The sequence below is a fragment of the Chaetodon auriga genome, chromosome 8 (genome assembly GCF_051107435.1).
Source record: "Chaetodon auriga isolate fChaAug3 chromosome 8, fChaAug3.hap1, whole genome shotgun sequence".
NCBI classification, from domain to species: Eukaryota; Metazoa; Chordata; class Actinopteri; order Chaetodontiformes; family Chaetodontidae; genus Chaetodon; species Chaetodon auriga.
The window spans coordinates 168,499-229,446 of NC_135081.1; the positions used below are offsets into that span (position 1 = coordinate 168,499).

General features: G+C 42.4%; 1 protein-coding gene across 1 annotated transcript; it reads left to right on the forward strand.

Annotated features, from left to right (window-relative positions):
* The first annotated feature begins 32,534 nt into the window (after positions 1-32,534).
* On the forward strand, positions 32,535-60,059 carry slc6a20 (solute carrier family 6 member 20). The gene is made up of 11 exons (XM_076738215.1): positions 32,535-32,731; positions 35,191-35,331; positions 40,422-40,513; positions 42,423-42,650; positions 43,468-43,578; positions 45,375-45,616; positions 47,622-47,784; positions 50,823-51,024; positions 51,979-52,138; positions 52,289-52,454; positions 58,298-60,059. The coding sequence occupies exons 1-11, from the start codon at positions 32,608-32,610 to the stop codon at positions 58,466-58,468; spliced, it is 1,800 nt and encodes a 599-aa protein (XP_076594330.1). The 5' UTR covers positions 32,535-32,607; the 3' UTR covers positions 58,469-60,059.
* The last annotated feature ends 889 nt before the right edge of the window (positions 60,060-60,948 follow it).

A 60,948-nucleotide genomic window follows, 5' to 3' on the forward strand; every position in this document is an offset into this window, starting at 1 on the left:
AATAATCTTTTCCTATACCTAAAAAAGTTGTCTCGAATGGCTGAACCTGACCAAGTAGTTTTGGTGCCAGAATCTAACCAGACTGTGATCATTTCAGAAAGCACGTGTCATAAACCTTTCTGGTAGGAAGGCTCTGTGCATCGCTGGGATGAGAACGTGTTGGATGGACAGAGCAGTTGCTCTAGGCATCTAAAATTGCCGTAGATTGGTATAAACAGAGTTAGCTGAAGGCCCGGTGCATCTTACACAGATGCTCAAGAGTGCCTTGTACACCTGTATGAGACACAGATGGGCATGACAAAGCATCTGTATTTCATGCTCTGTGAATGAGAATAACAATTGAGAAGAGATTGGCAGTTACAGTATAAGTATAGTATATGATTTATTACTTCTGCTCCATAGTACCAATCTACTGTCTAAAATAATAGCAGGCATAATAGTTACATTAATAAAGGGAGTAAGTCACTGAAAGGTTATTTTCACACCTTATGGAAATAATTTGAAATCACTGGCTGCTTTGGAGGTTAAAAAATGACATTCAAAATTAGTGCCTTGTGAATAAAATGGGCACAAATATGTTCCTTCGGTGCTCTATACAATGTAGTATTTGTGAAACTATTGTTATTTCCCACATAGCCAGCTGTAACATTATTTGAAATATATATTAAAGAGATTTATGTTGACACAGACACAATTTCCACTCGGTTATTTCATTTTACTAAACATATCACAGCCAATCCAGTTTCAAACACAGACACTTTGCAGAGACTGTGGTCTAATCTGTAGTGGAAACACTATGATCTGTGACACTGTGCTTGTGACTTTATGTTTGTGTCTATTTGTGTTTGGAGTTTTGTTTGGTTTTCCTGTCCCTCTGTTTTCTGCAGTGGAGGTGTGGCCTGGCTGAGCAGAGGGCGGACAGTGCACCTTACGCTCATCCATTGATTTCTTCCTACATTTAAGCAGCGTGGCAGCTCTGCCTCGCTGACAGATTGTTTTGAGCTCACGCTAAAACTTTCCAGCCATACCTTGTTTCATTACTTCCTAGTCTTGTTGTCCCACAGCCGCTGCAGAGCGAGTCTTAGTTTTGTTTGGTATCGTTTTTTTGGGTTATTCCTCTTGTTTTAGTTCTGAGTTTTTAGTGAGTGTTTTGTTCCTACCTGCTCTGCACAGTTTAGTAGAATTAGTTTTTTTTGGGCTGATTTTCTGTTTTGTCTCTGGTATTGTTCTTGTTGAGATTGTTATTGTTTTGTCGGAAAATAAACCATTGTGTTTTGTAATGGCTCTTTTCGTTTCTGTGCCTTTTTGTCTGCCCCTTGGGTCCTACAGAAACATACTCAGATCTATCAGATTTTAACACGATCAGCTAGGGCTACTGATCAATCCTCTGTTCTACTATTGCTCGACTATTGGCTGCCTTTGACATGGTTAACCACCAAATCCTCCTCTCCACACTCGCTGAGCTTGGCTTCTTAGGATCTGCTCTCTGCTGGTTTGAGTCTTATCTCTCAGGAAGATCCTTTGCAGTATCTTGGAAGGGGGAAGTGTCTAAATGCCACTGCTTCTCCACAGGGGTACCTTAAGATTCAGTGCTTTGATCCCTTGTCTTGTCACTATACACCACCACACTTGGTCCAGTCACCCACTCATATGGCTTCTCATACCATTCATATGCTGACCATACCCAGCTCCTCCTTTTGTTCACGCCAGACAACCCCACTGTCTCAGCATGGATATCAGCATGCCTCACCAATATCTTGGCATGGATGAAGGGGCAACACCTTCAGCTTTACCTGTCAGAGACTGAGTTCCTTGTCATCCCGGCCAATCCCTCTATACAACAACAGATCAGTATCCAGCTTGACTCAGCTCTGCTCACTCTCGCAAAATCTGCCAGAAACTTGGGTGTCATGATTGATGACCAACTAACTTTTAAAGAGCATGTGGCCTCTGTTGCTTGTTGTGCCGATTTGCCCTGTACAACATCAGGAAGCTCAGACCCTACCTGTCTGACCATGCAACACAACTCCTAGTATAAGTGCTGGTACTATCACGCCTCGACTATTGTAATTCCTTACTGGCAGGGCTCCCATCGTGCACGTAAAAACCCTTGCAGATGATCCAGAATGTGGGGCTGGCCTGGTCTTCCACCAGCCCAAATGAGCGCATGTCACTCCACGGCTCATATCCCTCCATTGGCTCCCAGTTGCTGCCTGGATCAAGGATAAGTCCTTGATGCTTCCCTACAAAAAATTACTACCAAAACCACTCCGATCTACCTGAACTCCCTCATTCAGGTTTAGGTTTATTTATTATTCTTTACTGAACACCTTCTTTCTTAAAGAAACAAAAGCAAAAAAAACAAAAAACTTTGTAGCATTGTCTCGTAGCACCGATGTCCAAGTGGACCAGAAAGTTGCGTTAGGGCACTGACTCTTGTTGTTCTCTGCTGTCTAGAACCTTGCTTGTGATGTATGAAAATCTCATATGTACGTCAATTTGGATAAAAGTGTCTGCCAAATGACAAATTGTAATTGTAAAATGACAGAAATTGAAACGTTTCATCTGAGCCCCCTTTGTTTTTTTCCACTCACTTTTTGAGTGTGCTTTTCTTTGTTTGTTTCCACTCCTTTTGAGCGTGCTTTGTGTTTCTTTTTGTCCACTCTTCATGAGTGAGTTTTTGGTTGCATATTTCTTGTTAAAAAATATATAACCTTTGTTTTATAAATTCCCTCTCTGGTCTGCATCTTTCGGTTGTAAAAAATGATTTCGGCGTACGGCCTAACAGAACAATCCGGCCAGTATGGACCCAGCAGATCCAGTTAAGAAAGCTGTTATGTTTCAGGGAGTCTTATCAGGACAGCACAAACAATTATTTCAGGCCCTGTGCGAATCCAACCAGTACATGGCGTCTCAGGTTGCCGAGCTCTCACTCCACATGGCTCAACTCACTGGACTACCCAGCATCATTCTGTGTGGGGGAGGAAATGCAGTTTGTGTTAGCTCTCACAGACTCTGGTGTGGAGGAAAATCTTATGAACAAATGCTCAGCCATGGACGTGAGCTTTCAGCTGGAGGAGCTAGAGAAGACCATGAAGGCGTATGCACTAAACGGTGAAGTCATAAAAAATGAAAATGATCATTTCTGGTAACCATCACAAGGACATAACTTTTCTCATTGTTTATTTTCCACACTCTCCGGTGGTCTCGGGCCATTTCTAGCTACAGCTCCACAATCCCCAGATCAACTGGGGTTAAGGGAAAATTGTGGGGTGGAGTTCTCAGTGCCATTCTCTCGGTCTCCGCTCAGCCCTTCCCCTGCAGGTGGAAGCACCACCACTATGGCCCCTCCTCCAGATCCACTGGATCTCTCCTCCGTTCCCTCTGTTTACCACAATCTAAAGGCAGTGTTCAGCAAGGAGCATGCACTGTCCCCTCCTCCGCACCGTCCATACAACTGCTCCATCGACCTCCTCCCAGGCACCCCTCTACCCACCAGCCTAGCATGCCCAGAGAGAGAGGCGATGGAGAGATACATTAAAGACTCTCTTATGGCAGGCATAATTCGACCCTCTCCTCTCCTTTAGGTGCAGGATTTTTCTTTGTCTCCAAAAAAGACAAAACTCTCAGACCATGCATTGATTTCAGGGGCCTGAGCAATATAACCGTGAAAAATGAATACACCTTACCACTCATAAACTCTGCTTTTGATTCCCTACAGGAGGCTACCATCTTCACTAAGCTGGCCTTGCATGCATGCAGTGCATGCAATGCATACCAGCTGATTCAATACACCCCTTGGTCACTCTGAGTACTTGGTTATGTCGTTCGGTCTCCCTAACGCTCCAGCTGTTTTTCAGGCACTGATAAATGACGTCCTGAGAGATTTCATCAACCACTTCATCTTCATCTACCTGGAGGACATCTTGATTTTCCCCCGTTCCCTAGAGGAACATCAAGGTCATGTGCAACAGGTGTTCTCTCGCCTGTTGGAAAACCACCTGTTTGTCAAAGCTGAAGAATGTGAGATCCATACCAACACTGTTTAATTCCTAGGCTTTGTCACCCAGGAGGGCAGTCTGAAGGCCAACCCCGAATAAATAAGAGCTGTTGAGGAGTGGCCAGTCCCGACGACCCAAAAGGAGCTTCAGCGTTTTCTGTGGTTCTCTAATGTGTATCGCAGGGTTGTCCAGGACTACAGTAAGATAGCTGCTCCGCTGACTAAGCTAACTTCTTCCAAAGTGAAGTTTAGCTGGTCAGACGAGACTGACAATGCTTTGAAGACACTCAAGGGGTTGTTCACTTCCACACCCATATTGGTGCAACCCAAGCCCTCAAAACCATTTATCATTGAGGTTCATGCCTCAGACACTGGGGTGGGGGCAGTGCTATCCCAATACGCTGACCCAGATAACCGTTTGCACCCCTGTGCTTTTTTCTCCTGTCGTCTTTCTCAAGCGGAACGCAACTACGAAGTTGGAAACTGCAGGCTGCTGGCCATCAAACTGGCCCTGGAGGAGTGGAGACATTGGCTGGAGGGAGCTGAACAGCCATTTGTGGTTTGGACTGACCACAAAAATCTCGCATACATCAAGACAGCCAAGAGACTCAACTCCAGCCAGGACTGGTGGGCCTTTTTTTAGTAGGTTTGACTTCTCTCTCACCTACAGACATGGTTCCAGGAACACCAAGCCGGACAAGTTGTGCCACCAATTTTCTGCGGCTGGTGCTGAGGCTGAACCCGAGATCTTCCTGCCAGAGGATCGAGCCATTGCAGCCCTCACATGGGAGATTGAGGGGTGCTTTGTCAAGTCAAGTCAAGTCACGATTTATTTATAAAGCACATTTAAAAATGACCTCAGTCGACCAAAGTGCTGTACAGTAGTAAAATCACAATATATCATAAACATTATAATAAATAAAACAATACAAGGTATAATAACAAGTCAATCTAAAACAAATTTAGAATAAAAGAAAGTAAAAAAGAGAGTAAAAGGAGAGAGATAGAGAAAGCGAGGCTCCCTAGCTGGGAGTGAACGCCAAGGAGAAAAGATATGTTTTTAGGAGTGTTTTAAAGTGCTCAATGGACTGTGCAGCTCTAACATGGGGAGGTAGGCTATTCCCAGCTTAGGGGTTGCCACTGAGAAGGCTCTTTCTCCACGAGTGGAGAGCCTGGACCTAGGTACTGCCAGGAGCAGCTGGTTTGACGACCTAAGCGCCCTAGCAGTGGTGTGCAGCTGTATAAGCTCTGATAAATAAGGTGGTGCCAAACCATTTACACATTTATAAACAATTAGTAAAACTTTAAACTGGATCCTAAAATTAATGGGCAGCCAGTGCAAAGATGCAAGGACAGGACTAATGTGCTCACGCCTTTTCTTTCCAGTCAGCAGGCAGGCAGCAGCATTTTGAACGACCTGCAAGCAGCGCAGTACTAAACGAAGTAATAAAGGTATGAATCACCCTTTCAAAAACATTTCTTGGAAGATATGCCTTAGTTTTTGCCAACATCCTTAATTGAAAAAAGCTTGTTTTGACTATGGAGGATATCTGCTTATCAAACCTAAAGTTACTGTCTAAAATAAAACCAAGGTTCCTTGCATAAGGATGACAGTAAGACTTAAGGGTGCCAATGGCGCTGTTATATCCATCCAGCAGATTTTGCTGACCAAATAAAATTATCTCAGTTTTATTTTTGTTCAGAGACAGAAAGTTCACTGTCATCCAAGTTTGGATTTCTTTGAGGCAGTCTAGTAAGACCTGAACAAAGGCTCGCTCATTCATTTTTAGTGGCAAATAGATTTGCACATCATCAGCAAAGCAATGAAAAGAGATAATGTACTTTCTAAATATGGATCCCAAAGGCAACATATATATCGAGAAAAGGAGGGGGCCCAAAATGAACCTTGTGGCACTCCACAGCTCAGGGGGGAAGTGGCTGAAGAGTACTGGCCCAGCTGGACAGAAAAGAGGTAGGACTGAAACCACTTCAAAACAGTGCCCCTAATGCCCACACAGGTATTTAAACATGACAGAAGAATATTATGATTCACTGTGTCAAAGGCAGCCGACAGATCTAAAAGGACCAGGACAGCAGAGTTACCAGAGTCAACTGTCAAAAGAAGATCATTTAAAATTCTTAAAAGCGCAGTTTCTGTACTAGGGCGTGCCTTGAACCCAGACTGGAACTTCTCTGAGATGCCATTAAGGTCAATAAAAGACTGCAGTTGTTCATACACCACCTTCTCCAAGACCTTAGAAAGAAAAGGAAGCTTGGAGATGGGCCTAAAGTTCGATAAAACTGTTTGGTCAAGGTTATGTTTTTTGATGGGGGCTGGACCACAGCATGTTTTAAGGCAGCTGGAACACAGCCGGTCATCAAAGATGAATTTATCAGGTCCAAAACACAGGGGCCAATGGTATGGAAAACCTCCTTAAAAAGGCGGGGTGGGATGCTGTCAAGAGGACAATAGGAAGGTCTGAGGTGCCGGATAATATCAGTTAGAAATGAGAGGGACACTTGTTCAAAACTCTCAAAAACAGCAGGGCAGATAGGAGAAACAGCAGGATCAGATGCAGACAGCATAATAGAGGACCTAATATCAGAGATCTTGTCAATAAAAAAATTCAGTGTAATATTGTACAAAAAGTTGTGCATTTGTTTGTCTGTGTCCCTCCGTCTGTTTATTTTATAGCGCGCATGGCGATTGTGGCAGGTGTGTGTGGCACGCCCCTTACCGGCATCTGTAGTGCCGGCGCGGCATTGGCTGCTAATGCGGGCCGGTTTATAAACCCCCCGCTGTGTGGATAGTTGCTCTCTCTCCTCCGAAGCGGGTGGTGACCGTGGTGCAGCTCCGTTGAGCCAGGGCATTCCGGTGTGCTTGCCCAGCGTTAGGCTGCTGTTGCCCTGCCTTGCCTCCTCTTCTTGTTTTTTTTGTGTGCCTCTCGCCTCGTGGTAGCTGCTCTGCTGTTCCTGTGGTGGTATAGACGTCTCTTTTTATGCCGTGGTGTGGTTTTATAAGTACTCAGCCTATTAAGGTGTTGAACTCAGGATTCAGGTTCTTGTCACACCTGTTGTAGGTAGGGGCCTGCTGACCTCCTGCATGTGCATGTCTTTTGTGTTTTTTTTCTCTTCTTTTGGTTTGATTTGAGTTACTAGTTAATTTGTATATAGATATCTTGTTTGGTGTCTTTAATTTTTTTGTGATTGTTTGAGGGTGCAGGGATCTCTGCCACAACTAGCTGTGGCCTGCCTTTTCCTCCTAGCTAAATCTGTGGGTTATTGCACTAGCTGAACATCGTCCACTGTAGGAATAAAGAGAGCTACACCAACGTTTTTTTACAAAAGAAACGTAATTATTTAAAGGAAATATTTTAATGTGAATAATAAATAAAGACTGTACAAAATGTGCTACATCGTGCCTGTTTTCATTTGTGCACTTACCTGTGCATGGGCTGTGTTGGGAAACCCTCTCAGAAAAATTACTCATACTCTTTAGGTGCAAGTCCTAAGGTGGCGTTGTCAGTGTTCATAAAGGATCCGGAGATCTGCCACTCGCAGTTCAGCTGTTGTTGTCTCAGCTACCCCGCCACATCAGGAAATCTTCACACAGTTTAGGTGAAGGAACAATAGCATTGTGATCACAGGGGTTTAAAAGATTGTTCAAAGAATTAAAGAGAAACTGAGGTTTATGGCTGTTAGCTGTCACAAGATTGGATAGAAACTGACTTTTAGCAACTTTGACAGCTTTTTGATATTCCAAAAGACTCTCTTTTAGGATGTCTAAAGAAACTTGGAGATGATCTTTTTTCCACTTCCTCTCCGCACGTCTGCATGTACGTCGTAAGGTGCGAGTGGTGTCATTAACCCATGGCGCTCCTACTTGTTTAGAGCATTTGCACCTGAAGGGAGCCACTGACTCTAATATGTCAGTACAAGTGCCATTAAAAATGTCTAAAAACTCATCAGGAGTAAGACTACAGTCATGATTCTGCAGTACAGAGTCACAAAACGCTGCAGAGAATTCAGAGGCAGTCGAAGGGTTAATTGTGCACACACGGCGGTCCGGTTCAAATATTTGATTTCATGTGAGTTAAAAATAAGTTTAGTTAAAATTGTAATAGGAATAAATTATACAAGTATAAAATAAAAATGGGTTAATTTACATGGTTTTAAAATGCAGAACTAGGTTTCTATTAAAGATGTACTTGTTTTGAAAATGATTAATTTTATTTACGTGTTTATTTTTGTATGTTTGTAGGTTTTTCACCTGCTTTTTGCTCCTAAATAAAACAAAGAACGAGTGAAATCCAGAAATTTGGTGAAGTCCTTCCTTTGTCAAGTGTAGGAAGCCATGCTGTTGTAAAGACACTTGACAGGTACTTCCCTGCACAGATGGCCAACTGCCCCACTATGTAGCAGGCATACCAGAGGCAAGGCAGGCCAGCCCCAGTGGGTGTGCACATCTATTCTACACAGTGTGGCTACCTAATGGGTCTTGTAGCAGGCCTGAGATTTACTCTCAGGCCAGAGTCCATGCACCTGCACACACATATCCTTCTCTTGACAGCCTGAGTGATCATTACACCTGCTTTATTCCATTCTCTAGCGTCTGGTGGGGCGGGCTAAGCCTTGGTAGCATCTTGCACCATGTCTACAAGTGTGCAAATTTGTAAATAGCTCATTTTATTTGCACACATGGGTGAGTACTCTGGTGGCGTTTACGTCTCTTTCTAAATGAGTGTCAATGTATGTCTTTCAGAGTCCCTCCACAAAAATATATATATATATATATATATAACCACATGTGACTAATCAGTGCATGGCCAGCATAGGTGATGTTTCTGAAAGCAGAGAGAACACAGGCAGCTGAAAGCTGCAGTGAGCAATAATTGAACATACACAATGCAAAACCTTCCGCCTCTCTCTCTGCTGCCTCATATTACTCCACTAAGCCCTTCCCACCGATACCACAAATTCAAACTGTAGCAGGAGCTGGTTGCCTGCTGTTGGTTGCCTCATACAGCCCACTCTCCACGGTATGAGCTTTATTGAGACCCCTGTCCATTTTGCCTTCTCAAAGATGCCTTTCCAGCATCCCAGGTTTCAGAAGCACCTGCCACACTGTCTAATAGTTACCACCCAAACACATACCACTGTTCCCCCTCAAAAGTTATTCCCCACTGTTTGTCATTATGCCTCTTTGCCACTCATCGATACAAGTGCCATGTCATCACATTCTGTTGAGCCAGGAAGTTTTCACTTTCACTTTCAATGGAAAGAGATAATTTCTTGGATTGTGCCATTGATGGTAGAGACTGAGAGCACATGCAATGGGAACAGTGGTCACCTGAAACAGACCTTATTTAAAACAAACATTTCTCTTTAAACCAGTAAGAGTAAACTAGAATTTGAAAGCATCCAACCAAAAAAATCCAATCACCTCCTTCAAGCCTCCCTCCAAAGTCACTCCCTGAAGACACATGAATGTGGACTGCCTGACTACCGTTAGAGCATTGTTTCCTAAAGACTGGGTCGTGACCCTCATGTGGGTCGCGGAAGATTTTTTTTGGGTCGCCTCGCATGTTTCTCTGGTTGACGGTCATCCCCGCATGTCTGCATCTATAACGCCAAAATAACTGCCAGATTAAAAGCCGCCATCTGTTTCTGCAAAGTTAAAAAAAAAATAGGTAGGCTTATAGTGTATTAATTACAGCCTGTGTATATTAAATGTAATATTCATGCCTCGTCATTGTCCACGCTAGAGAAACGCGCTACAAAGCTGCCATGACCGAAACTGCGTACGAAATCCACGCGTTCCTCATACAGAAATAGTCACATCTGGCCGAATTATTCACTGATGAGTGGCTGCTGAACCTGTCTTACCTGGCTGACATCTTCTCGTCACTCAACGAGCTAAATCTTAAATTGCAAGGTCGCCAAGACAACGTTTTTATCAATCTGAAAAATGTGCAGGCCTTTCAAAAATCACTGAAGCTGTGGGTTGCACGGCTCAGAAGGCCAGACCCCAGCCTCTACATGTTCCCCACTCTGCAGCAGCACATCGAGGAACAGGACGTCGTGGCCACGCAAGTCAACCGCCTCTCTGCGCTTATTCAAAGCCACCTTGCCGTGCTTGTGGATAGGTTTGATGGCTACTTTCCACAAGAGAAATATTCCGCCCTGCACAACAAAAGGTGGATACAAAATCCGTTTGAATTTGAGGCTGCAGAGTCTTTGCTCGAGTTGACGCTCAGCCCTGCAGAGGAGGCGGAATTGTTGCAGCTCAGCTGTGATGGCACTCTGAAAAAGCGGCATGAATGTGCGGCGACTTTGTCGTCATTTTGGATTGGGGTTTCGGCGGAATACCCTGTCCTCAGTGGGGCCAGCATTTCAGTGCTCATCCCATTCACCACAACATACATGTGTGAACTGGGATTTTCGGTGCTCACGAAAACAAAGACGAAGCACAGAAATCGACTGAACGCTGCTGCTGACATGCGTGTTGCGCTCTCCTCCTGCACCCCGGACTGGAACGCGCTACAGAAGCGTAGACAGGCCCACCCGTCTCATTAGCTGAGTCATCAGCCCATCCAATCTCGTTAGGCCTAGTTATCTTGATGTAATTATTATACTGACTATTTTGTTACTTTATTGTTGGTTCAATTGAAAAGAAAAAGAAAATGAATAGTTACTTAATTTATCCCAAGAGAAAGTAAGGAAGTCTGCTTTTGGATTATTGCTGGTTCAATTACTGTTACTTGTAAAATATCATCCTTAATGTTCAACAAGACTGTCCCTGATTTACTGTTCTCCTGCACCCCTGTATGGAACTCACTATGAATAATTTTACTGAACAGAATTATTAAATACTTTTATATTTACTTTTTTTTAACTTTATTGCTGGTTCATTTGAATGTTTAAAAGGAAAAATAGTTACATTTCATGTTACAAAGGGACATTTCCTTGTGAGTGCTTGTGGATTAGGCCTATGGCTGGTTCCGTTATTTGTGGTTTAAAGACAATAGGCCCCATACTAAAAAGAAAATATAACCTATAATATAAATACTTGAAAAGAAATATTAAGAAATCATTTTGTTCAGTTGATAGATTATTCAACAATAAAATATCCACCTTACTGTTCAATACTGGTCAATTACGTCTTTATTTTTTGATTAACGTATAATTCCTACTGATGTGGGTCACAAGAGTTTGTGACTTTTAAAATGTGGGTCACCAGAAAAAAAGTTTGGGAAACACTGCGTTAGAGGACGAGGCCACAAGACAGCGTTAGGGAGAGGAGCATCAAGAGTGCATCGTTGCCATCACTAACCATATGTAAGAAAGCACCTCACATTATTATTATAATGAACATACATATCTCCCACTTTTTGGCCTAGAATAGACACCTCTACATGCACACACAAACATTCATCTGCTACAGAAATAGCCTGTAGCACAGACCTGAAGCCTTCAAATAAAATACTTCTCCAAAAAGTGTCTCAATTTCACATTTGGTAAAATTTGTATGGAAATCAATGTAATTTCACAAAGATCTTTGAAAGAGAACCATGTCTATGCACATGCAATTTCCTGCTGTTTTATGCATGGTTCGTGAAGGAAAGCTGCTCAGCATTATGTGGTGACATTCTTCTCATCTACTTTGTTGCTTTTGCATCCCATTGTGTATTATCACTTACAAAATAATCAGAGGAGGCCAAAGGGACTTAACATTTCATTTTCTTGTTGATTATCAGATAAAACATTTGCACTGAGCTAATGATTGTGTGAACTTGACACATACTGTAAACTATAGCTGTTCATTCATGTGAAAGTAGAGAGGAAGTGGCCACAGCCTATTCGGCATAGATAAAGGGAATCACACTGAGAGGATATCTGATGAAACTATTTGCCACAACATTGCATTTGGCGACAGGATGTCAGTGTTATACTGTGCGTTGTTATTCTTTTGTTATGTTTTTCTGTGAATGTGTTGCGTGTGAGTTTTCTTCCAGTTCTGCAGTGGAGGTGTGACCTGGTTGTTCGGAGGGCAGACGGTGCACCTGATGCTCATCCACTGATTCTCTCCCTATTTAACTGGCGTGGCAGAGATGTCTCGCTGCTAGATTGTTCGAGCTTCATGCTAGACTTTCCAGCCATTCCTTGTCTCTCATTCATAGTATTCCAGTCTTGTTCCTAGCCGCCTGCGAGCATATCTTGTTTCTGTTTAGTTTTGTCCTCGTTTTGTTTTCTTGTTATAGATGTGCAATTGTTTCCTACCCACTTGCCACGGTGTAGTTGATATTTTGTTTAAGGGCTGTTTTTGTGTTTTGGATATTGTGTTTTGTTGGTTCTCATTTGTACTATGTTATAGGGTATTTTTCGTTTTTGTTAATAAACCATTTTGGGGTTTAAATGGCTCCCTTTGTTTCTGTGCTTTGTGTCTGTCCCTTGGGTCCTACTTAAATTTATATTGATTAACTAATCATAACAGTCAGAGCAGGTGGAAAGCAGAGTCTGGTACTGCAGTCACTGGAAAAGTGGGGATATTCCACATTATTTTGGCATCTGACTGACTCCAGCTACCTCTCTCTTGGGGTTGAGTGTCTGAAAGGCTACTATACTGCAAATAAACTGCTCTTGTTTATGGAAAGAGGACATAGTATTGGCCTCCTTGAGAGTAGCGCCTCTTAAAATTCCATGTCTGTTGACAAAACATGTCCTGTCAGCCCCCCACTGCCAGTCAGCATCCCTCTCCAGAAATGTTCTCTTCACTTTAGGCATTTTCTAGGCCATTTAACCACCCAAACAGAGCTGTGAGCTATGAAATCCTAAATAAACATAACATCTGAGACAGAGGAATATATCCAGGACACAAAGTCGTCTTATCTGTGGGGAACAAGGCAAAGCAAATTCTTCTCTGCTGTGCAGCTGCAGCTCACATACCTCACATCACATGGCCTCCTGCAGTACAGAGCAGAAGGCTAAAACAGGAGACTCCCATCAGGTTCCAGCCACACACACCACAACCTACAGTGCTTTCAAAGTCTCATTTAAGGTAAGAAGAGTCCTATCTGCCATTGGCGTCTAATTATTTCAAAAGCAGCCACAACAACCAGTCAAAATCCAGTGAAGAGAGATCAGTACATCCTTTCCAATCCTCTAGAGCACTTGTATACTTTACATTTAACTGTGCATTCATGTGCTGCCCCATGTATCCTGAATTCCTTAAGAGTGTTGGGTATGTACAGTCTAAGACATGAATGCTATATGTCTACAAGATGCTATTAAGCACGTGAATCAATGATGGAAAAATAAGATTAGCAACAGATTTGGCAGAATGTTATGAACAGAAAGTAACAGAGCTTGTCACTGCTGCTATTTTTGACTTGATCTTGACATCAAAAATATAGTAAACCTCTGTGTTACCATGAGTAATCATCTTTATACTACTATACAAAATAAGAAGTCTTTCAGCATCTTTAGCCCTGATCTGTGACCTTGTAAAAACTGTATACTTAATTCCCAAGGTATGTATCAGTTAAATGCCAGTATATCATTACCCTTAGACTGAGATATGATATTAGTTGCTCCTGCATGAGACCACTTACAAGCATTCACCAACTTTTTCTGTCTGTCTATTGTTGGTTTCTGGAACATCTAGATCTCTGCTGGAACACGCTAATATATTCATTGTCTTTGAAATTAATCCCATCGCCTTCTCTTTCAAACGATGCTGCATAATGTAAGTGTCGCTAGTATTACTGAGCTAACTAAGAGCATCATCCAGCTCTTCAGCCCTACACAGCTTTGCAGCCCTGTTGGGGTCTTGCTGCTATATCTCTGCTTAAGGTTTTTAGAGCACTTCCTCCACCCAGTAACAATTTGACAACCCTTGAGTGTCAAGATATGTTTGCCCTAACTGGAATCAAACAGCAGCAGCACAGTCTTCATTCTGCATGAAGAGTTTGTCAAAAGAGATTACTGAAACCCAGACTAATTGAATTCTTTGAGGGCTAGCTCCTTATGTGCCCATTCAATGAAGGAGAAAGTAGGTAAAATAATAGCAGTATTTTTCACAGTGTATAGCAATAACTCATATTCTGCTGGTCCGTTGAGTTCGTTCCATCATATCATGAAACAAGAAATAGATATCCTACCCTTTGTACATCTATGTCAATAATAAGCTTGTTGGTCCTGCACAGGCCATGACAGATGTGGACTCAAAAAATTAAGCAAGAAACCACATGTGGGCCATTACACAACCAGCTTCATCTAAGAGTCATGGTGACCTGTATGGCAATGAATCACATTTTTCTTGGGACTTTCTGTCTTGGAACTTCAATTCAATACAATATTCCTTTATTTGTCCCGTGAGGGGAAATTCCAGATTACAGCAGCATTGGTAGAGCAGATTAATATAAGAAGTGCATGCAAATTAGAAACAACATCAGAATATATACAAAAGATTGAGAATTTTTAAATAAAAAGAAAGAAATTGTTAAAAAAATTGTAAGAAATTGTAGATAGTATTTACAGACTGTTATGTACATGTTTTATTGCACAGCTTATTGCACATACTATTGCTGTCTGACAGCTGCAGGGAGGAATGACCTGCAATACCGCTCTGTCACACACTTCGGATGTAGCATCCTGTCACTGATGGAGCTCCTCAGTGCAGTGAGTGTGTGTTGGAGGGGGTGAGAGTCATTGTCTGTCATGGAGAACAGCTTGGCTGTCATCCCCCCAACCCCCCCCCCACCTCTTCCACCAGTTCCAGAGGGCATCCCAGGATGGAGGTGGCCTTCCTAATGAGTTTGTCTAGCCTCTTCCTGTCAGCTGTAGTGATGCTGCTCCCCCAGCTAACTAAAGCATAGAAAATGGCAGAGGCCACAACAGAGTCATAGAAGGTCTTAAGGAGTGCCCCATGCACCCCAAAAGACCTCAGCCTCCTGAGCAGATAGAGTCTGCTCTGTCCTTTTTTGTAAAGTGCAGTGGTGTTACGAGTCCAGTCCAATTTGTTGTTCAGATGAACACCCAGGTACTTATAAGATGTCACCATCTCAATGTCCCTTCCCTGGATGTTCACTGGTGATGGTGAAGAGTACGGGCGCTGACGAAAGTCCACAACCAGCTCCTTGGTTTTATCCGCATTAATCAGGAGGTGGTTCTGCTGGCACCAGTCCACAAAATCCTGAATGAGTCCTCTGTATGACCTGTTGTCCCCATCTGTGATGAGGCCGACAATGACAGAGTCGTCAGAGAACTTCTGCAGGTGGCAGGTGGGTGACAGGTGGGAGAAGTCAGCTGTGTAGAGGGTGGCCCCTACACTGCAGAGGACAGTCCCTGACACAGAGCCCCGTGTCCTCACATACTGTGGGCAGTTGGAAAGGTAGTCCACTATCCAGCATGTGAGGTGTTAGTCCACTCCCGAAAGTTCCAGCTTGTTTCTCAGGATGGCTGGCCTGATGGTATTAAAAGCACTGCTAAGGTCCAGGAAAAGGACCCGAACAGAGCCCCCAGGTGATTCCAGGTGAGATAGAGCTCAATGGAGGAGGAAGATGAGGGCATCGTCCACTCCGATGCCAGGCTGATACGCAAGCTGCAGCGGGTCCATGGACGAGCTCATCAGGGGGCACAGGTGGGCAAGAACCAGCCACTCCAGGGCCTTCATGAGGTGGGATGTTAGGGCCACCAGCTTGTAGCAGCTAGGGCCCTTGGGATGTGGGGTCTTGGCACAGGTACCACACAGGACGTCTTCCAGAGGCGTGGCACCCTTCCCAGTCTCAGGCTCAGGTTCAACAGATGTCCAATGATCCCGCTCAGCTGATCAGAGCAGGATCTGAGGAGCCTGGGACTGAGACCATTCGGTCCTGCAGCCTTCCTGATCTTTAACCTCCTTAGCTGATTCCTCACCTGGAGAGGTGTAAGGGACAAGTTGGAGCAGGGGGGCTGAGTGTCTTGTGAAGTGGATGGGAGGCTGGGAGGAGCAGTGGGGGGTGGCGTTGATTGCGGTGAGTTGAATACTGTGGGGGGGGTCAGTGGGGTACTCGGGCAGGGTGCTGGCAGATCAAAAGAGGGCTGCTGCAGTGCTGGTGCAGCTGGGGGAGGGGCAGATGTTTCTTCAAACCTACAGAAGTAGGTGTTCAGCTCATCTGCCCACTTTGGATCCCCAGCCGCCTGGGAGTTTGGCTCCTGGTGACCTGAGATGGATTTCAGGCCTCTCCAGACCCCCCTGGTGTTGTTCTCCTGCAGCTGTTCCTCCATTCTCTTTCTGTATCTGTCCTTCCCTTCCCTGATATTCCTTCTTAGCTCCCTCTGAACAGTTTACAGCTCCTCTTTGTTTCCTGACTTGAAGGCCCTATTCTTCTCCTTTAAGAGAGCCTTAATGTCAGGAATAATCCAGGTGTTAGCACTTGGTTCTTTGTTGGAAGCCCAAGAACAGTCCGAAGCAATCTTCAGTTCACAGTCAAAGTATTTATTGAGGTCACATATAAAGTAATGCAGCGCTGGTCTCAGAAAGTCAGAGTTCCCTGAGGATCTCAGCCAGAATGAGCCCAGTCGTCAGACCAAAGTTCACATTTATCATGTTGGGTTTGACCAAACCCAGTACAATAATCAGATATACGTAACAGAATATAATTGGTCAAGGCGTGAATGCCAGATCTAAATGCAATAGACATCACAAACAGAGAAGAGGAGACAAGACTGTCAACAACCAGAGTGCCACCTGCCTTTTTGTTATGAGAAGTGGCTCTCACCAGCCATATTATCCTTACGGCTCTAGGCTATGAAGGACATTCATGTAGGTTAAAGATCAGAGCATGAGAACACATGAAATGACCATAAAGGGCCTGATTATTACACAGGGTTTGTTGTGACACCGTACAGTCCTGGTGGGTACAGTGTTCTCCACACAGAAGTTTATGTAGTCCGTGATGCTGTCTGTCAGACTGTCAATGTCCTCCTCGTGAGAGTCACTGAATATATCCCACACTGTTGTATCGAAGCAGTCCTTCAGAGCCTCTTCAGCCTCATCAGACCATCTCTTCACTGTGCGGGACACAGCTGGTTGCCTGTTAACAAGGGACTTGTATACAGGCAGGAGATGAACCAGATTGTGATCAGCTCTTCCTAGAGGGGGGAGGGGTGATGATTCGTATGCCTCCTTGGTGTTTGCATAGAATAAGTCCAGTGTTTTATTGTCTCTGATGGCACATGTGACATACTGGATGAATTTGTGCAGAGTGGAGGACAGAGAGGCATGATTAAAATCCCCAGAGATCAGTAAGAGGGCCTGTAGTTTCTGAGTCTGCAGCCTGCTGATTATGGAGTTGATGACGTCACAGGCTGCGTCAGCGTTTGCAGAGGGAGGAATATACACAGCCACCACTATGACATGCGAGAACTCCCGCAGCAGATAGTATGGCCTCAAACTAACAGCCAACAGCTCAATGTCTGGGCAGCAGTGCTGCTCTTTGATAGTGATGTGCCTGGATTTACACCATCTATCATTCACAAACACTGCCAGCCCCCCTCCTTTCCTCTTACCGCTCTTCTCTGTCCGGTCTGCCCGTATGAGTGAGAATCCCTCCAGCGCTACAGTCGCGTCTGTGTGCTGTGTTCCCAGCCATGTCTCAGTAAACAATAGCATACTGCACTGCCGGAATTCCTGATAATGCCGGGTCAACACCGCTAGCTCGTCCATCTTGTTGACTTCAAGTAGAGAGATGTTCCAATGACCACAGTTCCAAATGAGGTCTGTGGAATATCCAGAGCAAAATGGATATTGTTTCCAGAAAAAGATCAAGATCAAGATCAATATTCCTTTATTTGTCCCACGAGGGGAAATTCCAGAATACAGCAGCATCAGTAAAGATTAATATAAGAAGTGCATGCAAATTAGAAACAAAAACAGTATATACAAAAGAGTGAGGATTTTAAATAAAAATAAAAAGAAAGAAATTGTAAAAAAAAAAAATGTAAGAAATTGTAGATAGTATTTACAGACTGTTATGTACATGTTTTTATTGCACAGCTTATTGTCCAGACTATTGCACTGATTACTTGGAGTAGCTTTTATTGTACAGTCTGACAGCTGCAGGGAGGAATGACCTGCGATACCACTCTTTCACACACTTCGGATGTAGCAAAACAGATTGCTTGAGAGATTTTCAGATAGACTTATAGCACAGATCACATCAATTATATTGTGGTGGATGTAGAAATAGATGGATAGATACCACTAGAGGGAAGTGAGAATTTTTTTGTTTCAATTTGGAAGAAGTTTGAAAAGGTAAATGAAAATCACAGAAAATCTCATGGTATATAGCCATGCAAATAAAATCACGACTGGTCAGGACCACTACTGATAAGTGCTTATCCTTGCCATGTCTTGTGGAGAGTTCTGGGTCTTGAATAAAGCATAATGGGTCTGAATGAGTCAGTGCCACAAATGTAGAAGATGGATCATCAACAGGCTGATTGGTGCTGCATTACCAGTAGTGTGTATGGTGTAGCAGCAGTGAGTGGGAGCTCATCAGTTTATCTATATTCCAACTGTCACTGATGGCTATGACCTTTAATGCCCAGGACAACCACTGTTCCTAGAGAGACTCACGTGAGTGACCCTGAACCTTTTTCTGGAGATTTGGATTTGTGTCGTGGATTCTTGCTGCAGTGTCAATTAATTTTTGTTCAACAGTCAAATTCATTTTCGTCTGAATTATCCAAGATCCACTATGTTTTGGGGCTTTTAAGAGGCAAAGCATTGGCATGGGCGGAGGCTATTAGCTCAGTAAATAAGTTTGAGTCCATGACATTCAAGGATTTTGAGTTCAGATTTCGGGAGGTTTTTGATCTTCAACTTGGCTGTGAGTGGCAACCTTTGCAGAAGGCTATCCCTCTGAACGGCAAGCGTTTTGCTCAGGTAACTCACCAATCATCCCCAGTACACCTTCTCATTTCCAGGAATCACCATGAGTACATACAATTCAAAATCATTACAGATTTACACTCACCAGTAGTTCTTGGTTTCCCCTGGTTACGCCAACACAATCCACTAATTGACTGGAAGGGTGGCAGAATCGACTCGACTAGTTATGCCTTTTGGACTCTCCACGCCCCAGCTGTATTCCAAGCGCTCATTAACAATGTGTTGAGGGACTATTTGAACCTTTTTGTATTTGTGTATTTGGATGATATACTCATCTTTTCCCAGTCGGAGAAATGTGACTCATGTGAGGAAGGTCTTGTCACGCCTGTTGGAAAACAAACTCTATGTCAAAGCAGAGAAGTGTGAATTTCATGTCAAGAAAGTGTCTTTTCTCGGTTATGTCATGCAGAGTGGACAGTTGCAAGCAGACCCACCCAAGATCAGCGCAGTGGTGGAGTGGCCCATCCCGCAGTCCTGGAAGGAGCTTCAGTGTTTCCTGGGGTTTGCAAACTTTTACCGACGTTTCATTAGGGACTACAGTAAGGTAGTCTCTCCCCTCACCAGACGCACCTCTGTAAATGTGAGATTCTGCTGGTCTCCTGAGGCTGACATGGTGTTCAGCAAGCTAAAACGCCTTTTCACCAGTGCACCTGTTTTGGTGCAGCCCGACCCCTCCAAGCAATTTATTGTAGAGGTAGATGCTTCTGATACAGGGGTGGGGGCAGTGCTGTCAAAATATGTGGGTCCTGAGAAATATCTGCATACCTGTGCCTTTTTTTCTCATCGTCTGTCTCCTGCAGAGAGAAACTACGATGTCGGTAATCGTGAGTTCCTCACTGTGAAGCTGGCCCTGGAGCAGTGGAGGCACTGGCTGGAGGGGACCAGAAATCAGAAATCAGAAATCAGAAATCAGAAATCAGAAAAAGCTTTATTGCCAAGTACGCTTTTACACATACGAGGAATTTTTTCTGGTGAAATTGGTGCATGACACATCTACTAAAATAAGAGCATAAATTATAACAAGTAAGTTAAGTCTGTTTTTGTTGTTGCTATTTAACGGAAACACAGTTCTGTTTTTCAGAAAGAAGTCCAAGTTGAGCGTTAATGTAACGCATAGAGTTATATTTATATCAGTCAATGTGACAGAATGAGTCCGAGGTGGAATGTGAAGAGTGTCGGGGGGGTTCCAGGCCTTGTTGGTAAGGCTGACAGCAGACGGGAAAAAACTGTTCTTGTGGCGTGAGGTTTTGGTCCTGATGGACCGCAGCCTCCTGCCAGAGGGGAGTGGCTCAAAGAGTTTGTGTCCGGAGTGAGAGGGATCAGCCACAATCTTTTCTGCACGCCTCAGGGTCCTGGAGGCGTACAGGTCCTGAAGAGATGGGAGATTGCAGCCAATCACCTTCTCTGCAGACTGAATGACACACTGCAGTCTGCCCTTGTCCTTGGCGGTGGCAGCAGCGTACCAGATGGTGATGGAGGAGGTGAGGATGGACTCAATGATGGCTGTGTAGAAGTGCACCATCATTGTCTTTGGCAAGCTGAATTTCTTCAGCTGCCGTTGGAAGTACATCCTCTGCTGTGCTTTCCTGATGAGGGAGCTGATGTTCGGCTCCCACTTGAGGTCCTGGGAGATGATAGTTCCCAGGAAGCGGAAAGACTCCACAGTGTCAACGGTGGAGTCACAGAGGGTGATGGGGGCGGGTGAGGCTGAGTTCTTCCTGTAGTCCACAACCATCTCCACTGTCTTTAGAGCATTGAGCTCCAGGTTGTTCTGATTGCACCAGGTCACCAGATGGTCAACCTCCCACCTGTAGGCGGACTCGTCGCCATCAGAGATGAGTCCGATGAGGGTGGTGTCGTCCGCAAACTTCAGGAGCTTGACAGACTGGTGACTGGAGGTGCAGCTGTTCGTGTACAGGGAGAAGAGCAGAGGAGAAAGAACACAGCCCTGGGGGGATCCGGTGCTGATGGTCTTAGCGTCGGAGAAGTGTTTCCCCAGCTTCACGCACTGTTTTCTGTCAGACAGGAAGTCTGTGATCCACCTGCAGGTGGAGTCAGGCACACTCAGCTGGGAGAGCTTCTCCTGAAGCAGAGTTGGGACGATGGTGTTGAAGGCAGAGCTGAAATCCACAAACAGGATCCTAGCGTAGGTTCCTGCGGAGTCCAGGTGCTGGAGGATGAAGTGGAGGGCCAAGTTGACTGCATTGTCTACAGACCTGTTGGCTCTGTAGGCAAACTGCAGGGGGTCCAGGAGAGGGTCAGTGATGTCTCTGATGTGTGAGAGCACAAGGCGCTCAAAGGACTTCATGACCACAGAGGTCAGGGCGACGGGTCTGAAGTCATTAAGTCCTGTGGTCCTTGGCTTCTTGGGAACAGGGATGATGGTTGAAGACTTGAAGCAGGCTGGCACGTGACATGTCTCCAATGAGGTGTTAAAAATGTTTGTGAATACTGGAGACAGCTGATCAGCGCAGTGATTCAAGGCAGATGGGGAGACAGAATCCGGTCCAGCTGCTTTCCGGGGGTTCTGTCTCCTGAAGAGTCTGTTGACGTCCCTTTCATGGATGGAAAGAGTCGTCACTGAGGTGGGGGGGGGGGGGGCCTTTAAGGTGGGCATTGGTGGAGGTGACTGGAGCTGGAGCTGTTCAGAGGTGTCGTGGGGGATGGTTGCTGGACTGTCCCTTTGTCATTCAAAGCGGCAGTAGAACTGGTTCAGGTCGTTGGCTAGGCGTCGATCGTTGATGGAGTGGGGGGCTTTAGGCTTGAAGTTAGTGATCTGCCTGAGCCCTTTCCAGACAGACGCAGAGTCGTTAGCTGAGAATTGGTGTTGGAGCTTCTCAGAGTACAGCCGTTTAGCCTCTTTCACCGCCTTGCTAAACTTGTACTTCGACTCTTTGTATCTGTCTTTGTCCCCACTCCTGAAGGCCTCTTCCTTTGCCAACCTTAGCTGCCTGAGTTGGGCTGTGAACCAGGGTTTGTCATTGTTGTAACTCACCCTGGTGCGTGATGGAACACAGCAGTCCTCACAGAAGCTGATGTAGGACGTCACAGTCTCCGTGTACTCATCCAGACTGTTGGTAGCAGTCCTGAAAACATCCCAGTCAGTAGAGTCCAAACACGCCTGGAGATCCTCCACAGCCTCACTGGTCCACTTCCTTGATGTCCTCACTACAGGTTTGCAGAGCTTTAGTTTCTGCCTGTACGCAGGAATCAGGTGCACCATGACGTGGTCAGAGTGGCCCAGTGCAGCACGGGGGATGGCGTGATAAGCATCCCTGACGGTGGTGTAACAGTGATCCAGAATGTTCTCCTCTCTGGTCGGGCATTTGATAAACTGTCTGTATTTAGGGAGTTTGTGGGTGAGGTTACCTTTGTTAAAGTCGCCAAGGACAATAACTAAGGAGTCCAGGTTGGTCCGCTCCACACGCAGTATCTGGTCCATGAGCATACGCTGTGCGTCCAGCACGTTGGCTTGCGGCGGGATGTAAACGCCGACCAGAATGAATGAAGCGAACTCACAGGGTGAATAAAAAGGCTTACAGTTAATGGTGAAATATTCCAGGTCAGGAGAACAGTGCTGCTGGATCACTGTCACGTCGTTGCACCAACCACTGTTGATGTAGAAACAGATTCCTCCACCTTTAGTTTTGCCGGAAAGTTCCGTGTCTCTGTCCGCGGGGTGGAGTTGGAAGCCAGCCAGCTGCAGCACAGAGTCTGGTATTAGTCCACAGAGCCACGTCTCGATGAAGCACAAAACCGCAGATGAAGAAAAGTCCCTGTTTTTACCCAACAGCAGTTGCAATTCCTCCAGTTTGTTGGGCAGTGAACGCACGTTAGAGAGAAATATTCCCGGTAACGCGCCGGCCCGTTTTCCTCTCCTCCGGCGTTTCACTGCGTGAGCAAGGGTGAGCGCACCTTTGACCAGTATGTCCAAAATTTCCACTGTTGGGAGCAGAAATTTAGGAAATAAATCCTCTGGTGTTGCTCCCCTGATGTTCATGAGCTCTTCTCTGGTGAAAGAGCTCCGGGTACCGTCAGAAAAAACAGGGTTAAAACACAAAACAAAACAACGCGCACCAACACACCGAGGCAGCCATCCGCGGCGCCATCTTGATCGTTATTCTGGGTGCCATTTGTGGTTTGGACGGACCATAAGAACCTCGCCTACGTTCAGTCAGCCAAGAGACTTAAATCCTGTCAAGCCAGGTGGGCGTTGTTCTTCGGCAGGTTTAACTTCTGTCTGACTTTCCGCCCAGGGTCAAGGAACGCCAAGTCAGATGCGCTATCCTGCCAGTTCTCTGTGGAAGAGACCCAGCTGCCTCCAGACACCATCCTACCATCCACCCGGGTGATTGGACAGCTCACATGGGAAGTGGAAAAGGCAGTGAGGGATGCACAGGAGGCAGAACCAGATCCAGGTAACAGCCCCCCTGGAATGCTTTATGTGCCGTGGTCTGTCCGCTCCCAGGTCTTGCAGTGGGGGCATTCTTCAAGACTAGCCTGTCATCCCAGAGTCCATCGTACTGTCACCTTCATCCGTCAACGTTTCTGGTGGCCCAACACGGAGAAAGATGCACGGGAGTTTGTAGAGGCCTGTCCCACATGTGCTAGAAGTAAGTCTTCTCGTCAAGCCCCCTCTGGTCTGCTTCAACCGTCACCTGTTCCAAGTCACCCCTGGTCCCATATCTCCATGGACTTCATCACTGGGTTGCCACCATCTAAGGGTAAAACCACATACTATCCATTGTTGACAGGTTTTCTACGGCAGCTCACTTCGTGCCTGTAGATCTTCTTGTTCAGCATGTGGTTCATCTCCATGGCATCCCCACTGACATAGTCACTGATAGAGGTCCACAATTCATTTCCAGAGTTTGGCAGACGTTCTGAAAAGCAGTTGGGGCTACATCCAGTCTCTCCTCTGGTTTCCACCCCCAAACTAATGGGCAGTCTGAGAGAACAAACCAAAGTCTAGAGAACACTCTACGCTGTCTCACTGAAACACACCCCGAGTCTTGGAGTGAGCAGCTGCCCTGGGCTGAATACTCTCACAACTCACTTGTTAACACTTCAACTGGACTCTCCCCCTTTCAAGCTTCTTTGGGTTACCAGCCACCGCTGTTTCCATCCCAAGAAGCTGAAATCGCTGTTCCTTCAGTTCAAGATCACATTCACCGCTGCCAAGCCATCTGGAAAGAGACCCGAGAAGCCCTGCTTACGCACCCAACGATCCACCCAACTCTCTGCCAACCAACGCCGCCGTCTCTCCCCTCAGTATGCCCCAGGTCAGTCAGTTTGGTTGTCCACTAAGAATGTCCCTCTACAAGTCGAATCCCGTAAATTGGTGTAAATTGCTGTGTTAGGTGTCTGTTTTCCTGTTTGTTTGCTTTTGCTCCCGTCCTCAGTTTCCCCTCCCATCTGGTTTCCCCTGGTTGGCCGTGGCTCCTGTCACTCTCCCAATCCCCACACTACTGCTCTGCCTCAACAATCTGCGCACCTGACTGTCATTACTCCATTCACTGCAGTACAAGAGCTTGGTTCCTCTCTCCATTCTTCGCCAGTTCGGTGTTGATTCTCCAGTGGTAATGTCCAGGCTTTTTCAATCGCTTACGGGTTTTTGGAGCACAGGTTGAACTGCTGTCTTGCCCTAACCCTCTTGTTTTTGTCTTCTCGCAGCGACCTGCCATTTCGCTCGCCACACTCAGCCTCATGTCTCAGCCCCAGCCTTTTGTTCCCTTTCACCTCCAGACAGCCTCGCCACAACCCCACTGCTGACAATGTTGTCTGTGTTGTCAACTATCTTCTCATCTAGCCTGCAGAATATGAATAAATTCAGAAAATGCATGCATAAATGTCTTTCAGAAATTGACAAAATGCAAGTCTGTCAACCTGGGATCTAGCCTGGCATGCTTTGCACCAATCAGTGTTCTTTTGCTGCCAACTCATGAGAAAATCATGAACAGTAATGATTTTTTTATAGATAATTTCTTTATGGGGAATGCCGGTCAATACACACAGTAAAACAATTTTTAAACAATTTCTCATTCACAGTAAGAAGCAGGCTACGCCTGTCCCAATTCACCTCATCAAGGTAATGTAAAAAGGCTACTAATAACAAAAATTCTTACAAATTTTCTTTTGGCTAAACTGTCCAGGTAAATTTATAGAGTGACGTTAATGAAGGGAAACAACAGAACAGTGATCAATGTCATTACAAAACAAACCAGAATGGTACAAGTGTGGTAAGTTAGGCCCGAATAAGAATCAGAATCAGAGTTGGATTTATTGGATTTATTCCTTGTATGTGCACATACAAGGAATTTGACTCCAGTTAAAACATTTTTCTCAATTTATTTGCACAAAAAGACATGCAGCTCAATGAGGATAAAAAAGACCAATAAAAAGACTGACCAATAAATTAAATAGCATAAAAATATAAAATAAACAACAAACAATATATACAAAGAATGATAACGCAATAAACAATATATTGAAATTGAAACTGAATGAAATTTACAATGTGCAGGGATTTATATTGACAGTGACAGTGAGGGATGAACGTACATGTTAACAATGTGCATTTTTGGATTATAAATGGCCATTCAGTGACTGTTTCGGTGTCACAGGGTTAGTGACACTATGACTAGCCAACTGTTCATCGGGGTGACAGCTTGTGGGAAGAATCTGTTTTTGTGTCTGGTTGTGTTGGTGCTCAGTGATCTCTGAGGGGTCTGCAGGGATGCTTCCTGCCCATTTCCTCAGTCTTCAGGTAAGTCCTGAATGGAGGACAGGTTGGCAGTGATTTTCTCAGCAGTCCTTATAGTCCATTAGAGTCTTTTCTTGCCCTGTTTGGTGGCAGACCCAAACCGAGATGATAAATAGAACAGACTGAATTATTCCAGTGCAGAACAGGATCAGGTTGAACTTCTGGACCTGATGCAGGAAGCACATCCTCTGTTGGCTATGTTTGAAGTCCATCTTAGGCCATGGGAGATAACGGACCCCAGAGCCTTAATGTTGGAACCATTGGAAATAGTTTTTGTGGATAGTTATAGGGGTCAGTGTTTGATTGGCTTCTCCTGAATCCCACTGTCATGTCCACAGTGTGAGTATTGTCAGCTCTAGGTTGTTCTGACTGCACCAAAGGACCAGCTGGTGGACCTCAGCTTTGTGCAGACTCGTCACCATCTTCAATGAGGCTGATGACCATTGTGTTGTCCTAAAACTTCAGGATTTTAACAGACAGGTCTGCTTAGGTGCAGTCATTAGTATAGAGGAAGAAGAGCAGGTGGGAGGGCACACAGTCCAATCTCGTCTCCTCCTTTCCATTTTTCCTCATTCAATGACATCTCGCCATTTCTTTCCATTGTCTGCTGATGGCAATCGCATCTCCTCATTTCCATCTTTCCAGACAGCCAATCACCATGGGCCTGTCTCTGGTTTTAAAATAAGCCCGGCAACAGGCTAATGTAGACCTTTTAAGTTGTTGTTGGAGCAGCCGCTGAAAGTGCAGCCAGTGAAACTGCATCCGCCAAGATAATGAGCTGAAAACTTCTGCTGCTCTCAAATTTCATCCACCGAGAAAACGAGTTGGCGTGCTGCTGGCTTATGGCAGTTATTTTATTTTGTCAATGAGCTGGCTAGCTAGCTTCTTTACAAATGAGAGAGATGACTATTACTATTCTTAAGTTCTTCTTAAAATATCCTACGTAGACTTGGAGTTTTACACTGTTATTACTATCATTGCATAATGTTACTGTCGCAGTGCATGTTGGTGCAGATACTGTTGCTATTCATTAGTCACAGTCTATGTCAGATAAAATCACAGTTGTTTATTTAGTCACCAGTAGTCAAGTAGGCTACATACTTGATTGTACTCAAATGTAATCCTCTTTTTTTCTACTTCGTTATAATGTTCAAGCATATTCTCTTGCAGTTCTTCTTCTTCGTATTATTATTATTGTTATTATTATCCTGGAAATAGTGACACAATGAATGTCTGTCAAATGACTGAACACAACAAATGAACCTACAGTCATTACTCACAATGGTACCTCTTATATTATTCTTTTTATCTTAAGGAATGAGGGCCATCACCCTGAATTTCCAGCTGTACCTCCTGAAAGGCCTCAACATATGGAACCAGGACTGTGAATCTGCATCCTTGGCAGTCAAGCCCCCTCACTGCTAAGTTGCTCTCAAGCCTCCCTCACCGCTAAGCTACTCTCAAGCCTCCCTCACTGCTAAGCTTCTCTTTTATTCATCAAAAATCTAAGATCAGCAAATATTTGCTATCAGTCTCTCATGAGGACATGTTGCATAAAATCACATAAGATCATTTTCACCATCGACAAAAACAGAAAAAAAAAAACAGACATTCATCTTTCCAGCACCTAAATCTAAATGCAGAAATACCCATCGAATCCAAAATTCAAACTCTATTTTAAACCCTCCCTTGTCATCAACAGAAATCAATTTACACCCTTTCACAAACATTTTTCAAACATATGTTTTCTCAAATATTTACACAGAGTACACATCCCTCCTCACCATTGACTCAAGCAACACCCTAACATCCACCTTCTTAAATGGCTAAGCTACTCAGGGTACCTTGTTCACTGTGTCAACAAATGTACACATACATAGTTGTTTTTTCTATTCTGTATCTCGTATACTTTTATATTTTTATAGTTAGTTTGACCTCTTTCTGCCACTGTGCTTGCTCTTTGTAATACAACTAAATTGCCCTGGTGATAAAATCCTATTTTAAGAGGATTTGGAAGATGAGGGCTTTGAAGATGCTGGTTTTCCTCTGGTTACCTCTCATACCCCCAACAGCATCTGAGCAACAACTGCTGAGTCTTTTTGGACATGTTTCAGGGAGTTGTTGTTTTACTTAATCCTAATACTATTATTTTGATGATTTAAAATGTCTCTGTGGACACTGCCATGCCCTCTGGCCTTCCTTACTCCACCACCCTCCCAGCCAAATTGTCCTCTGCTGGTCCATCTGGGCCATCTGTCATTACCCCAGCAACACCTGAGCAACAGCCTGTAAATATTTTTGTGTTACACTCTGACAGATGTGTTATTTTCCTGTCTGTAATATTGTGTGTTTTTCATTTTGATGTACTCTTATATTTACCAGGTTGTGGATGAGTGCAGTGTCTCTGCCTTCAACACCATCATCCCAACTCTGCTTCAGGAGAAGCTCTCCCAGCTGAGCGTGCCTGACTCCACTTGCAGGTGGATTACAGACTTCCTGTCTGACAGAAAACAGTGCGTGAAGCTGGGGAAACACGTCTCCGATGCAAAGACCATCAGCACCGGATCCCCCCAGGGCTGCGTTCTTTCTCCTCTGCTCTTCTCCCTGTACACAAACAGCTGCACCTCCAGTCACCAGTCTGTCAAGCTCCTGAAGTTTGCGGACGACACCACCCTCATCGGACTCACCTTTGATGGCGACGAGTCCGCCTACAGGTGGGAGGTTGACCATCTGGTGACCTGGTGCAACCAGAACAACCTGGAGCTCAACACTCTAAAGACAGTGGAAATGGTTGTGGACAACAGGAAGAACTCAGCCCCACCTGCCCCCACCACCCTCTTTTCTCCACTATTGACACTGTGGAGTCTTTCTGCTTCCTGGGAACTATCATCTGCCAGGACCTCAAGTGGGAGCCGAACATCAGCTCCCTCATCAAGAAAGCACAGCAGAGGATGTACTTCCTACGGCAGCTGAAGAAATTCAGCCTGCCAAAGACAATGATGGTGCACTTCTACACAGCCATCATTGAGTCCATCCTCACCTCCTCCATCACCATCTGGTACGCTGCTGCCACCGCCAAGGACAAGGGCAGACTGCAGCGTGTCCGGAAAAAACAAACAAACAAAAAGCAGACTTGTATATATATATTTATATTGTTATATTTTGTACTCTTATTTTTAGTAGATGTGTCATACACCAACTTCACCACAACAAATTTGTCATATGTGTAAAATCGTACTTGGCAATAAAGCTTCTTCTGATTCTGATTCTGATTCTGAACACACAGTCATAAAGCCCAACATACTGTGGTCTGTTGGTGAGGTAGTCAATGGTCCAAGCAGCCAGGTGACAGTCTATGCCGGCTCCTTCAAGTCGAAAAACGAGAACCTCACCATGCTTCCAGTATGCTCCAGATGAGAAAGAGATCAATGGAGCAGGTAGATGACTGCCTCCTCCACGCTGATGCCTGGGCAAGTGGTGTGAAGAGGGTGCTGCTGGTGTCAGGGGTGCTGTGCTACTGTTGTTGCTACCATGACCTGAGATGGTTTTCAGGCCCCTCCAAACCTTTGTTGTTATTGTTATAACCTCTAATTTGACGAAAGCGCATGTGTATTACATTGCTATAAAAGTTCCTTTCTTCACATGTTCTTGTATGTTAGGGGAATAGGGATCTCAACCTCTTTTGGCAATATGCTGCATTGTACCAGGTGCGGCTGACAACAGGATACTTCAGGTGTTCCAAAAGAAACCCGAATTAACACCAGGTGTGAAGAGCATGACATGTTGGCAGGCAGCTGGTCCTGGGTAATGGTACAGTCATGCAAATCACCACTTTTCCATTGTTTGATACGAATCCAACAACACTCATTTAGTGGCACAGCATGCAACTGAAAATTATTACATTGCTGTAATTATTTATTTATCATCCCATATAACAGGTCTGGCATTTCAGAAAAATCAGCATTACTGAAATAACATGCTATATGTACTGACAAATATTGGGTGTGCCTGGCAAAGTGTGTTGATATTGTTTTTTGTATATATAGTTTTGAGTGGGGGATTTCTGTGATGATGGAGTTGAATGCAGAGCTGAGGTCCACAAACAGGATCCTTGCATATGCCCCTGAGTGGTTGAGGTGTTGCAGGATGTAGTGCGGTCCCATATTTACTGTGTCCTCCACTGACCTGTTTGTGCGGTAGGAAAATTGCAGAGGGTATAGGAAGGGGTCTCTGATGACTTTCAGGTGAGTCAACACCAGTCTTTAAAAACATTTCATGACTACAGATGCCAGGGTGACAGGCCTGTAGTTCTTTAGTTGTTATGTTTTGCAGGCTGTTTTTAGTATTCAAAAGCAGACTCAGAAGTGGAGTTACAGGTTAACAGTTTATTGTGAACAACAGGAGTTTCCAGATGCACAGATGAATGGTTATGTGAGATTTTTATGTGAGCAGCTGGAGAGGCATGGGGTCCAGGGGTGGTGAGTGGATCCGTAGTGCACAGTTGCAATTGGTGTTCTGGTGAATGAATACTTGCAGGGTGGCATGACACAGGGTGGTGGAGGCACTGGTAAAGCACAGTGGTGGTAGTTGTGGACTTCAGGCTGATTAGATTAGATTCAACTTTATTGTCACCATCAGAGTGCAGCACAGAGACAACGAAATGCAGTTTAGCATCTAACCAGAAGTGCAAATAGTCATAATATCCAAAAATATAAATACATGGAAGTTGTGCAATTGGCATGAGGTATAAACAGTATTAGGTATGTGCAGGTAGTGCAAGTAATTTCTATGAAACCATAAAACATGTGCAACATAGTATGTAAACAAGTGACATGTGCAACACGGTATGTAAACAGGTGACATGAGCATCAGGTAGTAAGTGGAACACAATACCCAAAATCCTGGTAACCAATAAAGTGTCAAAGTCCATGTCCTGTAGACACACACTGTCTTTCAAAGCTGGGCAGACATATAAGTTTACAGTGGACATTATTGGACTTTATTAATGTTACACTGACCATAAAAAGGCTAGGAGGCATGCAGGAAAAATCCACAATGAATAAATAAACAACAGAATGAACAGCAGCAAAAGTATTATCAGATACACAGTTAACAGAGTCCAGTGTGAAGCATAATTGCATTATACCTCTCAGCTCCTGAACATGTGTTTTTTTTACTGTCATCTGATAGTAACTGTAACACTGTATGCCTGATTCTACTGATTTGGTCATGTAAATTGTGCCATGTACATTGTAATTTCTGCACAAGCGACCTTGTCCTAAATCATGATGAGGGCAGTGTCTGGATACTTGGTCTGCTACCGGTAAAGAATAGCATACAGCTTCAATAATGTATGTGTCAGTATCTGCTTGTGATAATGACCAAAGTGAGCATGAATGGCATGAGATCAGATTTTAGGCACACAGGAGTGGGAGAGAATGTTAGTGTTTCTAGAATTACACGAGTTGTTTTTTGTTATGAGACTCCACTACCCTTTTATTTAAGGAAAAGGAGGGGAGAGATGTTACAATTATTTGCGTTGTTTTGGATTTTGATACAATCCCTGACATAACCCATCTTGTTCAATGTTTGCAAGTAGGATACAGTGCTGTGGAGGATGGTAGACTTGGGCTCTCAGTTTCTAACACCAGCTTGTCTTCCCTGGCATTTCTTTCTTTCACCTTTGCTGGAGTGTGCTCCCACTGTAATTGTTGTTGCTATGGTGAGAGTCTTGCAGGATCTAAATTGTCCATGTAATCTGGCTATCATCTCCGATTGGCCACATCCAGCACATCATCATCTGATGTGTTTATGTCTGCCAGCATGCAACAGCTGGCCAGTCAGAGGACCTGCTTCTGGTCCTATGCATTGGACCCCAAGTTGGTATCAAGTGCCATATTGAAACTTTAAATTAAAGAGCTGTCTTTGAGGTGATTTCAAACTGAAAACTGCAACTGTCAAAGCAAGACAGAAATGATAAATGGAATGGAATATGATACACTCATAGACAGAATAAGCAATTCAAAAAAGCATTTTGCAATTATTAATTTCTCTTTTAAATACATAATTATTAAACTGCAAATGCAATTATCTTTATATCATTATTATTTGACATTACGTTTTATAAGACATCATTTACATGCATTTTTGGTCAGTATACTGTATCTATAATTGTTGATGAACCAATTTATTACTAAAGTATAATTTAACATTCTAATATAATTCTTCCAGTCATAGCCCTGGCCCCACAGTATGGTAGTTACATAACCACTTAATTATCTTAAAGCACAATAAAAACAAACCATTAATATAGTTAGTCAGCATCTAAAATCCAAACGTCAGCATAAAATCTGTAGAGAAGTAGCTAGTTAATGAAAACAGTCAGGTCAAGTTCAGGTTCAGACTCGGACTTTCCACAGAAGACAGAGTACTGTTGGGATAAAGAGCCTGTATAATTAAACATTCACCTGGGTTATCCTTCATGTCCCTCCCACCTCATGGTCAGTCTGACTGATAGCAACTTCCATCTCATAATGTTTTTTCCATAGAAATAAATGTGAAATATGAGAAAATCTCCATATCCAAACTAAAAACGTTTCTTCTACCATGTTTGTCTGTGATATTTTAAATCCTCTTAATTTTCACAGATATATCGAGACAATATATACACACAATTGCTTTAATCATTTAAGGACTACATTTCCCAAGAGTATTTTCGTGTAAAAAGACCCTCCTCTTGAGATTGAACACATTACAATCACAGTGAGTTTATGAAACATTGACAGGACGCACGATGACAGACATCTTTCTACACCCCACGCACTGATCAACTCCGTTATTGTTCCTCTGATTTGCTGAGTGAGGATCGGCTGCTGCGCATAAACCTGGAGACGTTCACAGGACGCAGACATGGAAAAAGATGCAAGACCCAATTGGGACAACCCCATGCAGTTTGTGCTGGCATGCGTGTCTTATGCAGTCGGACTGGGAAACGTGTGGCGGTTTCCCTACCTCTGTCAAATGCATGGTGGAGGTAAGTCGCTGATCAGACTGGAGACCATGTACACAGTGCTATTAAATGATGACTATTAATGTTCATTTCTAACCAAAACTGTGCCTTCAAGTAGCGTGGTTATGAAGCCTGAACTGATAACTATTTGCATACACAAAATCTAATTTTTTTTAGCAATGGACATTTTAAATATAGCCAGACCACATTCCCTTTCAACAACCTGATTCTTAGAGCAGGGTACTAAGTAAGACTGGAGTATTTTCTTCTTTTTTCTTTCTTTCTTTTTTTTTTTTTTTTGCTAACTTTTTTACTACACGCATTCAGTGTTGCCTTATCGTGTGTAAATAATAATTAATAAACTTTTCACACAAATGGGGCTATCAAAAGTAGTTATGCCTTTACATTTTCCTTGAAATCAAAAAACACAAATAAATGGACAAGTATAAAAAAAATATATCTAAGAATAGTTATTGTGACACAAGGGAACATATTATCCATCTGTTTATTGACTTGTTGAGTCATGCAGGTGGGTTGTTTCTGGCGGTAAATTTCCAAATGATTCCTTATCTGTCTGAGTGAGTTGACTCAAAGTTGAAACTAGCAATAAACTAATGGCCGGTCATAAACAAGGGTTGCATGAGGAAGTAACACTGCAAATGAATTAGTAGAGATTTAAATAATATGTAGCCTATCTACAGACTTTACACTTCACTATAACTGCTATAGCACCATAACCAAGCGATAAGAGATGGTGTAGTTGTTTATTAGGTGTAGTTGATAAAGGGCAGATGCAATCCACTTGTTGGCCACAAAACCTTTTGTTATCATGTGTAAAGATTTCTCTGTAAATAAGACTGAAGAGTTGCTTTTATACTGTGTCTCCTTATTCCCCTTGTGTGAGTGGATAAAACGTCGATATTAGAGTACAGGGAGGAATAAACAGGGACATTACCAGATTTTCTCATGAAACAGGTTCTGGAGTGTCCAGAGTAGATGTAATGCAGTTAGGTGAGAGAATTGTTATGCCTTTATTGGTCCTCTGTACAGGTCACTGAACAATGACCACACATCTACTGTAATTACTGTCCTGGACATGTAACTGCAAAACAGGAAACCAGTGGAGACATTTGAGTAGAGTAGAGAGAGTAGAGTAAACTGTATTGTCCCTGAGGGGGAACTTTTCTTGGGCACAGTTGCTTGACATAAAAAGAAATCACACATTTGACATGGTACTTGACATTTGCTTCATATAAAAACATTTAGGGAGTTTTGACTAGTGGGTGCATAATGGATACCTTAATGACTGATCAGGCACTGTGCAGTGTGGATTAGAGACACATGATTTCAAAGATATTTAAGAAGTTTAAATAATTATAGTCCAGGCTGTTCTGCTGACAGACCCTCGTGTATATGTCATTTCTCTCCTCCTTCTTCTGCTGTTCCTCCTTTCTGTCAAGTTCTTTTTCTTTGTGACTATTGGAGTCTCTGATCACTTGAACCATGCAGACCATCATTATGTCTTATGCCACTCTTATGATCTCTCATTTTAGAGTGGTTGTATGTTTGCCAACATAAACCTAATCACATGGGCTTTTTACTTAATAGACATTTCTTTTTTGTTTTTTCATCTTCCTCCTCATCCTCCCCCTTCCTCTTCCTCTTCAAAATGCCCAGCCCAGCACCGTAGCTACGTATGATTTTGATGTTGGTACTGACACCCAGAAATAATATCGGCAGTAGTATGGAAACAATTCAAACAATAGCCAGCCCTACTATAAGGTGCTACAAGTGCTAGTCATAACACTTGTCAGCACAATTACCAACTATGCTGTCTGATCAGCATAAACACAACTTCAGTGGCACCACTTCATTCACACTTCACAGCTGCATGCACAAAAAAGTGGCTACTAACAAACCAGCATTGTGACTGCTCTTGCAATACTGCCCATATTGCTCCAGCTCAGACAGACATAGGCCATTATGTATTCTGTTTATTACTATCAGATAATATGTTTTATCAGTTTCAGTTTACAATTTCTTTAGTTTTCAGCCTTCCACACCTCCTACTGCAACTTGTATTATGTTTCATTATAATGTAAGATGTTATGGCACTCACTGTAATCATATGTTTTGCTTTAGTTTTTACAGAGGTTTTTTGTGTGAATGTATAATACAAAATTTAAGTCATACTGTGCTCAACTTTTTGCAAATCAGTTCACGTGAACAAGATATATTAACAGGTGTTTTTGATCATCTCCCATATTAATGTAAATGGGTGTGGGCAAAATATTAGACACTAAAAATTGGATGTCACATTTTTTTTGTGAAGATACACATCATAAAGGTTTATTGCAGGGATGTAGGCTTACCGCTTGACAGAACCTGAGGGCACATTCTTTGCAGCCTAGCTCCTGTTTAAAAATGAATGCTTTTCTGTGTTTTTCTGTGTTGTCTAAGTATAACTATATCTTCACCTTTAGGTGGGTTCCTGATTCCCTACCTCATCATGCTGGTTCTGGAGGGTGTTCCCTTATTTTACCTGGAGCTTGCCATTGGTCAGAAGATGAGTCTAGGCAGCATTGGGGCATGGACTGCCATCAGCCCTTATTTGGGAGGAGTGGGTAAGTGCTGACTGAGTCAACTGACTGTATACATGGCACTGTGCATTGATGCATCTTTGGGATTCTGCCTTTCATTTCATGTTATGACTTGGCTCAGGGGAAACCCTGGTGCAACATGAAAAATGACATTCCCCTCTCCCCAACTCTCAAGAACCACTGACAACAAAGAATTGGAGTCACTGATGCTTGAGATAGATAGTTGATGTTTTGTCTCATTCCCATGTTGAATCAGGGACTCCACCTTTCAACCTTTTAAATAAAGGTATATTTAAAATGCAGTTCACACAGAAACATTTTGGCTGGCTGTCAGGCTGGAAGTGGAGAGATAGGAGCCCACAGGAGCTGGGTGAAGCCCTTTTAAACTGCAAGCTTGGATGCTTTACCCAATCAGCTTTCTTGAACCGTCTACATACTCCCACTTTCATTCACTTAGTCAGCCAAGTTCACCTGCAGCCCATCACACACTCATACACACAGGCACCACAGCAGAGAGAGAGGTCCACAACACATGCACAGAGGTAATTAAAGCACATACACAAATACGTAGAAAATGTTCATCTGACCTTGGAGTGGGAACACCTCCCCGCCTTAAAGATCAATTTCTCCCACAAAGAAATATTTGATTTCATGAGTCACAGGAACACAAAAGGACAACAGCCATAGCATTATCTTCCCTACTATTATTCTGTGGTGGCTGTGGCTCAGGAGATAGAGTGGTCGTCCACCTATTGGGAGGTCGGTGGTTTGATCCCTGGCCTCGGCAGTCCATACGCCGAAGTATCCTTGGGCAAGGTACTGAACCCCAAAACTGCCCCCAATGCTGTGCCATCGGTGTGTGAATTCATATGTACGTCTCTTTGGATAAAAGCATCTGCCAAATGACTAATTGCAATTGTAATTGTAATGCTGAACTACACAAAGCAAACAGAAGCACAAAATCTAAACCAAATCCAAAGAGAATATATATATATATATGTGTGTGTGTGTGTGTGTGTGTGTGTGTGTGTGTGTATGTATGTATGTATGTATGTATGTATGTATGTATGTATATATAAATATATAAATAATTGATGTAATCTACACATTAGAGATCGACCAATATGGATTTTTCAGGGCCGATAATGATACCAATTATTAACAATCAAGCGAAACCGATAGCCAATATTTAGAACCGATATTCGTTTGCAGCAAAAATGAAAATTTTGGTTTCAAAATTTAGAGAAACACACCTGGGATTAGAATGAAGATACAGTATACTGTTTGTTTGTTTTGTGTACACTGAAAAAAAGACCTTAACTTTTTGTGAAATAACACAAACACAAAATCTTAATTAAAATGCCTTTAAGTTTAATTATTTTAAAACAAAAAGTGCAGGGGCCTTCCAGCAGCTATTCTTCAAACTCACTCAAATGAATAAATAAATACATAAAATAACTCCCTGAATTTTTGAAACACCAACAAAATTCACTGAACTGTTCTGTTCTGAAATTTGAGTCTGAGTTAGTACTCCCAGTTCAGTAGCACCAGATTGTGGTGCAGACGGCAGAGCTGCTGAGCATGCTCTCCTGTTAGGCGGCTTCTCTTCTTCTCATAAAGTGCAGAGACTTCGCTGAAGACAGACAAAAGAACAGTAGGCTAGACGTAAACTCTTGTGCTTAGAACTGTATGTCATATTACAGAAATAAGAATAGGGCACTTAGTAACTGTAAATGCAAACAATAAAGGCTTCATTACACACGTGAGTTGTAGAGGTGATGGTAAATTTATTGATTGAAACTAAAACACCCTGAGAAAAATCTCCTCGACGTGTGCTCTCTGCCTGACTCATATCCCTGGACTTTACGAGTGACAAGCAAAAAGACGATCATTTAACGCCAGTAGTTAAGTTGCTGCAGGGTAGCGTAGTGGGAACATGAGCGCTGAGGGAGAGGCGACTGTAAACAAACAAGGACACGTTAGCGTGTGATACTGTTAAACTTATAGGCGGGCGCCTCACGGGCTGAGACACGTTAGGAGATTTATTATTCCCACAAAATAATGGTAACGGAAAGGGCCTATATCATTATTATTGTGCGTCTGGCCCCAGCTATAAAGCGGTTGCAGCAATTATAATATAGCGGTGGATCATCATGAAATACGCCTTATTGAAGTTGTGAACAGTTTCATCTCCAGAGCCAAACAGTGGAATTCAGCAGGTTTTCCTCCCTTATACTTGCTATAGTCTACCTACCGGTATGTCGTTATGTCTTCTTTTTTTTTTATTGAGTAAGTAGCTTCAGGTCATGTTCACTGAGTTACATCTTTTTGTGTGTGTGTGTGTGTGTGTGTGTGTGTGTGTGTGTGTGTGTGTGCGTGTGCGTGACACTATTCATCTTGCAAAGTCGTATGCTTGATGTGATTAGACAAGTAGGTCGGTGAAATGTCAACTCTGGGCTTGCATGTTACCACTGAAATTGATCATAAAGTTGTGGTATTTTTGAAACTTCATCATAGAGGGTTTTTATTACAACTTCGACTGACTCTGTTGCCTTTGCCTCTGCTGGATCACCGGAGCAGTCGTCTGCTTTTCCTTGTCTGTGGCACTGCATGTAGAGGCTTCAGTGTTGATTGGCTGTCACTGACTACTTGTGTCATGTAGCCAATCAATGAGCGCTGTGGGCGGGCCATTGTTACACAGCCAAGAGTGATGACTTCAGGCGGAGAGATGGCTGCATCAGAGCCAAAGGAGCACGTTTTAAAATACATTAATTAAGTTTATGGGTAATCGGTGGAAAAAAGCGGCCGATGCCGATAATACTACACATAACTTGCACAAAATGCCAAATCAGTGGGTGTCACTCCCATTAAGTATAAAATGTTGAAAAGAAAACACTACGAAACCAAATTAACTAAGTTATTGTTTACCAACTCACACAGTATCATGACATCAATCATGGACAACCCCTGTCACCCACTGCATGAGATGCATAATCACAAACCTTCTTGCACTACTACATTATTTATGTTAACATTTGTTAATATCAATTACGTATGTGCAACTTATCTTGTGCAATATTAAGTTTTTCTTTTACTGTGCTTATAAATTTTTGCTGTACTATATATTCTTTACTGTGTTATGTATTTTGCACTTTGTAATAGTACAAAGACATTGTATTTTAGTATTCATATCTTATTAATGTGTTACTCAAATCCACTGTGAAATTGAGCCATCTTTTGTATTGTCTATTTATTCTTTTTATACCTCACATTTTATTTTTTGCTTTCATAAACAGTAATAATAACACATTTTACGTGATGTTGAATCAATAATCTTATTTTAACACAGGGACCAACACAAAAATTGAGTGCAGCAGCCACGAACCACAACGGTCACAACAATTCGAGAAACTACAAGTTGCTGCCATAGACCCACAGCAACAGACTAAGACCCAACAAAAATAAACTACTACTAACACGACACAAAATGGACACACTGTGGTCTTGAACCACATACACAGTTACACAAACTGGTCTGAACAATTCTGATGCAACCACCACTCTTAACATCTGATGATCTGTGGAGTGACTGCATCAAAAACACAAAAAAAGCACCAACTCACAAGTGACCCAACAAATGCAGGGTGAAGTTACCACAGCACAAAGGTCACAAACCACATGTCACTGCGTACAAGCAACTACCCCAATTACACAAGACAGTGACCAAACAAAGTAATTTCACACAAAAAGATCACTACCAAGTTACTTTGTTGAGAGGCACCTAAATCCCTACTTGCCAACTAAAATGGTAGGCTAACTAACTTAGCTGGTCTACAGTGGCTTGCCGAACTCTAAGCCACGTTAAATGGTGAACACAGTGCATCACCAAAGACCAGACATGTGGTCAACTGCAATATACTGATGTGTGCCCTCACTAAGGATTACCACCAAAAATAAGAAAGGCAAAACAACAAAGTGGCATGCTCATAGAACCAGCCCGATGTCTGCATAGGACAGGGTCCTCAGAACCAAAACTCCAGTCTACTGAAGCACATACCAAGTCAAAATCACATGTACAAATAAACAAGCAGCAGCAGCAACCACAAATTATCTAACAAAATAGATGACCACTATATTCAAATAAAGGCCACTAGATACAAAAACGTACACACCTCAACCTCACATCATGGACGTTCAACCCTGGACAAGCCCCCAAAAAAGAAGACAGCATGTTGATTTTTTTTTTTTGCAATATGTGTGGCTGCGATGGGACTGTAGCCAACACATGATCATAAAGTTTGACACTTTCATGTGCTATAACTTTACGCTGTACTGTAAGTGAAATGCTGTGCTTCTAATACTTCTTATCTAGTTGTGTTTCTTGCCTTGACCACATATTTGTCTCAGTAGAAAACTAAGTTAGTTTGATTTTATTTTAATAATTGTAGCTAGTTACTGAGAAAGATGTTCCTGTATTTGTGACTATCAACTTTTAATTAGTCACTGAGAGGGAGAAGACAGGGATCTGTCTGACACGCTGAGTCCAAGAAAACATGAAGCCATTGCTGCTGTTCAAGGGTGTTTATTAACCCTTTAAGTAAAATCAAACTTTCGACCTTACACGATATGCAGATGTTATTGCATTACTGGACCTTTAGATAGTAAATGGCCTTTGCGGTCAACAGAAATATAGGCACCATACCTCACCCTCATTCTGTAGCAAACAAACTGATCCCCAGGTAGGTGCAGGTGATATCAATCAAGCAATCACTCTGCCCCAGTGACACTCACACCCAGCCACACCTCCACATAGACACACCCACACACAGTGACAAGGTGAGAAAACACATCCCAGCTCCAACAGTTCCAGTTTGTGAACCATTACTTGTCAGTGCTGTTGGACAAAGCAAAACTCACAATTCTTGATTGTTTTGGGCCTAGCTCAAAAACGTGGGATTTCGTTTCTACATCACAGTGCTTTGACTCCATTGTTAACTCACATGGATAAACTGACTCAGAAAAATTGTGGGAGTATTGGTGGATGTGTAATATGTAAAATAGGAGACAAATTTTCCTTTATAGTGATTTTTCATTTTTCATTTCTCTTGTTTTAGGTCTTGCTAGTGTTGTGACATCCCTCTATCTGTGTCTGTATTACAACGTCATCAATGCATGGAGTTTCTGGTACCTCTTTCATTCATTTCAAGTGAGCTGCTGATTAACAAACTACAATATTTTTTTCTATATAGCAGATATGTGTGTGTATATATATATATATATATACACACACACACACACACACACACACACACATATACATATATATAGATGTATGTATGTATGTCTATAGATGTATGTATGTATGTCTATACACATATATACATGGACAGTAGTGTCCAAAAGTTGTAGGCAGGTGCAAAAAAAAATGCTAAGAATGCTTTGAAAAATTTAAGTGTTAATAGTTTATTTTCATCAATTAAAATGTAGTGAATTAACAGAAGAAAAGTCTAAATCGAATCAATATTTGCTGTGATCACCCCTCAAAACAGCATCAGTTCTTCTAGGTACACTTGCAAAAAAGTTTGTGAAGGAACTTGGCTGGTAGGTTGTTCCAAACATCTTGGAGAACTAACCACAGATCTTCTGTGGATGTAGGCTTCCTCAAACCCTTCTGTCTCTTCATGTAATCCTAGACAGACTTGATGATGTTGAGATCAGGGCTCTGTGGGGGCCATACCATCACTTCGAGGACTTTTTGTTCTTCTTTACGTTGAAGGTACTTCTTAATGACATTGGCTGTATGTTTGGGGTCATTGTCCTGCTGCAGAATAAATTTGCGGCCAACCATACACTTCCCTGATGGTATTGCATGACGGATAAGCCTGTATTTCTCAGCATTGAGGACACCATTAATCCTGACCAAATGTCCAACTCCATTTGCAGAAATGCAGCCCCAAACTTGCAAGGAACCTCCACCATGCTTCACTGTTGCCTGCAGACACTCATTATTGTACCGCTCTCCAGCCCTTCGGCAAACAAACTGCCTTCTGCTACAGTCAAATATTTCAAATTTTGACTCATCAGTCCATAGCACCTGCTGCCATTTTTCTGCACCCCAGTTCGTATGTTTTCGTGCATAGTTGAGTCTCTTGGCCTTGTTTCCATGTCGGAGGTATGGCTTTTTCACTGCAACTCTTCAATGAAGACCACTTCTCGCCAGACTTCTCCAGACTGTAGATGGGTGTACCTGGGTCCCCCTGGTTTCTGCCAGTTCTGAGCTAATGGCACTTCTGGACATCTTCCAGTTTCTAAGGGGATTAAGCTTGATTTGTTTTTCACTGAAGGTACAGCTGGAAATTCAGGCTGGTGCCCCTCATTCCTTAAGATAGTACCATTGTGAGCAATAATTGCAGTTTATTTTGTTATCTCCTTTGACAGGCATTCATTGTGTCACTATAACAACAACAACAATAATAATAATAGGAAGAAGAAGAAGTGCAAGAGAACAGGTTTTAACATTGTAACGTTATTGTAAGTAGAATGAGGGTGACAAAACATTATGATTAGGCATTGTTCATTGAGGAAAACCAAGGACAAGCCATGTCAGAGGTTTGGCTTTTTGGTTGCGACTCTTCCATGAAGACCACTTCTGGCCAGACTTCTCTAGACAGTGGATTGGTGTACCTGGGTCCCACTGGTTTCTGACAGTTCTGAGCTGATGGCACTGCTGGACATTTTCCAGTTTCGAAGGGAAATAACCTTGATGTGTTTTTCTTCCACAGCCTCACCTTGGTAGCAGAGTTTGGCTGTTCCTAATCCTACAAATCCCTGACTGTGTGCAAGTGTACCTATAAGAATTAATGCTGGTTTGAAGGCAAAGGGTAGTACACCAAATATTAATTTGATTTAGACTTTTCTTTTGTTTGCTCACTTTGCATTTTGTTAATTGATAAAAATAAACAATTATTTATATTTTTGAAAGAATTCTTAGTTTGCAGCATTTTTTTCACACCTGCCTAATTTTTTTTGCACAGTACTATATATACAAAATGTTGGATCTCATTTGGACAGTAAGGTAACACACTCTTACATTTCTGTGTTTACTCCCATTCCAGTCAGTCCTGCCCTGGGCAGATTGCCCCATCAATTCCAACTGGACAGGACCTATAGAGGAGTGTGAGAGAGCTACACCCACCCAGTACTTCTTCTACAGGGAAACACTCAACATCTCTTCTTCTATTGAAGAGAATGGAGGCATTCATAGAGGTCAGGCATTGTGCCTCCTTCTTGCCTGGGTGATTACTTACCTGTTCATTGTCCGAGGAGTAAAGTCAACTGGAAAGGTGAGAAAACTCCAGGTCCTTCAAACTGCAGATATTGGTAACTTGACATTAATCCTCTCTTTAATTTAGTAAATGAAAGATAAGGCATGTTCATGTTACCAGTATTGCTCATAGAACATGGTCCACTTTCGAAAAATATTGTGCATTAACCTTAGCTAACCAAAGTCAACAGTTTATCTAGTATAAAGCACCCATGAAGACTTAGATATAAAAGGCCAAATGATGAAATGTCAGATTTCTCAAAATTAATACATTTACTGCAGTAACAACAACAACATAATTGTATGTGTAACTTGAAAGTGGGAGACTAGAATTCATACTTAAATTTGAATATGATCGTATGCATATTTATAAATATTTGTTAGTTATATGGAAGAACAAGAATTAACAATTTACAAATTTTGTAGACCTCTAAACCCACCCAGCTAACTGAAAATCCATTTTTAGAAAAATGTGCACTATGCAAACCAAATGACCAGACTAGAGAAATGATGAAGTTGTCCCGTGTATCACCTGCTCACCACATATACTTTCAATTCAATTCAGTTCAATTTTATTTATATAGTGCCAAATCACTGAAGTTGTCTCAGGACGCTTTCCATATACAGCTAGTACAGATCATACTCTTTATCTACAGAGAGTGAACAATTTCCTCATGAGCAAGCACTTGGTGACAGTGGTGAGGAAAAACTTCCTTTTAACAGGCAGAAACCTCAGGTGGAACCAGGCTCTGGGTGGGCAGCCATCTGCCTTGACTAGTTGGTCGAAACACTTTACCCTAACTTGACCCTAACTTACTGTTTGGCTCCCTCTGTAGGTGGTGTACTTCACAGCCACATTTCCATATGTGGTACTCTTTATCTACCTTATCCGGGGCATCACTCTTCATGGTGCCATCAATGGTGTCACATACATGTTCACACCCAAGGTAAGTTTGTGTTGGAGATTTGGCAATAGGCATATAGGCATATATGGGTGCTTAGCATAACAACCTAGAGGTCACCTAACAAACTGCTGGCACACTGTACTGTCTAGCAATAGTAAAAGTCCAAGATACAGTGGCTTGCAAAAGTATTCACCCCTCTTGGTATTTTTCATGTTTTGTTGCCTCACAACCTGGAATTAAAATGAAGAGTTTGAGGGTTTGTGTCATTTAATTTACATAACATACCTACAACTTTGAAGATGTGATTTTTTTTTTTTTTGTTGTGAAGCAAACCACAGGACAAAATAATAGAAAACTTCACTGTGCATAACTGTTCACCCCCCTAAAGTCAATACTTTGTAGAGCTACCTTTTGCGGTTTGAGCTTGCCACATCTTGCCACTGGGATTTTTGCCCATTCCTCAAGGCAAAACTGCTTCAGCTCCCTCATGTTGGATGGTTTTTGCTTGTGAACAGCAATCTTCAAGTCTGACCACAGATTCTCAATTGGATTGAGGTCTTGATTTTGACTAGGCCAATCCAACACATTTAAATGTTTCCCTTAAACCACTCAAGTGTTGCTTTAGCAGTATGCTTCGGGTATTTGTCCTGCTGGAAGGTGAACCTCCAGCCCAGTCTCAAATGACAGGCAGACCGAAACAGGTGTTGCTCAAGAATATCCCTGTATTTAGCACCATCCATCTGTCCCTCAACTCGGGCCAGTTTCCCAGTCCCTGTGGCTGAAAAACATCCCCACAGCATGATGGTGCCACCACCATGTTTCACTGTGGGGATGGTGTTCTTGGGGTGATGGGATGTGTTGGGTTTGCGCCAGACAGCGTTTTCCTTAGTGGCCATAAAGTTCAAGTCTCATCTGTCCACAGCACCATCCCCCATACATTTGGGGAGTTGCCCACGTGCCTTTTGGCAAACTCAAAAAATGCCTCCTTATTTTTAACACTAAGTAATGGCTTTTTTCTTGCCACTTTTCCATAAAGCCCAGCTCTATGGAGTGGCTTATTGTGGGCCTATGGACAGATACTCCACTCTCTGCTGTGGAACTCTGCAACTCCTTCAGGGTTACCTTTGTTGTGGTACCATGTTCTTTCCATTTGAAGATGATGGATTTGATGGTGCTCCAGGGTATCATCAAAGGATATTTGATATTTTTTTATAACCCAACCCTGACTTGTACTTCTCAACAACTTTTTCCCTGACTTGTTTGGAGAGCTCCTTGGTCTATATGGTGTGATGCCTCTTGCTTAGTGGTGTTGCAGGCTCTTGGACCTTTCAGAAAAGGTGTGTTTGTACTGACAGTGAAATGAAGTCCACCTGTGTCCAATCTAAGTGTCACATGATCTAATTATGTGACTTCTGAAGGTAATTGATTGCACCAGAACTTTTTACAGGCATCAAAGCAAAGGGGGTGAACTTCACCAACTTAGACTATTTTGTGCAGATCCATGACATACAATTCAGATTAAAAAAACATTTAAATTACAGGTAGTAATGTAACAAAATAGGTAAAACGCCAAGGGGAGTGAAGACTTTTGCAAGGCACTGTATTTGGAATTTACATAAGCCACTATTTTTAAGCTGCTTGGGGTGACTGCATGGGGGAATTTGTTGACATTTGCCAATAGAGTTTCTATTCAAAGAGCATATTGCACCAAAATAATAATTTGAAAAATGTATTACATTTTCTTAACATGTAATGTTTGTGCTTATATGTACTCTGTGTGTGTGTGTGTGTGTGTGTGTGTGTGTGTTTCTGCACCCGCACCAACATGTGCATTTTAGATGGAACAGCTTGCCAACCCTACCACATGGATCAATGCGGCCACTCAGATATTTTTCTCTCTGGGTTTGGGTTTTGGGTCACTCATAGCTTTTGCCAGCTACAACCAGTACAACAACAACTTTGAGCGCCAGGCCATCATTGTTTCCCTGATCAACAGTGGAACCTCTATCTTTGCCAGCATTGTCACCTTTGCAATCTATGGGTTCAAGGCCACCGTCAACTATGAGAACTGTCTGGAGAGGTATGTGTGTTTTGCTTGTATGTAAGTGCACCCTTTCCCCTGTGTGTATGTCTGTGAATCTCTATGGGTGTGCCTTTACACAGTGTACAGATGGTGTGTATATGTGTACATTAGCGCTACAAGCACTTTAATTCTGTTTTGTTGGGTTTTTTATCTGTGAAATCCAAAGGTGACATAAGACCAAAAGACACAGAGACAGAACAAAGCAAGACAGATGGATGACATCAATAGAAAATACAGTAGAGCAATATAGTATCAGTGAAACCATGAGGTTGTAATCAGAAGCTGTAAGTTGGATTTGCCATGTTTATGTTACGTGTATGCAGTGCTCATGTGGATGCCTATGCCTAACAGTCTGTGTACTGTATTTTTTGAACAAAAGCCAATAGACAAATAAAAGTCAAATTTCAAATAATGGCCAAGGTGTTGTCAACACGAACAAGTGAAGACCAGTCCCAGCACTGGCCAGGAGAAAAAATGGGTGGAAAGGCTCCTGTGCCTGTTATATAAACCAGACAGACTGTACATTTTCATGGCTTTATTTTAAATAAATTCAACAACATAATCATGTTATTTTCAACACTTTGTTGCCCTGGTTTACACATCTAATAGAGCATTGTCCTATTCTAGTCACTGCAGGTGTATAAATGGCTCACCCAAACTATATTTTGTAGTAATGTCCAAGTGCCACAGGATGGCAGTAGCTTCACTTGAAATACCGTAATGGAACAGAATTTTCAACATGATCCTGCACTTATGTCACAATAAAAGTCTTGTTAAGAAATGAAGGAATTCTGTCCACTGAAACGCTAAAGGTTTTTCACTTGAAACAGATACAGGAATTGTTAGGTTTGCGTTAACAGCATAATGCAGTATGAACAATTTAGAAGACAAACAGGAGCAGATCAAAAAACACCCTGCTTGTCACTTTTAGATGAGACTCCAGTCTGCTGTATACTTCACAAAGTCAACTGATAAACCTAAAAATTAATTTAATGGAATTGCATCTTATTGCAAAGTGTTTTGTTTTTTTTTCTCAAAAATGCTTATTTCTAACCAATTTAAAAGCAATGAATACATTTAGTTTCATATCCTTTCAGTACGAACACCATCTGAGGACACTGCAACTTGATCATCTGTTTCATAATGACCGAAAAACCCTATATTTTTGTTATTGCTCCCAATTTATTTCCATTAATATATACATATTGACATACATGTATGTTTTACCGTCTCACAATGTTTAACACAATATGTGAGTATTCTTAAATCAGCTCCACAACAAGCAACATTTGTGTCACCTGATAAACACATTAAGTGGACCTTTGGTTAAAACATTTTGGCATGTTGTTTACTTCAGTATTAGCAGTACAGTATTAGCCAAGGTTCATATACAGGCATAATTTGTAGGGCTCATTGATTTGTAGTGTTGATGTCGGATACTGATGTGATACTGAACTATACTCAGCAAGTGTTGCAGGACATTGTAAGTGTTTAATATTCTGGGTGAAAGTCAGGGTTTACCCTTTGAATTCCTGTCACATTTTAACCCACTGTGGGCTCATTTTTCACTGCTCTATGTAAGTATAAATCCTGCGCCTGTATCAAAACAGCACAATTATGGCTAGGAGATGAAAGAATCCAATAATCTCTGTCGTGCAGTGTAACATCAGTATAATGCCATAATCATAAACAATACTCAACTTGTATTTCTTTGATTATTTATTTTCCAGAAATAAAAAAAAAAAAATTATATTTGTACAACGATCTGTCTTGTTCTCTCCTCTTGTCTGCTGGCTCCTTTATTTATTTTATTTATTGAAGGTCAGAAACTTGATAATCCATCCATTACTTCTGTTGCTATGGATTCTGGCTAGGATAAATGGTGTAATTTTGGTGATTTTTTTAAAGAAAACATGCCTTTCAAATCAGCTGGTGGGCTACATGGTTCAGTGGTAGTGTGCTCTTCATGTAACAGTTTTGTTTTGTTTTTTTCATCTTCCAGGACACGCTTACTGCTGTTGAATGCCTTTAATCTAGCAGAAGACACTATCACTATGGACAATGTCTTCGAGTGGACTGAGAAACTGAACACAACATTCCCCCAGCAGTTCGCTGAAATCGCCAGCAAACTGGAGAACTGTGACCTGGAGAGTGAACTAGACACTGTATGTTCTGCATCGTTACACTCATTTTACAGTAGTACATACTTAAGCACTTATATTTTCAATTATTAACATTAATGAAAATACATTTGCTTCACACACATTGAGAGAAAGAATTTAAAAAAAAAAAACAAATGTGAGCAGTGCAATAAATAATTAAAAAAAGACACCTAATCATTGGAGAAAATCCAGTACTAGCAGTGAATCAGTTGTGATTATGTTAAAAACATATTGCCTATATTGATAAAGAAGTGTCTTCACACAAGATGAATCTGAAAAAGCACACTATGTCTGAGTGTACAAAGTTTCCTTCTTTGATACTGGTCATTGCAGATTACATCCTGACTCCTTTGCCTATGACTGCAATCTTTCACGTAACAGAATCAAAAATGCAATTCAATTCAATTCAATTTTATTTATATATCACCAAATCACAACAGAAGTTGTCTCAGGACACTCTCCATATAGAGCTGGTACTGGCCATACTTGTAATCTACAGTGAACCAACAATTCCCTCAATTGGAACGCTCTGGGTGGGTGCCCATCTGCCTCAACCAGTTGGGTTAGAGAGACAGAGAGAGAGAGAGAGAGAGAGGCAGAGAGCAAGAGACAGAGAGAGAGAGAACGACAGAGACAGACAGAAATGCAATCACAGTAACAGTGACAGTTCTAATAATAGACTCTTAACTATATGTAGTACAGTAAAGCATAATATATATAAAAATGATATATTGATGTATGTGATACATGTCTATATTGGGAACAGATAGTATATGTATGTAATACAGCACTGTGGATGTAATGATAATGGAAGTATGACTAATAGTAGTAGCATTTGCAGTGGATGTCAGGCAGAGCTGTGGTAGGAGACGTAGCTAAATCCACAATCCGTGTTCAGTCACTATCCTTTAGACTTTAGACTGTTTCTTTATTGATCCCAATTTGGGAAATTATTTTGTTGCAGTAGCAATTAAACATACAGACAAACACAGGTTATGTAGTTAAAAAAAGGCAGTCCTTGAAATTAATTTTACATGGGAGTTAAAGGACATATCCTTTAACTCTCAGATTCTTTACAGTGGTGCTGGAGGGCAGCCTAATTCCATACATTACTATCATCAGAAAGTGAGTTTCTAAGATGTTCAGGGCCTATTACTATAACTTCAGCTGAAAGAGTTTAGCAACAAAAAATGCATGTCATCCAGGTCTTTATGTCCTGGAGACATGCTTGTAGTCTAGTTAACTGGTTTCTTCTGGCTTCATTGATAAATATAGCTGGGTTGTCTTCTGATGATGTCCCCTAAAGGAAGTATATATAGGGTGAATAGAATTGGTCCAAGTGCAGAGCTCTGCGGAACGACATAACTGGCTTCAGTGTGCACAAAGGACCAAGGCATTGATGGTAACCCTGCAATAACTGATTTGAACATATTGGCATATCATCACCACCTTTTAAATTGATATGGCAAACCTGTAAGTAATGTGACTTGGACTTACATTCATCAGGCAGAAAGATAATTCGAAATGAAGGCTAATCTTAACCCGTTAATTAATTACTGGATGTGACACAGTAATTACGGATTAAGATTAGCCTTCATTTCGAATTAACTTTCTGCCTGATGAATGTAAGTCCAATATTCACTCTCTGTGCTGTTTTCTCTACCAGCTCCTGAGAGATCTGGCTGGGAAGCTGGGAAGACCGGAAGTCAGACACCAAACGGTGTAGTGAGTCTGGTCAATTGGAGTCAAGTGCAGACTCCCGATCATACATATAATAAATACAGCATACCGATTCATGGCAGAAGCACAAATATCAAGAAAAAATTACCAAATCAGCAAAATCTGAGCAAGTTAATAGAACGAGGGAAAATGCTTCTCCTTTGTGGGGTTTGCTGCCCGAGGAGGACAGAACACAAATGCGTTGCATATTCAATGTCATGAAGACACGCCTGGTAGAATCTTGAGGTCAAGGATACCTCTGTAAAGAACTTGTATCCTATATGAATAGTACGTCAGTTGCACAAAGACAAAGCAAAAGTCGTTAGATATCTGTAATGTTTGTGTTATGTCCTGCTTCTGCTGGTTCTGTTTAAAATTTCACCTTGCGATCATCATATCTGCTGGATGGCAGCTCAGCAGATATGATGATCACCAAAGATGTGTAATTATTAGTGAATGAATGAAATCATACTAATCATGTTACGCTTTGTGCGTGGTAAGTTTTTAGGACTTAAATATGCAGACAGAATAATAATTTATTTTTACAAACAGGAGAAACAAAAGGCGCACTCATAAGGAGTGGAAATGAAAAAAACAAAAACACACTCTTGAAGAGCAGACAGACACAAACCAAAGGTGTACTCAAAAGGAGTGGAACAAACAAAAAGGGTACAGAGGAATGGGCAGGCAACAATAGCGCAGACACTGAAACAAAGAAGCACACGTTACAGTGGCACAACAACATTAATCATAAACATAATCAAGGGTTTCTCACACTGGGGAACACATGGAAGTATGCCGGAGAGATCAGGACAATCTGGCAACAGGTAGCAAGGGGAGCCTTCCTTTTATCCTGTGCTCTAATCAGGTGAATGCGTGCTGACAAGGCGAAGCCCACTGGGTGTAGGGAAACACCCAGCTTAGACAGACAGGGGAACAGACAGAGAACCAGATAACATGAGGGAAAAGAGGAAGGCACATGTGTGACTCTCACTATTGATCACTTGCCTTAATCCTTACCAGTACTTTCAATATCTACATTAATACAGATAATATCTGTATTATATTATATCTGTATTGATCAAGATAACACCATGTAAAGCAGACAGAAACAGACTGACTGATTTGTCCCCTGACAGCAGTACCACTGGACAAATGTAATACCTTCATGTGTTTTAAGTGATGAGCGGCAAATCTCTCCCTCACCTAATCACTTCGGCTACTAGCAAATTCATTCATTCATCTTTTTTAAGAGACCAAGTCAAAATGGGTTAATGGCTAATTAAGTTTCCATTTCAGTCTCTCTCTCTCATCTGTTTCAGGCAGTAGAGGGGACAGGTCTGGCCTTCATAGTGTACAGTGAGGCCATTAAGAATATGCCATTGTCCCAGCTTTGGTCAGTGCTGTACTTCGCCATGCTCTTGCTGTTGGGAATGGGCAGCATGCTTGGCAATGTCACAGCCATCATCACCCCACTCCGAGACCTTAAAGTTGTGTCCAACATGAGCAACGAGTTGTTAAATGGTAAGATTCAGATATTGTGATATTGATGGAAAATGTTGCCATTATCATCATTGTGGCCATCAGCCTGTGCTGGTGGTTATAGTCCCAGTAAACTATTGCCATATCGGTGCTATTCATACTGGTTTTAAGTGAAATCAGACAGGTATCCTGTCTACACACATTTATTAAAGAGCAGCTTCAAATCTATCCCTCTACAATGAGGGAACATTTGAAGTTAGTTTTCTGCTGAGCCCTGCATTAACACCAGTTTCATAATACTAGTTTTTCTCTATGCTAGTAGTAGTGCGTGGTAGTGCGTGGAGTGTGTCTCCTTAGAGGAACATGTTTGATTTTGTTTAAGTGAGTGAGCATGAACAAAATAAGAAACCAGTAATTATAATTTATAATTACTTAGTGATTTATACTTATTTGGGTACTAATTGAGCAATAGTAATAGAATATTGCAACCAGAGAGTAAATTGTGTTCACTGATGAGTTTTACTAATGTTTGATGGAAGGCAATGATTCCTTTGGAACATTGCTCAGAGGAGAGCTGAGCAGGGATGAGATGGACTTTGTTGTTCTTAAAGAGGAAAGTTGTTTTCACAGAGTTCATGCCTCCATAACCTAGGGCAAAAAAAAGTTCATGAAGCGCTCTGGGCTCCACTGGTTGTTCTTAAGTTCATTGCTTTGAGTGGCTAAATATGAGTATGGTGGAGGACAGTAAGAGGACAATGTTCAAAAACACTTGGAAGATGTGAAAATAACTGAAGCTGAAAAAATAAAATAGAGAGGGGGAGATGTCCTCTCCATCTCCAGTGGAAATTATGTCCTTGCTCTCACATAAAAAAGTCCTGTTACAACACTGTATATTGTCTCCTGCAATGTACAGTTTGTGTTGATGTCGTAAATGTAAAGACTTACTAATTGTAAAGTAATAGATATCAGCAACTAAATGCTGTGCTTTGCATGCAGGTTTGGTGTGTTTGTTTTGTCTGCTGCTTGGCCTGGGCTTCACCACCACATCAGGGAATTACTGGTTTACAATGTTCAACGACTATGGAGCCACATTCTCCCTGCTTTTCATTGTCCTCATTGAAGTCTTGACTGTCAGTTACATCTATGGAATTAAAAGGTTTGTGTATTTGTGTGTGGAAGTGTGTATGCCACCAGTTCTGCGTTTGTTTTGACTAAACCAGTGGCTAGTGCCACATGCATTAACCAGCAATGCTCTGGCAAACTGTATCAAATAACTTGGGATTTTAATGTTATCTACTCATTTTAGGTTTGAAAAAGACATAGAAGACATGCTCGGCCATCGTCCCAACTGGTACTGGAAAATCATGTGGACAGGAACTAGTCCCCTTCTCCTTATCATCCTCTTCATATTCTACATCGTCAAATACATTCAGGGAGGGACACCCACCTATCAAGCATGGGACAAAGAGCTGGTGAGCTGTGGATTTTTCCTTCTCCTTTACAGATGTCAAATGTCTGTATGCACAGGGGTTAAATTGGGCCTGAGCCCACCAGGGCAAGTTCTGCCTTGATGTCCAAATCGCTCAGTTTCATCTCCTTTGTTTTGTGTCACATCAAATCATATCATATCCTATCATCTCTCACACCATCCTCTCATTCCACATAAGAGGAAGCCACAGAGCCACAAAACATGTAGTTAATGGTTCTATAAGCTAGCCTTTGAAACAAACAAATATTTAAAATATTTTATTGTTGTGTCTGACTCAACTATAATGGAACTTTGAGAGGACGTCACCATGTTACCAGATTCGTTCTTAGGTGTAAAACACAAAGGTAAATGAAAAAGTCAGTCTCAAAATGATCCACAGGATCGAGATCAGTTCCAGTCCAGGCATTTTTTGAAAACATTTTTCAAAACAGCGGTCATTAGTTTCAGTTGATTGTATGATAATGAGCAGCAGCAAGTTATACAAATAGAGTGGTCATTTTGCACTCACTCCAGTGAAATTTTGGTATTTGGTTAATGCTGAAGTTGAACACCATCCCTCTAAATCTAGTACAGGACTGACAGGGCCATAATAATAATTCGTTGTGCCCCTGGGCACCAAGTGCAAGCTCTGCAACGTGGTCTTGTAGAGTGTCCTTTTTTTGACTTCAAATGTAATGAATCTTCAGTTTTCTTTTGTGTTTCTGACCTCAATGTGGTCATGAGACTGAAGCCATATTATTCATTCATTCATCTTCTGTACCGCCTATCCCTTTCGGGGTTGAAGGGGGGCCGGAGCCTATCCCAGCTGTCAACGGGCGAGAGGCGGGGTACACCCTGAACCACCAGTCACTTGCAGGGCAACATATAGAGACACCCATTCACGCTCACACTCACACCTAAGGACAATTTAGAGTCACCAATTAACCTAATAAAGCATGTTTTTGGTCTGTGGGAGGAAGCCTGGAGAGAACCCACACATGCACGGGAAGAACATGCAAACTTCACACACATCCCTACTCAGGGATCGAACCAGCGACCTACTTGCTGTGAGGCACGCACACTACCTGCTGCTCCACCGTGCCACATAGCATAAGGGGCAGTTTTGGGGTTAAGTATCTTGCCCAAGAATACTTCAGCATGTGGACTGCCGAGGCTGGGGATTGAACCACCAACCTCCTGATTGGCAGACGACTGCTCTACCCCCTGAGCTACAGCCGCCTCCATATTATTCAAAAATAAAAATTAAAAAAAATAACACACAAACAATTCCCTGGAGGAAGCAGCTCCATGGGCAAATAGTGAGTGAGACCAATCACGCATTGTTTTATCATCACAAAGTCTGCAGCATTTCAGTAACCGTGCACTCAAAGTTCCACCATTTATCCCCTCTTCATCGATTTGAATGAAATTCTGTGTGTATGTTCAAGAGATCATGGGATGTCTCGAGTGAGTTAATCAGGATTGCGAAACCATCTAGATTTGATGAGATATATAAATATGTGATAGGCCACGGCAACTTGCAGCTAGTAAAATGGCACTTAAAATTTTGGTTAATGCATGCCCCCACAACATGCAAACCGAAAATTGGTGTCCATACAAAGATGGCGGCCCATGAACAATGCGAGGTTCAGCGTCTCACTGGAATTCACAATATAGTTGTTTTTTTTCACTGGTTTCAGCCTGTTCGCTCATTACAGCTTTGTGAACACTTCCTACACCAGACAGCAACTTAGAGATTTAAGATTTCGATGCACAAGCAGTGTATTTGACAAACTTCAGCTCACCCAAGAGATCACCAGGACAGCGAGGCTGACCGACTCAGCTACGCCGACTGGAAACGACCGTCTGTGGTGTCAAGATCATAAACAAAGGATAGGGAAGTGTGGAGGTATATGGACTAAGCTACAGCTAACCCCGCACCAGCTACCACTACCCAGTATCTTCCTTGCCAATGTTCGGTCCTTGGCGAACAACCTGGACGAGCTACAACTTTGGATCACCTCACAGAGAATGTTTAGGGCTGCTGCAGTGGGCCTTAATGACTTCCGTCCTGTCACACATACCCCATCATCACCAAAGGCTTCGAAATGCTGGTCTTGGCCCACATCAAATGCTGTCTACCCCCCACACTGAACCCCCATCAGTTTGTCTACCGACCAAACAGGTCAATGGAGGATGCCATCTCCATGGCACTGCACTCCACTCTGATGCACCTGGACAACAACAACACCTACGCGAGGATGCTGTTCATTGACTTCAGCTCAGCATTCAACACAGTCATTCCCTCCAAGCTGGTCAACAAACTCAGTGACCTTGGCATCAGCACGTCCCTCTGCAACTGGACCCTGGACTTCCTGACCAACAGACCCCAGTCTGTTTGGTTAGTTAACCACACTTCCGCCTCCCTGACCCTGACCACCGGGCTGTGTGCTGAGCCCTCTCCTCTACTCCCTCTTCACCCACGACTGCGTGCCTGTGCATGGCTCCAACACCATCATCAAGTTCGCAGACGACACCACAGTGATAGGCCTGATCAACAACAACGACGAGTCAGCCTACTGAGATGAGGTTCAGCAGCTGGTGATGTGGTGCGCCAACAACAACCTGACTCAACACTGAGAAGACCGAGGTGCTCATCGTGGACTACAAGGGGGCTGAGGTTGAACATGTCTCCAACTTCAAGTTCCTGGGTGTCCACATCTCTGTGGAGCTCTCCTGGACCCTCAACTCCAGGGGCAGCTGTGACTCCAGTCGTATCAGGAGGTCGGTGGTTCGATCCCTGGCCTCAGCAGTCCACATGCCAAAGTATCCTTAGGCAAGATGTTGAGCCCAAAAAAATTGCCCAGTGCTGTGTGAATTCATATGTACATTACTTTGGAGAAAAGCGTCTGCCAAGTGACTAAGTGTAAATGTAGCTGTAATTGTAACTCCTCCACCTTGATAAAGAAGGCTCAACAGCGCCTCTACTTCCTGACTTGGTGCTGCTGACCACCTCCACAGCCGTGTTGTTGAGGAGAAGTGGAGCATAGCTGGGCTGGTTCTTCCTGAAGTCGACAATGAGCTCTTTTGTTTTATCCATGTTCAGGATCAGGTTATTGTCTTTGCACCAGGCCAGAAGTGCTGTGGTCTGAGGTTTCTTTGGCACTGGGATGATGGTGGCAGACATGAAACATGATGGGACTATGGCTTGATGCAATGAGGTGTTAAAAATGATCTGCACATTCTCTGAGCACCCAACCAGGGATGTTGTCAGGGCCCGGGACCTTCCATGAGTTGACTCTCCTCAGACATCTCCGCACATCAGCTGTGTCAAGGCAGAGTGCCTCTTCATCCTCCTGGGGAACAGCTTTCACTGCAGGAGTGTTGTTTGCATCAAACCTTCCAAAGAAGATGTTGAGATCACTGAGGAAGTCTGCATCATCATCACATGCAGGAGGGGCTATCTTGTAGTTTGTGATAGCCCGTATGCCTTGCCACATATTCCTGGTGTTGGTGGTGTCATGGAAAAAATCTTGGATTTTTTGGCTGTTGGCTTTGGCTTATTGTAGGAGGCAGCTTCCTTAAACATGTCCCAGTCAGTGCACTCAAACCAGTCCTGGAGTGCCTCCATAGCCCCCTCAGACCACACTCTCACCTGCCTCACTAAAGGTTTTTCTCTGATCAGCAGGGGCTTGTATGCAGGAATTAGCATAATGGACAGATGGTCTGAAGAGCCGAGGTGGGGGTGGAGGGCTGCTCTGAATGCATCTTTGATGTTAGTGTAGGCCTTGTCCAGTGTGTTCACTCTTCTCGTTGCACAATCCACATGCTGGTGGAAATGCGGAAGAACTATCATCATATTGGCCTGGTTAAAATCCCCAGCAACAATGAAGAAGCCCTCAGTGTGAGTGGATTGCAACTCATTAATAGTCCGGTAGAGAACACACATAGCCTCCTTTGTGTTAGCGCTGGGGGGCACATACACAGCAGTGATGGAAACTACAATAAATTCCCTGGGCAGATAAAATGGTGTGCAGAGTACAGTCAAAAGCTCAATGCCCGGTGAGCAATAGCTTGAGACATACTTAGCATTATTACACCAGTTGTAGTTGGTGTAGATGCCAAACCACCCCCCCGAGATTTACCACTGAGTGCGCAGCTCCTATCTGCATGCAAAGTAGCTAGCCCCTCGATGCTAATAGCATTGTCCGGAATTGATGAGTTTAGGCATGTCTCTGTCAGAATTATTGCACAGCAGTTCCTCATCTACTGTTTCGATGATAGTTCCAACTGCAGATGATCTAACTTATTTTCCATGGAGCGAACGTTGGAGAGGAAGATCGATGGAAGTGGTGTTTTAAAGGTTTTAGCTTTTAGCCTAGCTGTTGGCAGCCTTGGCAGCCGCGCTTCTGCTTCCGGTCACACTGCCTCTGCTTCTGCATCTCAGTCGGTCTGTGCTGTTAAGCGAGTCCACTGCACCATAGGCCTCCGGGTCTTGCCGGTGTAATGCTCCGAGGCTTCGTAAACACTCCAGAGTAGATGTATCTATGAAGCCGAAGTCACTGGATTATCATAGTTCCAACAAGAGCTGGCGATCATATACTATTTTGTATGGATTACTGACTGACTTTGCCATCCTAGGCGGGATATTTTGATCGTAACTATCGTAACTGTCAGGAGCTCGTGCAGCCGCAGCCAAACAGGGCGCTGCCATTTTGGTTGAACTCACACAGTAAAATATCAGTCAAGTAGGAAACCACCCCACATTTGCATGAAAAATAAAAAATTTGTCCCTGTGTCCTCATGAACACTTTTTAACTCTGCAGCTCAACTGTTTGTTTTTTTTCCTTTATCTTTTTCTTCTTATTTTTTACCCTCAATGGCTCAACCGGAGACGGCTTAAGATATTTAATTCTAACTAGAACACTTATTTACTTTCCCTCACATGAGACCATGTGTTTATGCTTTACACGTGACCATTCAGTTTAATAAACAATCAGCTTACTTTTTAATATCAAACTACTAAGATTTTAGCTATCAGAGGATGGCATTTATTGGACAGTTTTAATTTAGTGAGTGCAATGTGCAGAAGTTTCTAATAGAAAAGAGGTTTCTGCATACCTTTGATTTAGGCGCCTGGAATTGTCTGAAAAAAGTTCTCCTCCAATTGACTGTAGCGGTCATCAATCAGACACGGTCTCAGAGTCAGCCAATCCGGGTCACGGTACCAAATTTGTTAGCCCCGATTCTTTTGTTGGAAGCCCAAGAACAGTCCGGATAAATCTTCAATTTACAGCGGAAGGATTTATTGAGGTCACAGGTAAAGTATAGCAGTGCTGGGCTTGATGACAGAGCTCTTGCAGGAACTCCATCAGGATGAGCACAGATCTCTGATAAAAGTTCACATTTATCTTCTTGGGCTGAGCCAGCCCCATATAGAAGTTGGACTTACGTGACCGAATGTAATTGGCCAGTTACCAAGACGTGGACAGCCCAACCACTGTCCACATCTTGTCCTTGGAATGTGATAAGCAACCTGTGTGTAAGTGTTGTTTGGGCGTGTATCTAATGCAACAGACCTTACTGACAGAAAAGAGAAGTGTCACCTGCCTCTTATTATCCAAACTGGCTTTCACCAGTCATGCTATCTCACAGTTCTGAACAGCACAAGGACATACATTAGGTTACACAAGTGCAGTAGGAAAGTACAAAATAAGAACACATAATACCACTAGACAAAGCCAATTGTAACAACTATACAGATGATTGTTTGATATTCTGCCAAAATGTCTGAGGAATTGACAAATGTATGAAGACAGGGGTTAACTGTACCTTTTGTTTCCTTAGGGTAAGTCAGTTGTGATGGATTATCCTGTCTCTGGTCAACTCTTCATCGGGCTGCTGTTGGTGTCGTCAGTCAGCTGCGTTCCCCTCACAGCTCTATATGTCTACTGCAGGAAGAGGAAACATGGAAACCATCATAAGAGGCAGTGTACGGTCAACACAGTATCTGCTTAGTTACCAGACAATGACAGGGACTAACCTCCCACCATCACCTGCCTTCCTAGACACCTCCATATCTCTGTCCTCCAGCTGAACAAAGCAATAGTACATCATTTATCATTTATTATATGGAGAGACAGTGGCACACAATCAGTGGTCATATGTATTTTCTCTTTAGTTTCACCAAATCTCACATTAATGAAAGAAATTTTAATTGTTCTCACTTCAAGAGCATCTCCTTTATTACAGTGAACAATACCCGCTTTCATCAGAAATCAAAAAATAAGAGTCATAGGGACATGAAATGAAAATAAACCTTTGTACTCCTTTTAAAAACATCTGGTTATGTTATTGTATATTTTCTCTCCTTATGGAAGATAGACTTCTGAGTCAGATTCCAATCAATGCTCAGGACACTTAAAGCAATTAAAGTTCATCACATTCCACACAGAGTGTAAAGACTTCCTCACTCAGTTTCCACATCTTAATTGTGGAACATGTTGTGAATATTGATATAGTTTTTATAAGTGTCAAACATCAACAGCAAATATAGTTGTAATTTAGTGTTTCATATGATACTAGTTTACTAAATGGTCATTATATGATGAATATATGTAGATTTGTAGCAATGGGTGAGTAATGAGATATAGTGTTGAGATGTATGTTAGTAATTTCTTTCATAACTTATGCACTGCAAACATATCATAAGTTATGTTGGTTCATATTGAGTCTTAAATATTATTTTCTCTTATCAATGTGGTGAGCTAATTCAGGGTCAAGTGAAGTTTATTTGTAATCATCTAAAATCCCACAATAGGATTATACTCCAGTAAAAGGATTATAGAAAGTCCAGCACTGCTGCCACAAGTAGCATTTGTTCTTCCCTTGTTTCAGGAAATTTCTAAAAGTGTCATTATTTTGTAATTTGACAAGATGGGAAGTTACTTAATTCTAGAAAATCAAGTTGAAATGATTTTAGTTCAGTGCTGGAAACTGCCAGCAAAAAAGCACACACATTGGCTGAATTTTTTCACTTGTTTTAAGACAAGATGTTGGACTCAATATTAGACTGATTAAGGTGTAATTCTTTTAGCACTATAGTCATCTAATAATAGTTTGTATGGAGTTGTCTGGCAATGTGTGCCTTTTCTAAGAAGATAGTACAAATGATCTGTTTTTCCTACATATTAAGTATTTTTTGATAATGTATCTTTTTTTATCTGTTGTAACGGGGCTGGCATCTGTTATCATACATTACCTATAGGAAACGTATGTTAAATAGAGAGTACATAAGTTCCCATGTATAAACCAGTAATAAATAAACTATGGAATATGTGTGCATATGTTTGTGATGATTGGGTTATCTAATGATTGGAATCTCAAGAAATTGTGACTTTTGTCCCACTGGCGAAATGAGATCTTACTAAAGAGAGATAGCCCTAAAACAGACAATGAACTGCCATTAAAAAATACTTTGATGTCAGTTCAAATCAAATCAAATGTATCATTAATATATAACATCTTATGAAAAGTGATCTAACCATTTTGTAATCTTATCAGCTGTTTTCATAGTTAATTACAGATGGTGATACAGATGTTTTTTTTATTATTATTATTAAAGAACAATGTTAACATTAAAATGTAGTCTGTGTGTGGCTCTGTGTGTGGAGATATAAATCTGTTTTAACAGTCACATTGTGGGGACTCCCCTTCCTTATGGGGACAAAATGTAGGTCCCTATAATGAAAATCATAAAATTTTAGGGTAAAGACTTGGGTTAAAGTTAGGTTTAGGAGAGAGGGGAACTGAACCTCACCCCCAACTAAACAAGAGAGGGTAGGTACACAGTCCTTCCCCCTGGTAGGCTTTCTCTTCACGGTCCCAGGAGGAGTGGTACTTATATCTTCCAAAATTGGTTTGTGGTCAATCACTGTATTTTGCGTGCTTGTGTGAAGGACCCCATCTTTTCCCACAGTGTACTACAGCCCATCCATATTCATGAGTAGGACTCATACTCAGTAGGACTATTTTTGTCTTTATATGAACTAAATGTAAAATAGGTTTCAGATAATAAATTAATAGCTGACGTTTGTTAGGCTACCCAATTTAACTTTTCACTTTGATTTTTACCACTTATATGCCAGTTAATGTTTCTGCATAACATTTGTTTTAATGTCAATTCTTTTCATTACAGAGTTTATTTATTATCATTTATTTTTCAAATTAATAGATTAAATGTTGTTTTACCCTGAAATGGTTCTGGTGAGGGTTGGGGATTGGCTAAGACTAGTGGTAGAAGTTGGGGTGTGGTTAAGATTAGGGGATTGGACTTGAATTACTAGTACTTTATATTTTGAATGCTAGTTGGAAGGGGTAGCTGGTGGTAACTGGTGGGCACTGTGGCGACTGGTAGAGCGGGCTTGGGCTACCTCCCAAAGACTCTGGTCAGCCAGGCCCACGGCAAAGAAAGACACCATCTACTTCAGGAAGAGGTC

Excerpts from the sequence above, each read along its gene's own strand:
- slc6a20 (XM_076738215.1), top strand. The coding sequence starts at position 32,608 with ATGGAAAAAGATGCAAGACCCAATTGGGACAACCCCATGCAGTTTGTG. Across the intron at positions 35,332-40,421 it reads CCCTTATTTGGGAGGAGTGG|GTCTTGCTAGTGTTGTGACA; the intron begins GTAAGTGCTGAC and ends CTCTTGTTTTAG. Across the intron at positions 52,455-58,297 it reads AAGCATGGGACAAAGAGCTG|GGTAAGTCAGTTGTGATGGA; the intron begins GTGAGCTGTGGA and ends TTGTTTCCTTAG.